We start from the raw sequence: 72,089 nt of genomic DNA on the forward strand, positions 1-72,089 counted from the left end.
TTGTCTTTGAGCTTAGAACTTTGGAAAAAGGATGATGAGAATACGGGGATGATTATACCGTTAAGTTGGAGTTTATATGTGTTTGAAATGGCTATTTCAATATAGGGCATTGAAAATACTAATTTTCATAATAAAAGTTTTAAAGCCTACAGTAATAGCAGCAATTCTCAGGTTTTACCTCTCATAGAATAGCCTATTCAAGACAGAACATTGACACTTTGTGATGCTGTATGAACAAACCAGATTTCTTTTTGTGGTTGTCAAATTCTTTTCAGGACCTCAAAAAAATTGGGTAACAGGATTGAAATATAGTGATGTTGCACTCAGAACCACTGAGTTTTAAAAGCTTCAAAGAAAATATTAATAACATTGTTAAGAAATTCCATATACCATATGCGAATGAATTGTTTTTATGAGTTGTCTAGGGTGGTGAGTCAGCTAAAATTTGTTAATGGGGATGAAGACTATAATTTTTGCCAGGTACACACCGACATCTTTTATATTAAGGGAAAGACAACAATAAAATGATATGAAAATAATGCAGAAATGCTTTAAAATTTATCACATAATGGGTACAAAGAGTTATAATTCAAAATATATTTTCAGATTTGGGAGCTGCTCTGAGTTAACATATCTATTCTATTTTGGTCAATGTTATATATTACCCTAAAAGATCACAGAAAGGATTTAGATAAAAATCTATGGACAGATAAATAAAAGGTGAATATCCTTTATTCTTTTACTTTCTATGATATCTTAAGGAAACATATAACACTGATTGAGTCTGACATATGTTTGAGATAATGTTATTACTTAAAAAGAACTATGGATAAATTTTCACTTGGATTTATTCATTTATGAATTAATAAATTTATTTCTTTATCTTTTTGTTTGTGTTTTGGCAGGCTAGAAAACTGGAAACTCAAGTGGCAGTGTTGAGACTGAAATCTGTAAGTTTTAAGTTTTAAGTCATTACTTTTCAGTCAATTAATTGTAAGTGTTAATCACATTTACAAAAGTACCTTTACAGCAACATCGAGGCTTGTGTTTGACCAAACAACTGGGCCCTGTAGCCTGTCCAAGTTGACACATAAAATGAACCATCACAAGCACATTTTTTTAACCACGAGGTCTTTGAGTGACAAAGACATTTGGGATCAAAGATTATTTGTGTTAATTGTGTAATAAATCTGTTTCCAGTTTTTAGCCTTTGGAGCTATATTGATGTTATGTGACAGAAACGGCATAACACACGCCAAAGACTGTGTTTAGTGCTGGACACGTTCACTGATCAACCTAGACTTTGGTCTGAGATTGTGTAAGGGTATGACTTAACCTGGTTGCAGAAGCTGGGGGGAGGGAGGGTATATGAGAGGTTTTTGACAGTGTGACATTTAAGTCACATTGATTAACGTGACACTAAGTCTCGGAGCAGGGACGTGACTTTGCCAGGTGAAGATGAGGATGGATGAAAACATTCTGGGCAGAGGGAAGAGGGTGAGCAGAGCCTGGGAATTCAAGGATAACCCTACACTAAGGATTTAAATTTTTTACCTTAAGGGTGATAACAAATACATATCGCGATTTCTCATTATTTTCAATGAAGTCAGAGAATAAAAGAAAATGATTTAAAAGAGAAGGAAGGATGGGAATTCCCTGGTGGCTAAGACTCTGTGCTTCCCCTGCAAGGGGTGCAGGTTCGCTCCCTGGTCAGGGAACTAAGATCACAGTGTGGTCAAAAAAAAAAATTTTTTTTTTTAATTAAAAAAGGGAGAGAGATGGAATAAATATAGTGTATATGTTTGCTGTTCTGTTTCCTCAGGAAATAGAACTTTTGATGAAACAAGTAACAAAGTGTCAGTTCATCTTTAACAAACTGCAATTCCATTAAAATATGACTTCAGTCTAAAGAAACAAATGAATATCTAAGGTACTTCTGGTTATGACATTTTGTTGTTACGGGATTCTGGATCACTTCAAAATCACTGCAGTTTGTAGACCTCATTTTATGACCCCAAATTGTGTGGATGGCTATTTGAATTTTAAAAATCAGAAGTTGCTAGATCAAGAACAGGTCTTTCTCTGGACTTCAGCTCTGTCTTCCTAGTAGATAGGACAACTACGAGGATGTTCTCATAGGAGGAATTCAAGGTGGCCATTCTCTTTTACTGTTAATGAATTGAGATAAATATTTCTATCTGAAAAAAGATGAAGCTAGTGGGAAACAAGGAAGATGAGAATTGACTTTATTGAAGTAAAAAAGTCCCTGTGAAAATGACTGCTTCCCTATTTTGCATGTCTTGTAGTGCTGGCCACTGGTCATGTTTGTGACCAGGTTTTTAAAAAAATTTTTATTGGAGTATAGTAGCTTTACTATACTATGCAGCAAAGCAAATCAGCTATCTGTACACATACGTCCCCTCTTTTTTGGATTTCCTTCCCATTTAGGTCACTACAGAGCAGTGAGTGGGGTTCCCTGAGTTCTACACAGGATCTCACTAGTGTCCAGCTCTTCTGAAGGACGCCCTTGCCCATCCCGGCTCCTCTCTTCCACTCTCCCCATCAAAGTACTCTCTCCTCTCAGCCAATGCATTAGTCGGCATTCTCCAGAGAACCAGAACCAGTATACGCCTGGCACACAATGGGTGATCAACAAATGAATGAATGACACACATTTTTTATGCATTTATTCCTCATGCAGGTGTTTTGTAGCTTTTACTTCATTCTAGTTTTACTTTTTCCAATTTTTATTTCCCTGAGTCAAACTTCTCATGCTCTGCCTAGATATTAATGATCTATACAAAAAAATTGTCCTGATGACTATTATGTAACGACTCAACACTGCACACCTGTAAACATTGCTAAAAACCACAATATCCTTAAGAGCTATTTCCTGTAACTGATTTGATCTGTTCACTTCAGACTATGCTTTCACTTACTTAAATTGAGCAGTTATCCCAGACAGGTGGTCCTTACCAATAACAGGGACCAAGTTGTTATAAACAACATCTAGTTGCAAAAACAACTTTTGCTCTTTTACTGCTTTTTCTTTTATATCTTTTTGCTATACAGTTCATCATAATTTTAGTGGAAGAACATCCGCTTCAAGTACTTTATTTTTAAAATGAGCCTACGAGATTTAAGATGAGAAAGAAAAAATTTCATGATTTCCATTTTGAGCATATACTAGTTATTGGGAAAAATAGTTGCAGAATATGTACAAGGTGTAATGTAGGAAAGTGCAAGATGAAAGTAGGACATCTAGTACCAGAAGTGCTCAAAAATGACAGGATATATAAAAGAGCAGAGAGCCAATTTTAATTGGCTTCTCTTTGCTAAACTGGGGGCAATTTGGGCATTAAAATAAATAAATAACAGTAGTTACAAACTATATCCATTGAATAAATTAGAAAAACATGGAGCAATGCGAAATTCTGCAACTAGATCTGATTGTTGATATGTCTGGTCGAATTGGAATACTATTTTCCTATTTTGCCCAGATCTGACAAAAGATAGTTGACAGTACTAGAGGGGAGCCTTTTCAACTTTTTAACTTTTAAAGCCATTTGGGACTTCCTTGGTGGTTCAGTGGTTCAAAATCTGTGCTTCCACTGCAAGGGGCATGGGTTCAGTCCCTGGTTAGGGAAGTAAGAACCCTCAGGTCGCACAGTACAGCAAAACAAACCAAAAACCAACCAAACAAAAATAAAAGCAAAGTACCTGCCATCTGAATCTCTAAGAAGCTGCTTTGTCTGAAACAATCACACTAGGAATGTCTGCAGCCTTAGAGTGGGATACTTTTTTTTCCAAAACCTGAGTGCACAGATTGAGGCATTAAAGCAAGTGCTAAAAGAAGCCTTCATTCTCCTCCCTTCTCTCCTGTGCGTCTCACTTTCCTTTTCAATGGGACTCTGTGCACTAGAAGATTCTTAACTAGCAGAAATGATTCTACTTGAACAGAGAGAAGAGTATCCTAAAAGTCTTGCGCTATGGACAACTAGCACGATTGAGGGAAAGCTAGCCATCCCACTAACTTCACTAGGAGGTAAACTTAGCAGAAACTGCAAGAAATTGGGCATAGGACAGCAATGGATGCCAACATTTCCTGTGTAAAATACCATAATTTGTTCAAGAAAGTGGATCCAGGGGTGGGGGGGCATGGGCTTCTCAATAGTATTGTCATGATTCTCTACCTTTGGGGTAAAATGGAATGAAAAAAAAAAATGTCATGCAATAGTATTAGAGATATTTACCTTCCAAGGAGATGTGAATCGAAAAAAGAGATTTAGGGCTTAAGGAGTGGGGTGCCATTGCCTTCTCCCTTCTAAATCACACATTAGATAAATTATTCCTCCTCACCTGGGGAGAATAAGAGAGCTGCCAGTGGGAGAGCAGGGTGCTTGGGGAGAAATCCAACTGCATGAAAATCCGAAAAGTCAGGCTGAGGGCACCATTTTCAGGAGGTGTACTTTTCTTGCCATTTCCTGAGATCTGGCCAGTTTGGTACCAATAATTATTCATGTTTTTATTCTTCAGGTTTGCCTGCATATTCTGCCAGATCTCAACTGTGTTTGACATGTGATACAGGTATTTTTGACCATAGCGATTACATCCATCTCCCAGTTTTGCTCAAAATGGAGGGTTTTCCTTTATGATTTCCAGCAGGAGATGGAGAAAAATGACGATTTATACAGACCAAAACATCCACTTAGCTCAGACCAAAAACATCTACTTAGATATGTTTTAATTTGTATTTATTGGAAATAATATTTTCTGTGGCAATAGGTTTTTGGTGAGTATACTATGTTGCTATATAGAACAATTTTTTGAGACCTCATCCTTACGACTAATTGCAATGTTCCTAGTACGGTGTAAAAACTAGGGTAACATTCTGTTTAATTAAATGTTCAATCATAAGGTGGAAATGACAGTATCTTTGCCTCAAAAGCAAAGATTCTGTTTGCAGAAGTAGCAAAAACACATAGAAAATTTTAATTTCATTTGATCCCCAGTGGCTAGACTCTATTATTCATTAAATCACATTTGGTGTGGGTGGGGGTTACCCTCCCCACCTTTACAAATTTCAGCAACATTTTCTGGTGATGCAGGGCCTGGCGCCCTCTTCTGAGACCAGCCCCCCACCGTGGCCTCTACCTTAAACAGTTTACATTCACAGAAAAGGATCATCACTAAGCCCAGCATGACCACATTCTCAACACACATATATGCACCAAAGAGAATACTCAGAGAGCGATCAGCGAAGTACGTGGCACATAAAAAATGCATACCTTAATTTCACCTTCAGTTTTGCGCTTCTGTATAAGAAAATAAACATTTGTTTCAGTGTCAAGTTAAGATGGCACCTAATAAGCAAGAAAGAACACGAAGGCTTTGTAAAGGCAATGATGGTTTCTCTTCCAGAAAGCTCTCTGCGTGAAGCGCCATTTGCCTAAATATAGTGTCCTTAAAGTCAGAGATGATGTTTGAACCATTTGAGATGTTCCCACCTCCCAGCCTGCCATTTAGATTTTACTTAGGATGGATTCTGTTGATTCCATTAAAATCTCTGCAAATGGGTGACAGGACAGTGTGCTTTTTACACTTGTTATATGCTTTCTCTTCAGACTGAACATTTTTCAGAACTATAAACACATGAGGTGGTTGAGACTGGATACAACACTGGTTGGAGAGAAATAGAAATACTAAAGAAGATCCGTAACTCTAAAGAGTTTGTTTAGTACGATTCCACATGAGAAATATTTTAAGAAGTAAATGTTGCTGCAGAAGATGCAGTAAGATGTAGTATTTTGTTTTAAAAGTCAAATTTATTCTGCAAAAACATGGTGTATAGGTAGTGAAAAGCTGGTTTCATAAATTTTTGGTTTTAAGATATAGTGGCTCATGTAACTAACCTCCAAGATAGCAAGGGTCATCATCAAGTTATACGCGATTGGGCTTTCCTGGTGGTCCAGTGGTTAAGAACCCACCTTGCAATGCAGGGGACACCAGTTTGATCCCTGCTCTGGGATGATCCCACATGCTGCAGGGCAGCTTAGCCCATGCACCCTAAAGCCTGTGCTCCCCAACAAGAGACGTCACTGCAATGAAAAGTCCATGCATCACACCTGATCATCACAACTAGACAAAGCTTGTGCACAACAATAAAGATCCAGGGCAACCAAAAATAAATAAACAAAATAAAGTTTAAAAAGGTACATGAGGATTAGTATCAAAAGGGCAGCAGGACTTAGGCAGCTGCCCTCACCATCTCCCCATCTCTCAGGAGCCCAGTAATCCCTTGCAGAGTGGATCTATAAATGCTCTTTCTCTCAAAGTTGTCCTCTAATGGCCGCCTGTGCCCCACTTCATCATTGATCCCTGTCCCATCTTATCACTTTCCTGATTCCAGATTACTAAGAGAAGGATGTGATTTACCTAATTTATTGTTTCAGTATGGCTTTGGATGAATGCCTAGCAATCCATGGATTTTCTGCCTAAGGCAGAATATAGATGGTTGCAAATTCCTTTCTACTCTCATTGAAAGATGAAGTCTAATTTTTTCCTCCTTAAAACTGTCCTTGCCTTGGTGATTTGCTTGAGGAGTAGAATATAGAAGGAGCAACTTGGAAGAAGAGCTTCCGTAGTGAGATCAGAAGAAGCCTTGTAGCTTCTATCAGGGTCCCTAGTAGAACAAGGGTCTCTCTTGGAGCCTTGAGCTGTTGTGTTAACCACCTGGCTTGAAAGACACAGGAAAAGACTCTGAGACTACATGGAAAGGAATAGGTGCCCAGCTGAGCTCAGCCTTCCATTGTGCCCACCAAGGTGCCAGCCCTGGGAGTGAAGCCACTTTAGATCCTCCAGATCAGACCAGCAGTCCACCAAATGCCACCAGCTGTCCCTAGTCAATGCTGTGTACAACGGAATCACCCACAGGAGCACAGCCCAAATCCCTGACCCCCAGTTGAGGTGGATAGACAGCATTACTGACTCAACGGACATGAGTTTGAGCAAACTCAGGGAGATAGTGAAGGACCGGGAAGCCTGGCGTGCTGCAGCCCATGGGGTCAGGAAGAGTTGGACACACGTTAGCAACTGAACAATGACAACAGTTATGATGGTTGATAAAATGGTTGTTTTCAACCCCTGAATATTAGGGCAGTTCGTTATGCAGCGGTGGGTAACTGAGACACCTCTGCTCCAATCAGCCTTATAGAGGAGACTGTGTGTCATCAGCAGTTGTAATTGAGATCTCTGGGTGAATTACTGTCCTTAAATTCTCCTGAGGATCGAGGAGAAAGGAGCCTGATTAAGTTACCGCTAGACGCTGGTGGGATTTAGGTTAAAACAGCAAAGGCACATCTACATGACAGATGAAACTACTGACGTCACTAGCCAGATTGCCACTTAATCAGAGAGATGAAAGCATAATCATATTAGACACAGAAAGGGACGTGTGGTGGCTTTACTCAGGCTAACTCTAAAATTCAAAGCCTCTTCTTGTCAGCCTCATGTTTTCATCATCATCTGAAGAAGAGAAACAAATTTTAATAATGCTTTCAGTTTTTTGAACTGTGGCCTAAATGTATTTTGTAGACATGCATTTGAAAGTAAAAGATTATACATGTGAAAAAAGTTACATGTAGAAAGTTTTGGAGAAAAAACCCTAAAACGTAGAACTCAGTTACACAGTCACTCAAAAAATATATTAAATATTGGATTTCTCATAATCCATGGCAGTTACTTAAAGACAACTATTTTTTCTCAGACATTGTAAGTTTCAGCCTTCAATCTACATATTTGTCCAGAATCCACCATAGGCATCTATGCAGTGGTTTACTGTCTGTAATATTCTGACTTGCGTTGAAAATAGTTTTCTCTCTCAGTTTGCCTTGTTGAAACAGAGTGAAGACCTTGATGTCACCAAGAAATTTCTGTGAGTTATTAAAAATTAATAAAACATAAAAAGGAGATCCTTTAATCTTTGTTAAATATGTTCTCCATTATTCCTTTGAACTGATAGGAATAACTGTGTTAATTATAAAAGATTCCAGACGTCCTAATCTTCATTTAATATATTTAAAAAAATATTAACATGTTTTGAGAATGTCTAAGATGACCTATTATACTCCTTATAAGCCCAGAGGCCAGGTCTTTCTTGTAAGTGGCCAAGGAGATCAAAACCTACAAACTCTATTCATGTTTCTGACAATATGATAATTCACACTTTAGGTAGCCTGAAGGTACTAGTGTTTGACATGCTATTTTTACTATTTATAGTATCTTTTAATTACTTCTGAGCCATCGGGGAAGGTAGCTCAGACGGTTAAGAATCTGCTTGCAGTGCAGGAGACCCAGGTTTGATCCCTGGCTCAGGAAGATCCTGTGGAGACGGGAACGACAACCCACTCCAGTATTCTTGCCTGGAGAATTTCATGGACAGAGGAGCCTGGCGGGTTACAGTCCATGGGGTCACAAAGAATTGGACATGACTAAGTAATTAATGCTTTCACTTTATATTTTAATTGTTTTTCTTAAAATTTTCTTTTGGAGGACAGTCTCCTCCAATTAGGGTGGAGGGAAAAACCAACCTCCAACTCCAAAGGTGAAATGTTAAGGGCTTTAGTCAATCAACACATCTTACCCCTTGAAAAGTGAAAGGGAAAGTTGCTCAGTTGTGTCCGACTCTTTGCAACCCCATGGACTGTATAGTACATGGATTTCTCCAGGTCAGAATACTGGAGTGGGTAGCCTTTCCCTTCTCCAGCAGATCTTCCTGACCCAGGAATTGAACTGGGGTCTCCTGCATTGCAGGTGGATTCTTTTCCAACTGAGCTATCAGGGAAGCCAAATCTCTTATCCCTTTGCCAAAGAGATTTTCTTAGAGAGGGGAAAATAACCTAATAAAAACCCAGGTGGTATATTCTGGGGATTCTGCAAAACTAAAGTCTTTTCTTCTGGTTTGAGGAGCTTCTGAAAGGCATCCTCTCTTGGATGTGAGGCTGGAGAACTGAAACTACAGTAACCATTTTGCTGCCAGTTGAGACATCCTTAGCCTGCAAGGGGTCTTGTGTGTAACAGGAAAAGCAGATTAGTAAGACAGATGCCAACTGGGTCCCTGTGACTTTTTGATATACAGAGCAAAACTTCACATCAAGTATACTTTCAGATTTTGCATTTATATGAACCCAAAAGTTCTCTTACAAAAAAAAGTGAGTTTTTAGTTTATGTTTTGCTGCTAAAAGATTTGTCTGATACAATGTCTTCTGTTTTACCTCAGCATCTTTGCAGTGTTTGGAGATAAACCTCAAATTCCCTTGGGACTGGGTGGTGGTGGTGTTTTTTTTTTTTTTTTTGACAGGGTTTGTTTAGTTCTCTGCTGAATCCTATGGCCTTGAACACTGCCCAGGAATATTAGTAGATGCTCAGTAAATACTTGTCCATGGAACATGCAAAGTCAGTTCAACCTTTAAGATCGATATTATCAATAATATATATTGAAAGAAGATGCCATCTGCCTTCTAGGACTGTCATAGCTAGAGAGAAGTCAATGTCTCGCTTCAAAGCTTCAAAGGACAGGCTAAGTCTCTTGTTAGGGGCTAATGCATCTGGTGATTTTTAAGTTGAAGCCAATGCTCTTTTACCATTCCTCAAATTCTAGGACATTTAATAATTTTGCTAAATCTACTCTGCCTTTGCTTTAGAAATGGAACAACCCAGCCTGGATGAAAGCACATCTGTTTACAGCATGGTTCACTGAATTTTTTAAGTCCACTGTTGAGACCTGCTTAGAAAAAGATTCCTTTCAAAATATTACTACTGATTGATAATGTACCTGGTTGCTCAAGAGGTCTGGTATACGAGATCAGTGTGGTTTTCATAACTGCTAACACAGCGTTCATTCTGAAGTCCATGGATCAAGGAGTAATTTTGACTTTCAAGCCTTTTTCTTGAAGAAATGTATTTTGTAAGACTATAGCTGCCACGGATAATGATTTCTATAATTGGTCTGGGCAAAGTCAATGGAAAACCTTCTGGAAAGGATTCACCATTCCGGATGCCATTAAGAACAATGGTGATTCACGGGAAAAAGTCAAAATAGGAACATTAACAGGAGTTTGGCAGAAGTTAATTACAACCCTTAGAGATGACTTTGAGGGGTTGATGACTTCAGTGGAGGAGGTAATTGCAGAGGTGATACAAACATCAAGAGAACTAGAATTAGAAGTGGAGCCTGAAGATGTGACTAGATTGCTGCAATCTCATACAACTTTAGCAGATGAGGAGTTGCTTCCTATGCATGAGTAAAGAAAGTGGTTTCCTGGGACTGTCCGGGTGGTCCAGGGGTTAAGAATCCGCCTTGCAGTACCAGGGGTTTGATCCCTGGTCCCTGAACTAAGACCTTACGTGCTGTGCGACTTCCCTTTCACTTTTCACTTTCATGCATTGGAGAAGGAAATGGCAACCCACTCCAGTACTCTTGCCTGGAGAATCCCAGGGACAGAGGAGCCTGGTGGGCTGCCGTCTATGGGGTCGCACAGAGTCGGACACAACTGAAGTCACTTAGCAGCAGCAGCTGTGGAGCAACTAAGTGACTAAGTCCACACGCCACAACTGCTGAGCCTTCATGCTCTGAAGCCCGTGTGCTGCAAATGGAGTCCATGCATTGCAAGAAAAGACCCCAAGTACTGCAACTAAGATCCAGTGCAGCCAAATAATAAATGAATGAACATTCACACACAAAAAAGGAAAGTGTTTTCCTGAGACGGAATCTACTCCTGGTGAAGAGGATGTGACGATTGTTGAAATGACAACAAAGGATTGAGAAAATTACATAAGTGTCATCCACAAAGCAGCAGCGGGGTTTGGGAAGACTGACTCCAGTCTTGAGTGAAAGTCTACTGCGTGCAAAGTGCTATCAAACACTGTTACAGGCTACAGAGAAATCATTCATGAAACGAACAGTCATTTGGTGGGGCAAACTTCACTGCTGTCTTATTTTAATGAACTGTCACAGCCACCCCAGCCTTTAGCAAACACCACCCTCATCAGTCAGCAGCCATCAATATCCAGGTAACACCCTCCACCAGCAAAAAACAAACAAACAAACTCCTCACTGAAGACTCAGATGATGGTCAGCATTTTTAGCAATAAACCATTTTTAAATTAAGGTATTTACATAGGTTTTTTTAGACATAATTCTATTGCACTCTTACTAGACTATGATAAAGTGTAAACGTACCTTTTATATGCACTGGGAAAACAAAAGATTCATGTGAGTTGCTTATTGCAATAATCGACTTATTATGGTAGTCTAGAATCAAACCCTCAACATCTCTGAAGTCTTGCCTGTACTCTAAAAAATTTGAAGTGAAGTGATGTCGCTCAGTCATGCCCGACTCTTTGCGACCCCATGGACTGTAGTTTACAAGGTTCCTCTGTCCATGGAATTTTCCAGGCAAGAGTACTGGAGTGGGTTGCCATTTCCTTCTCCAGGGGATCTTCCCAACCCAGGGATTGAACCCAGGTCTCCCGCATTGCGGGCAGATGCTTTACCGTCTGAGCCACCAATCTAAAAAGTTTAGATAAAGGGAAAAAGCAATAGTAAAGTAGATAGCAGATCCTCAGACTCGTCCCAAGCTCCTGGGCTAGAGACGAATTTTCCATGGCTTTATGATAGTTAACTATGGAAAGACATTTATAGTGTAACACTTACTTTTACCTTTAATGTGTGTTAACACTCATGTGTGTGCTGTGTGATAAGTCGCTTCAGTCGTGTCCGACCCTGTGCGACCCCATGGATTGTAGCCCATCAGGCTCCTCTGTCCATGGGATTCTCCAGACAAGAATTCTGGAATGGGTTGCCGTGCCCTCCTCCAGAGGATCTTTACTACCCAGGTATTGAACCTGGGTCTCTTATATATCTTGCATCGGCAGGTGGGTTCTTTACCACTAGCATCATCTGGGAAGCCCATTAACACTCATAATGGTATGCAAATGAGGAAATGCTTCTGTTATAATTTAGTAGAATTATTAGATGAAAGTACATATATAAGAATCTAAAATTTTCTTAACATTTTCTCACGAAATTAGCTCTGACATATCTTAATACAGCCAAATATCAACTATGCCCAGCAGTGTTTTATGAAAGGGTAGGAAAGCATAATAATGGGTCATCAGCATTGTAGCTGATGCCTCAGTAAATGCAGTTCAACAATCACCTGCACGAGAATGAGGTGGTATAAAAAAATGTGACATCCTGACTCCTACCCATGCCTACTGAATCAAAATCTCTGAAAATACAACCCTGTCATCTGCATTACACAAGCCCCCTGGTTGATTTTCATGCACAGCTGGTTTATATATTATTGTGAAAAACGTAAAATCAGGTAACAGAACTTAAATACCATATCCCTTTATTCTCCTTTTTTCCCCATTTCAAAGGAAGATTTTTTTCTTGAGTCTTTTTAACTACCTGACTAAAAAAAGAAGTCAATCAGATGACCATTCCTATTTCAATTCTGGATAATTTTATAGATGAAAATGGCCTTGAATCTAACAGGATGACTGTCATATAATTTTCTCTAGCTCTTTTCTTATGTGTTTATCTAGTTCCAATTATAATTTGTTACTTCTAAAGCCATCATGTTGTGATATGGATTTCAAGCACAAATCTGTCCTCAAAAAGCATTTAACCTTGTTGCTAGGTTCCCATATCTCTTATCCACTGTGCACCTGGGAGAAAAAAAAAAAAAAAAGCATTTAACCTCTCTCCATGGCAGAAGCAGTGGTGAAAAACTACCCAGGCATGATCTGGAAAGGCAAAACCTACTGTAACTAGAACCCCATCTTGTTATGTAAGCTGTATATCATTCTGTTGGGCAAGTCTTTCTATAGAAATGCAGCATTTGTAATATTGCATTTCCACCCCCATCTTTAGATCTTATTTTTGGTCTACCTACTCGTGTTATGACTTCACTTTCACTTTTCACTTTCATGCATTGGAGAAGGAAATGGCAATCCACTCCAGTGTTCTTGCCTGGAGAATCCCAGGGACGAGGGAGCCTGGTGGGTTGCCGAGGTCGCACAGAGTCTGACACGACTGAAGCGACGCAGCAGCAGCAGCAAAGCCATCATAATCAAACACATGTGATTCTCTGTGCTGTCATGAACGCTTTAAATTCATATTCTAGATAGTCATGTGAGTGTTGTAATCAACCCAACAATACTTGTGATACGCTGAAACAATTAGGTTAATATGCAAAAAACAAGTAAACTTGGTAAAGAATAAAACTGGATAAACTTACTTGACATTTGCAGATAAAATCACAGAGGTACTTAATAGATCTTTTCACATAGTTTAGAAATATAAATCCAAATTGCTCCCAAACTACCAGTTATATTTAAGCCAGTAGGGTGCCATTTATGGTTTAATAATTTGGAATAGCACTATTTTTTACTTAATGATCATGTAGGTCTAAGGCAAAGCTGGTATTCTCTTTGAGTTCTTTGATGAAGAAATGTCAAATAATATTTAAAGAAATTTTGAAATTGAACAGAGTTAAAATTTGAATTACTTTCTCTTTTAAGTTAAAATGTGTTATTGTTGAGTTGCCAAGTCATGTCTGACTCTTTTGCCACCCCATGTAACCCACCAGGCTCCAGGCAAGAATACTGGCGTGGGTTGCCATTTCCTTCTCAGGGGATCTTCCTGACACAGGGTTCAAACCCATGTCTCCTGCATTGGCAAGCAGATTCTTTTCCATGAAGCCACCAGGGAAGCTCCTAACCTAAAATACTATTTGTTAAAAGCCTAAATTATGGTCAAAAAAAAAGAGCTGAGACATTTTAGTAAATCTTGACTACATATCCTAAAGAGAATATAAAAGACGGTATTGATGTAAACATGCCACAGTCAATAAAAGCCACTTCAAACAAGAAATGCATCTACATGAGGACCAGAATTCTCCAAGAAATTGTTTTGTTTTGCTGTTTTACTTACATCTACCAGCAAAGGGAGTAAAAACTCACCTATAACCGAGCCCAGATTCCAAAAAGAAATTCAGAGATACAGGATTAAACAGGATTTTAACTCTTGAATTTCATAAATGAAGAATCTGAGATTGCAGAGGGGAAAGGAGTGTATAGTATTTTCACTACTGACTAATGGTGGGGCCAGATAAACAATTTCTATCTCCTGGCTTCCAAGATGGGGCAGGCTACATTCTTACACTCAGTTGTCAACTTGGGTATTTATCACAATAGCCCTGAGAATTAAGTTTTCTTCTTTAAAAAAAAAAAAAAAACTGTTAATTTTGTATCAGGGTATAGCCAATTAACAAAGTTGTGATAGTTTCAGGTGGATAACAAAGGGACTCAACCATACTTATACATGAATCGATTCTCCCCCCAAACCTTCCCCAATCCAGGCTGCTGCATAACATTGAACAGAGTTCCATGTGCTATACAGTAGGATCTTGTTGGTTATCCACTTTAAATATAGCAGTATGTACATGTCATCCCAAACTCACAAACTTATGGTTGCCAGGGGGCGGGGAAGGGACAGTTACGGAGTTTGGGAAGTTTTCCTAATTCTCATTGTGCATTAAGGAAGTGAAGCTCAGAGCAGCTGGAGAAGACTCTTGGCAAAAGGAAGCAAACATCTGTTCCTCCAGGCTGGTGAATGAGCCTGTCCAGAAGCAGCACTAGGCTGCTGCTAAGACCAGAGCTGGAGTTTCCCAGAGAAAGGTGACAGCCTTGTCCCCTACTACATCTTACCTCACCTCATCCCGCAACCTGGAGCCATCCAGACCAAGAGACCTTGCTTTAGTAACCACTAATGAACTCCTCAGCAAACTGAAATAGACCAAAATTGGGGAATTTAATTCAGATGACCATTATATCTACTACCGTGGGCAAGAATCCCATAGAAGAAATGGAGTAGCCATCATAGTCAACAAAAGAGTCCAAAATACAATACTTGGGTGCATCTTCAAAAATGATAGAATGATCTTGGTTCGTTTCCACGGCAAGCTCTTCAATATCACAGTAATCTAAGTCTATGCCCCAACCAATGACACTGAAGAAGCTGAAGTTGATCAGTTCTATGAAGACATAGAAGACCTCCTAGAACTAACACTTTAAACAGATGTTCTATTCATCATTGGGGATTGGAATGCAAAAGCAGGAAGTCAAGATATACCTGGAATAACAGGCAAGTCTGGCCTCGGAGAACAAAAGGAAGCAGGACAAAGACTAACTGAATTCTGTCAAGAGAATGCACTAGTCATAGCAAACACCCTTGTTCAACAACACAAGTGATGACTTTACACGTGAACATCACCAAATGGTCAATACTGAAATCAAACTGATTACATTCTCTGTAGCCAAAGATGGAGAAACTGTATACAGTTAGGAAAAAAAAAAAAAAGACCTGGCGCTGACTGTGGCTCAGATCATCAGCTTCTCATAGCAAAATTCAGGTTTAAACTAAAGAAAATGGGGAAAACACTAGGCCAGACAGGTATGATTTAAATCAAAACCTGTATGAATTTACAGTGGAGGTGATGAATAGATTCAAGGGACTAGATCTAGTCAACAGTGCCTGAAGAACTATGGACAGAGGTCGTAATACTGTATAGGAGGCGGCGAACAAAACCATCCCAAAGAAAAGGAAAGGCGAGAAGGCAAAGTGGTTATCTGAGGAGGCTCTGCAAATAGCGGAAGAACAAAGAGAAGTGAAAAGCAAGGGAGAGACGGAAAAATGCATCCAATTAAATGCAAAGTTCCAAAGAATAGCTAGAAGAGACAAGAAGGCCTTCTTCAATGAACAGTGCTTAACAATAGAAGAAAACAGCAAAAGGGGAAAGACTGAAGATCTCCAGGAAAATTGGAAGCAGCAAGGGAGCATCCCACCCACACAATAAAGGATAAAAATGGCAGAGACCCAATAGACACTGAAGAGATCGAGATGAGATGGAAGGAGTACACGGAAGAACTGTATGAAAAAGATCTTAATGAACCGGGTTACTATGATGGAGTGGTTAGTCACCCAGAGACAGATGTACTGGAGTGGGAAGGCAAGTGGGCTTCAAGAAGCACTACTATTAATAAAGCTAGTGGGTGCGCTGAAATTCCAGCAGAACTGTTCATATCCCTAAAGGAGGATGCCATCGAGGTATGGAACAACTGATTGGTTCAAGATTGAGAAAGGAGTATGGCAGGGCTGTCTGCTGTCACCCTGTTTGTTTGATCTATACACAGACCACATCATGAGAAATGCTGGGCTGGATGAGTTCCAAGCTGGAATCAAGATAGGCAGGAGAAACACCAACAACCTCAGATATGCAGATGATACCACTCTAAGGGTAGAAAGTGAAGAGGAACTAAAGAGCCTCTTGATGAGGGTGAAGGAGGAGAGTGAAAGAGCTGGCTTAAGGCTAAATATTAAAAAAACTAATATCACGGCATCCGCCCTCATTACTTCATAGCAAATAGAAGGGGAAAAGGTGGAAGTAGTGACAGATTTCCTCTTCTTGGGCTCCAAAATCACTGCAGACAGTGACTGCACCCATGAAATCAAAAGATGATTGCTTCTTGGCAGGAAAGCTATGACAAACCTAGACAGTGTGTTGAAAAGCAGAGACATTACTCTGCCGACAAAGGTTCATATAGTCAAGGCTATCGTCTTCCCAGTAGTCATGTTCGGTTGTGAGAGCTGGACCATAAAGAAGGCAGAATGCCAAAGAACTGATGCCTTCAAACTGTGGCGCTGGAGAAGACTGAAAGTCCGTTGGACAGCAAGGAGATCAGACAGTCAATCTTAAGGGAGATGAACACTGAATATTCACTGCAAGGCCTGATGCTGAAGCTGAAGCTCCAGTATTTTGGTCACCTGATGCAAACAGACGACTCATTGGAAAAGTCCCTGATTTGGGGAAAGATTGAGGGCAGAAAGAGAAGAGTTCGTCACAGGATGAGATGGCTGGATGGCATCACCGATGCAGTGAATATGAACTTGGGCAAACTCCGAGAGATGGTGAAGGACAGGAGGGCCTGGCGTGCTACAGCCCATGGGGCCGCAGAGTTGGACATGACTAGGTGACTGAACAGCAACATGAACAGTGGACTCTTCAACCCCTTAGGACATAAGCCAGGGTGAGAGACTACTCTGCAGGAAGCATGAGATAGAAGACACTCATTTCCTCCTAGCCCAAAGCACGTGCCATCCCAGGGGAAGGGAAGACATTGGAAAGACACTGCCCAAGATTAATCCTCAGAGGAGTGAAAAGCTGCATGATTAGACCTCATTTCTACTTTAGCCCAAGCTAGACTCCAGCAAGGTATGTTCTAGCAGGCTAAAGAAATGTCAGTTGACTCAGACAAAATGAGCCTTAACTGATTTTTTTAAAAATTGAAGTACAGTTGATTTACTTGGATTAGTTTTGGGTCTACAGCAAAGTGATGCAGTTATACATTTTTTTCAGATTATTTTCCATTGTAAGTTCCAATATGATTTTGAATGTAGTTCCTTGTGCTATATAGTAACTTATTGTTTATTTTACGTAAGGTGGTTTGCATCTGTTAAGTGATTTGAAAATGCTTCTGGGAGACTTCCCTGGTGGTCCAACTGTTAAGAATCTACTTTGAAATGCAGGGAATGGGGGCTCAATCCCTGGTTGGGGAACTAAGATCCCATATGCTACGGGGCAACTAAACACACACCCCTCAACTAGAGAGAAACCTGAGTGCTGTAGCTAAGACCCAGTGCAGCCAAAACTAAATAAATAAATATTTTTAAAAAAAATCAAATGCTTCTGGGATATGGTCCTATATTGATGCCAGGAACCCCTCCCCTCCAAGGATACCAAACTCCATAGATACTCAATACCCTTATATAAAATGATGTATGGAGGACTGTAAGAGGCAAGCTTCTCAGCCCTCCTTTGGTTTCCAACCCTAAGGAGAGCTTGGCAACTGGCCATGCCTGGTCAGTGAGGTCTGGAATGGTCCCTGGCACTGGAATTATCAAAACTATTCCAAGGCGATCTTGCTGTGCTGCTGGGTGTTAGGCACTATAGGGTAGTAAATATGCAAAAGCATCGTAGGGAGGAGTATCATATACAAGATACAAGGATAGGCCCACGTTCAGCAGGAAACATACAAAGGGGCGAAGAATTATATATTTAATACACCTTTTGTACTCTGGAAAACAGTTAAACAGAGCAGGAATCAAGCAAACAAAAAGTTAAAATGGGTCAACAGGAGACTGGAGATTTAGGAAAGGAAATAAAAGACTGAATGGCATTTGAAACGTAATAAATTAGAAACAGCAAGAAACAATGATCAGAGCTGCAAAGTAAATTGGTGGCAGCAAGGAAGGACCAGAAATACCAACACAGAGGGAAAGACAGAGATTAAAGCAACTGAAGGCAAAAGATATGGTCAGCCCACCCGACAGCCCGCTCATGCAAGCAAAGCACAACACAGGCTTTACTCGAGTTCGAAACAAATGACATTTACAGAAAAAAAAAATCATTTAGAGAAGTACTAAGTACTCCTCCACATCAAAAGGAAACAAAATTTAATAGAAAATTAAAAGGTATAAAGATGGCCAATTAGTGTATGGTCATGTAAATTCACACAAGATGAAAACCAAGATAATGTAATTTACTGCCTTTTACAGTTCCTGTTGGTAAAAACTGAACAGATAAATAAAACCTAGTATTGACAAGGCATGAAATAGGCATTTGTATATAATGTTGGGAAAAGCTATCATTTTAAGATACAAATACCACCTTCATTATTAGGCAATTACCTACATGCACAGACACAGCTAGGGCAGGAATATGTATGAGTAAGATCATTCTAGCATTCTCACTACTTGTGAAAAATAGAAAAAAATTGACGGTTTTTGTTTGTGGAGGACTGGTTTAAACTCTGAACTATCTGTATAAAGGGAATGGCAGGTGTTTCAAGTATAAGTTTGGATATAGGGACTCTGTATTTGTTGCTATAGAAAGATCTTCAAGATGAATCAAGTGACAGGCTTGGTACTTAGTCACAGTTATAATATGAATTCCTATGTTACTAAAAAGACTATAGCTTATATTCATATAAAAATGCATTAAAAATCCACAATAATTGTTCATAGTGATTACAGCTGAATGAAACTGAGCATTTGGGAGTAGAAGTAATATTTTATACCTTCCCATTCCTTTTGGAATTTTAATCACATGCTTGTATTCTCTTCATTTTTAATGATATAAGACTTTAGAAGTTTTTCATTAAAAGGGGTTAGATATTTTTAAGTTTCAGGGTTTTTAATGGAGAAAAAAATCATTAACCAGCAAAATAGACTACTCATCAATGTTTCCCTCACGGTTTAGCATAGCTAAGATTTTACTCTGAAACATACACCATTATTTTTACTGGCAACTAAGAAATCACACAATTATATTGGAACTGGTGTTGAATAATTTTATTCTGTTCACAGAAAGAAACGTGAATAAAATAGCTATAATTTAAATCTGACACAAGTATTAAAATTACACGCCCAGCATTCATTTTGCTAAACTGCAGCAAACAGAATTTTTCCTCTCCTAGCACTTAACAATCAAGGCCTGCAAAAGAGGCCTTCTTTCTTTTCTTAGAGAGACATCTTGGAGTTTTAAGTATACCATAAACTGACAAGTTTCAAACCTGAATTTTCATAATTAACCAGTCATTTCTTAGAAAATGATATATATCACAGGCTTTGTGCGTAGTACTATTGTTTTTCCTTAGATTATGTTTTGTTATCTCACACCCCAATTAATGATTATTCTTAATATATAGTGACTCTTGTTAGCATGATTACTGAAATAATGAGACCCTAAAATATTGATTTCAGCTGCTCCCAGAACCTGACTATTCCTACAGGACACTGAGAAATTGTTATCAATGATGAAAACACATATTAATTAATTTTAATTTATTTATCTACCCTCTCTTGCAACATAGAGACTTAAACGCAAAGGAAATGGAAGCCAGTTGCCAACTATTTTTAGAAGCATTATACTTAAGGTGAATTAAGAAAGACTAAGAGTTGAGAATACCAGACCACCTGACCTGCCTCTTGAGAAACCTGTATGCAGGTCAGGAAGCAACAGAACTGGACATGGAACAACAGGCTGGTTCCAAATAGGAAAGGAGGACGTCAAGGCTGTATACTGTCGCCCTGCTTATTGAACTTCTATGCAGAGTACATCATGAGAAATGCTGGGCTGGAAGAAGCACAAGCTGGCATCAAGATTGCCGGGAGAAATATCAATAACCTCAGATATGCAGATGACACCACCTTTATGGCAGGAAGTGAAGAGGAACTAAAAAACCTCTTGATGAAAGTGAAAGAGGAGAGTGAAAAAGTTGGCGTCAAGCTCAACATTCAGAAAACGAAGATCATGGCATCTGGTCCCATCACTTCATGGGAAATAGATGGGGAAACAGTGGAAACAGTGTCAGACTTTATTTTTGGGGCTCCAAAATCACTGCAGATGGTGACTGCAGCCATGAAATTAAAAGACACTTATCCCTTGGAAGGAAAGTTATGACCAACCTAGATAGCATATTCAAAAGCAGAGACATTACTTTGCCAACAAAGGTCTGTCTAGTCAAGGATATAGTTTTTCCAGTGGTCATGCATGGATGTGAGAATTGGACCATAAAGAAAGCTGAGTGCCGACAAATTGATGCTTTTGAACTGTGGTGTTGGAGAAGACTCTTGAGAGTCCCTTGGACTGCAAGGAGATCCAACCAGTCCATTCTAAACGAGGTCAGCCCTGGGATTTCTTTGGAGAGAATGATGCTGAAGCTGAAACTCCAGTACTTTGGCCACCTCATGCAAAGAGTTGACTCATTGGAAAAGACTTTGATGCTGGGAGGGATTGGGGGCAGGAGGAGAAGGGGACGACTGAGGATGAGATGGCTGGATGGCATCACTGACTCAATGGACATGGGTCTGAGTGAACTCCGGGAGTTGGTGAGGGACAGGGAGGCCTGGTGTGCTGTGATTCATGGGGTCGCAAAGAGTTGAACACGACTGAGCGACTGAACTGAACTGAAGGTATGGTCTGATTATATTTATCCTTAGGTTATAAAAGTTATAATACAGTACGTTTTAGATTCAGTCTTTCTAACGCTCCTATGAGTTCAGCTCCCACAAAGAATCAGGAGACAAAAATCCATGTTTTAAGAAAATTCATTATGATACAGGGGAAATTCACCTACTTGTAGATAACCACTGTGCTTTTGCAATTCAGATGTGAAGTTACTATGATGAGTATTCTAAACACACACACATACATGGAGACACACTATACTCTTTGCTTTATAAGATGAGAAAAAGACAAATACTGTATATTAACGCATATATATGGAATTTAGAAGGATGGTACTGACGATCCTACATGCAGGGCAACAAAGGAGACCAAGGCTAAAGAACAGACTATTGGACTCTGTGAGAGAAGGTGAGGGTGGGATGATCTGAGGGAATAGCGTTGAAACATGTACATTACCATATGCAAAACAGACAACCATATGCAAGTTCAAGCATGACGCAGGGCACCCAAAGCCGCATCTCTGGGACAACCCAGAAGGAGAGGGTAGGGAAGGAGGTGGGGGGGTGGCTCAGGATGGGGAGCGGACACATGTATACCTGTGGCCTATTCATGTGGATACACGGCAAAAACCATCACAATATCGTACAGTAATTATCCTCCAATTAAAATAAATTAAAAATAATAAAAAATATAAATTGAAAACCTGAAAAAGCCATAGAAAATGATTCCTCTCAAAAAAAGAGTGTGTTTATTCTATATAGTTCCGATTAATTATCCTAATTGTCTGAGGAACCTCGAAGTGTCTTCTCTGTTGAACTGGACCTGGCCATTTGCGTGGCTGACAAAGTGCGGCTCTCCCTCTATGGAATTCAATGAAAACTTCAAATCAACATATCAGCTCTTATTCAAAAGAGCTTGTTCACCCACTGCTTTGTTTTACCTACCACAGTTCAGTCCTCTCAGAGAAACACTGAAAGGTTGAATTGGCATGCTAAAGTTGAATTAAAAGAGTTACACTTTCTATGGTTTCCCAGGTGGTGCTAGTGGTAAGGAACCCATCTGCCAGGGCAAGAGACATGAGAGGCATGAGTTCAGTCCCCGAGTCGGGAAGATCCCGTGGAGGAGGGCATGGCAACACACTCCAGTATGCTTGCCTGGAGAATCCCATGGACAGAGGAACCTGGCGGGCTACAGTCCATGGGGTCGCAAAGAGTCAGACACGACTGAAGCGACTTAGCACAACATGCTTTTTACTTTTCAGATGGTCACAGGTATCAGTGTCAAAACAGATCTGTCATTCAGCCACGGGAGATGAAGTCAATCAAGGCTAAACTCTGTCCACAACATCTTGCTCAGATATTCTCCTTGATAATGAGACTGGGTAACACCCTCAGAACGGATAGCGTCTCCAACTTACAGAACATAAAACTCATGAAAAGAGTGTTTTCCTTAACAAACTTACAATATTATCGCATTGCAGACACTGTTTTAAGTACACTGCTTAGGTACTGTTTTAAGTATGATTATTGACTCATTTGGGACTTTCTAGGTGGCCAAAGTGGTAAAGAATCTGCCTGCCAATGGAGGAGGCACTAGAGATATGGGTTCCATCCCTGGGTCAGGAAGATTCCTCTGGAGTAGGAAACGGCAACCCACTCCAGTATCCTTGCCTGGAGAATCCCATGGATCGAGGAGCCTGGGGGCTACGGTCCATGGGGCTGCAGACAGTCAGACACAAGTGAGCATGTACACACCCAATCTTCTTTAAGCAGGCTTTTCTTTTTTAAAAAAATAATTTTCACAATTTCTTTTTCACTCTTTTGCTTTTCTTCACTCTCATGCTTGAGAATAAATCTCCATTAAAAAATTATTTTGTACAGAACAAAAAGAGCCATATTCTTTATTTAAACATGAAGAAATCTAAGGGCTGAGTAATTTGCCCAAGGTCACGCAGCTGGTCGGTCAGTGGCAGAGCTGGGGTTTGAACTCAGGTACCATGGTATCAGCATCCAAGTTCTGAATGATTTTGCTACACTGTTCCTGTGACTGTGATGAAGAAATTTTCTCAATCTCAGCACTATTAACATTTGGGGTTGGATAATTCTCTGCAGGGGATTGTCCCATCCACTGTAATATCCGTGACCTCTGCTCACTAAGTGCCTGCAGCATCCACCCACATCCCATGGTCTGCCAGGCTCCTCTGTCCATGAGATTCTCCAGGCAAGAATACTGGAGTGGGTTGCCAGTTGCTTCTCCAGGCGATCTTCCCGACTCAGGGATTGAACCCAGGTCTCCCACATTGCAGGCAGATTCTTTACCATCTGAGCCACCAGGGAAGCCCCAAACCAAAAATGCCTTCAGATATTGCCACACATCCCCATTGTTAAAAAATCATCCCCTATTTCTATCATTGAAATAGAGACTGATTAGAGGAAACAGTAATAGAAAAAATATGAGATGACTAAAAACAATCCCACCTTTTGAGACAGGCTTACTAGGAAGCATCTCAGCACACGCCTTCATTTGTTTTCACTTTGTCTCTCTTTCCTAGCTTTCTTCTAAACTCTCCTTTGGCTTAGGCAGCTAGAAAAAAAGAGCTCTTTCCCTTTTAAATTCCAAGCATTTGAGAAATTTACGATGTACTCAATGTTGTCCGAGATGATGCGTGTTCAGAATTATAACACAGATTTTAGCTTAGTTGAAGGAAAGCAGCAGCAGAGAAGCTAGTGTCAGCAGAGCAGAAGGCTATTCTTCCAACCTTTCCAGGCTTTATAATGACTCTGCCCACCTTGCTGCTAATGGTTAAATGCTCTGTTTTTAACACTGTATTTTTTAAAAGTTTTTTTTTTGAATGTGGACCATTTTAAAAGTCTTTATTGAATTTGTCACAATATTGCTTCTTTTATTTGTGTTCTGGTTTTTCGGCATTCAGGCATGTGGACTCTTAGCTCCCTGACCAGGGGTGGAACCTGCACCCCCTGTGTTGGAAGGCACAGGCTTAACCACTGGACCAGCCAGGGGAGTCTCCAGGCACTACTTGGCATCCTGCTACTCCCAATGCTATCACAGAGTCCAGTTCTGTACTGACATTTCCTAACATTGGCTGAGCTTACACAACTGGACATCTATACTGAGCACCACAGTGATGACCTTCTCACTGGTGAATTTCTGATAGCTTTGGCCTATGGGCGTCCCCAGGGGCTCAGACAGTAAAGAATCTGTCTGCAATGGAGGAGACCCACGCTCAATCCCTGGGTCGGGAAGATCCCCTGGAGAAGGGAATGGCAATCCCCTCCAGTATTCTTGCCTGGAGAATTCTATGGACAGAGAAGCCTTGCAGGCTGCAATCCATGAGTTGCAGAGTTGGACCTGACTGAGCAGCTAACACACTTGTCTATGACGTTTCCTACTGGTGGTCTTGGGAAGCACAGTCATCTGATTGGTTTTCTGCCCATTAATACATTCATTCTGTATCCAGTGTCTCTAGCTACACACTCTCTGAATCTTTCTACACTTTCTTGTAGCATTTGCAAAAGAAATTTGACCATTCTGCTTCACTCTTCATATGGGCTATCATTTTCTTCAATCTTTCTAACCACATTACCAACCCATTAGCTCCATCAGGGTGTTCAGTGTTCACCCAGAAGAACAGAGAATGTTCTCATATTGATAAACTCTATCAATACTCCTTCCTCTTGAACCAGAATCCTTAGGATCCAGCCCGACATGTACTAACTAGCTCTGATTCACATGTGAGCGACATTCTAGAATTTCTCTGGGTTGTACCCTCTTTCCTCTCTTACTATTCCCAGCACTTCCCTAGCCTGGTGGTGTGTTTTAACTCTAATTATGACTCAAGTGGAGGGGAGGGAAGATGGGGATAGAGCCTGAGCAGGGCATTTGCTGTCTTTCAAGGTAGAGGCTTCTGCCTCACCTTCAGGCAAGGGGGTGGGGGAACAACAGACTTTCATATGAGAAATGGACCATTTCTTCCTGTCCAGAGGGTCTAGGTGTATCTGGGTGTGATAGGAGCTTCTAAAGTGGCTTCCAATGATCTCCACCCCCGCCATTCCTGCCCTGAAGTAATCACCTATCTTGGGAGTTGTTTTAATAAAAACAATACAGCACAAGTGATCGGATGTTAGTTCAGACACTAGTTACAAAAGCAGTTGACTTTCTTTGGTTTCACTGCCCCCTCTCTGGTACTATTTGTCTGCTTCTGTCTCTTGGGACCTGCTTTAAGAAAGAGGCACATGGGACAAGGAAGAGAAGATGGTTTCCAAATAGAGATAATGAGGAACTGAGGTCCTGGGACCAAATAGCCCCAAGAAAATGAATGTTGCCAACAACCAGGTGGATAAGCTGGGGAGCCAAGTTTTCCCCAGTCGATCCTTGAGATGACTGCGTCCTCAGCTTACATCTAATCGCACCATTTTGGGAGACTCTAATCTAAAGAGCTTTCCTCAGACCAGCCAGAGACCAGAAATCACTGACCCACAGAAACCGTGAATTAATAAATGTTGCTTCTTTAAGCCTGTAAATCTGCGGGTAGTTTGTTACAGAGTAACAACTGATACATTCAAGTCAAGGACTGACTTGAACATGGCCTTGAATTTCCTTTTGGGGTTTCTATGAAACGGTCCTGCTAAGGTCTAGAATATAAGCTGCCTTTTCCCTACCCCCAGAGGTTGCAGGAAGAAATAAAGAAATAAATCCAATGCATATACAGAGAACAAGAACAATTGTTTGGGGATTTAAAACAATTTTTTTTATAGAAATACATTTGTTAAATAGAGCAACAAATTTATATTTGGAATAGAATACAGCTTGTTGGTTGCACATATCAAGCTGGAGAAAATCATGTTCAATTAATCTAAGTTCCCTTCCATGATGGACAAGAATATATAAATATATGATATACGAACACGGGCTTCCCAGGTGACGCAGTGATAAAGAATCCACTTGCCAATGCAGGAGACACAAAAGATGAGGGTTCGATCCTTGGGTTGGGAAGATCCCCTGGAATAGGAAATGGCAACCCACTGCAGTATTCTTGCCTGGAAAAATCCCATGGACAGAGGAGCCTGGGGGGCCTACAGTTCATAGGGCTGCAAAGAGTCAGACACAGCTGAGTACACACACACGTATGAATAGCCATGTAATTTATATTCTGCTAAGTAAAATGCTGAAAACAGAAAGACAGGCTGATTGCTGACAAACAGGCATATGTCTTATCAGATGACCCTCCATCATTAATCAGCTTATAATTTCTAATAAATAACAGGAAAAACCTACTAACCACTTTAAAAATAATGACAAGAAATCAGTCATCTTTACATGTATACAGATATATATATATACACACATATATATGTTTTATTAGAACAAATAAATACAAGCAAACATCCCACTGAATCAAATAAATACAAGCAAACATCCCACTGAATTTCATCTTTGGCAGTTACTAGGTACAGACAGGTAGACAAAAGTAAAGAAAAACATGAAGTATGTTACATGATGGGTTACTTTTTCAAAATCATAAAAATAAACTGTTTTTTGAAAAAGCAGGTTTTGTAGGTTTTTATTTAAATTTATATTCAAACAACAAGAAAATGGTGACAAGTATAAAGCAATATCATAATTCAGGTTGATACTTTCTATTTTGAGTTTGTCTAAACTTTAGCTCAGTGGTCAGAGTGCTAAACACTCATCGTGGCAAAAGAAGGTACAAGTTTTTCTATTTTAAATGAACAAGACTATTTTCTCCCATCTATGTTAATAAGACAGATATGCTCACATCACTCACTCCAAAGTAACAGTTTTATCAGGAATTAGAGCACCGGATGACCCATGAAAAGACAGAATCAGTACCTAATATATCAAAGCAACAATAACCAACTGGTTTTGAAACAATCATGTTAATCACAGCCCTCTTGTAATCAGAACAGTAACATGTCCTCATAGTAAAGGTACTGTTTCCTACGGACAAATCATCATTTCATTATTACTAACAACAGAGCACAGTACCCAAGTAATCTTTTCACTTTTCAAAGCTGCGGAGAACATTCACATTCTCTGAAATCATCAAGATGAAACAAAAAGCAGTCAACTAGTTAAAACACACAATATGTATGTATATATACGCACAGATACTCACACACAAACACTTTCTTGCATGTTAAACTCAACAATAAAAATATTCCTAAATAAAACTCAACATTCAAAAAACTAAGATCATGGCATCTGGTCACATCACTTCATGGCAAATAGATGGGGAAACAATGGAAACAGTGGCAGACTTTATTTTTCTGGGCTCCAAAATCACTGCAGATGGTGACTGCAGCCATGAAATTAGATGCTTATTCCTTGGAAGGACAGTTATGACCAACCTAGACAGCATATTCAAAAGCAGAGACATTACTTTGCCAACAAAGGTCCGTCTAGTCAAGGATATGGTTTTTCTAGTAGTCATGTATGGATGTGAGAGTTGGACTATAAAGAAAGCTGAGCGCTGAAGAATTGATGCTTTTGAACTGTGGTGTTGGAGAAGACTCTTCAGAGTCTCTTGGACTGCAAGGAGATCCAACCAGTCCATCCTAAAGGAGATCGATCAGTCCTGTATATTCATTGGAAGGACTGATGCTGAAGCTGAAACTCCAATACTTTGGCCACCTGATGTGAAGAGCTGACTCATTTGAAAAGACCCTGATACTGGGAAAGATTGAAGGCAGGAGGAGAAGGGGATGACAGAGGATGAGATGGTTGGACATGAGTTTGAGTAAACTCCGGGAGTTGGTGATGGACAGGGAAGCCTGGCGTGCTGCAGTCCATGGGGTCACAAAGAGTCGGACACGACTGAGTGACTGAACTGACTGACTGACTGACTGAGACAGCATATTAAAAAGCAGAGACATTATTTTGCTGACAAAGGTCCATCTAGTCAAGGCTATGGTTTTTCCAGTAGTCGTGTATGGATGTGAGTTGGACCTTAAAGAAAGTTTGATGGACAGGAGTTTGGGCAAGCCCTGGGAGTTAGTGATGGAGGGGGAAGCCTGGCCTGCTGCAGTATATGGTGTCGTAAAGAGTCAGACACGACTGAGCGACTGAACTGATTGACAAAAATAATCTTTATTAATTTAAAATGTTTCTGTTCTGAAGATGGTAAATACTACAAAAATATTAAGGCTTGTGATTGTAATTATATATTCCTTTATGATTGATGTCTCATAGTGGAATTTAAATTTCCCTTTGCCACTTTAAAGTAAGGTGATTGAGGGGCTTCCCTAGTGGTCCAGTGGTTAAAACTCCATACTCCCACTGCAGGGTTTGAACCCTGGTTGGGGAACTAAGATCCCACATGCCACAGAGAATAAAAGCAAAACAAAATAAAATGATCGCACGTCTTGTGCAATGACTACAGAAGTAGGTAGTGTAAGCGGAACCCAGTTAGGATCTATCCCACATTTCAGTAACTTGGCACAAGAGTTTAGATCCCATCTATCTAAAAATCTGACAATTACCAGACCATCTCCTGGTACCCACTTAATTTATTCCTAAAATTTTACCCTATTTGTTATTGCTACATTTTATGTAGGTTAAGACTTTGGCCAAATATTTTGGTCTTTTCCTACTTTTTACAATTCTCCTTTACATTCAGTCTTTGGTGTTCCAAAAGACCCTTGCTAAAACAAGCACTCACTCATCGGCAACATAAATATTAGACCCAACTAAAATCTCCCTTTTCCCCCAAATTTTTACCAACATGCTCTTTTGAGAGATTTACAAAAGTTGCAAGCAAAAATAACAAAACTGTTTTTCATCCTCGTAGAGAATCTAGCTTTTTGTTCTGTACAAAGTAATTTTTAAATGAGGATTTATTTTCAAGCATAAGAGTAAAGTAAAACAGTGAAAACAATTCTGAAAATTATTTTTTAAAGAAGAAAAGGCTGCTTAAAGAAGATTGTGTGTGCATGATCAGTTGTGTCTGACTCTTTGTAACACTAAGCCCGCCAGACTGTAGCCTGCCAGACTCCTCTGTCTATGGAACTTTCCAGCCAAGAATACTGGAGTGGGTTGCAATTTCTTCCTCCAGGGGATTTTCCTGACCCAGGGATCAAAATCCCATCTCCTGTGTCTCCTGCACTGGCAGACAGATTCTTTATTACTGAGATACTTGGGAAGCGCTTATGCTCAGATAACTCTCAAATGTAACATTCAGTCATTTAAATTTGATATGCACCTATTGTGGTCCAGATGTGTTTGCTTGTTCACAGTGAAATATTTGATAATGCATCAGAGGCAGTCCAAAAAATGGTCAAAATTATTATTCATTACAAAACGTTCAAGTTGAACGTGTTTACTCAATGAGCAATTATATATTTAATATCCAAGACTGGTTATAGTGTCACACTGCTTCCCAGAATATTTAAAATCAAGCAGTTCTGCTCCTTTGTCAAAAAATAATATTGTTTATGCACATAAATGATTTACATACCCAAATACACAGTAATGAAACATGAAATAAAGTAGAAAACTGAAATTACTCCTTCCTCAAAGCACAATACTCTATTAACTCCTTAGTTTTAAACAAGAATAATGCTATTTTGTGTGATTATGAAGGTTACATAATGAAATACAGGCAATAAAAGTCCCAGACTAATATGTTCCAACAGGTATAAGAAATACAACATATGTTTAAAAGTGAGATTCAGTAGGGGCAAACAGGGGCAAAACAGAATTCTGTGTGATTAAATTTTTCAGAAAGAAATACAATTGAGGCAAGCCCTCCAGAGTTAATATGCAAATGACTGATGTAAATTGAAATGGTCAGACTCTGGAGTCTGTCCACTACAACTGGATATTAGTGTAGGAATGTAAATAATATCATGTTAGAAATTGCACATGATTCTAGCAATTGACTTTTTAAAAAGACAACAATAGTTTTTGTTCTTTTTTTCTTTTCTTTTCTTTCTTTTTTTTTTTTTTTTTTTTACTATTCTTATCCTCAGTCTTGTGTAGACTTTGTGTATCCAGATTCTGGTTTAAAAAAAAAAAAAGTATTTCCTCACCTTATAACATAGGTGTTGCTATCAGCTTCACAAAGCAGCCAGCCTAGGCAGTGAAATGTAAGCTACAGACAGTCCAAATACTCATAAAATCTGCAAATTGTACCACTTCAAAATGTCATTTTGTTTTACTGCTAACCCTCATATCACCACCAGGACTCTAACAGATAAAGGGAACGTTGACAAAAACTATTACACTGGAAAGTAATTCTGATAGATTAAAGAAGTTTACCTTAACAGAGGCTTATAGTTAATTAACATAGCAGACCTGATGAAAATGCTCTCCCTTCAATAACACAGCACATTACCAGCTATTCATTTTGTACTATGCAACAGTATTTATCATTGGATCAACAGTAATCTAGTACTCTTTAAAGAGCTAATCTTTCAAACAGCTCACAAAGTAATTTGCACACTGGAGAAATCAGGCACAGCAGATTACCTACCTATCTGAGGTTTTGTCAGGAGAGAAACACTTTCTATTTATTAATGTTACAGTGAGGACACCGCTGATCCATGTCTCGAAGGCTTACACGTCTTTTACAATGTGATTTCAATAGAGGAAGTCTCAATCTTTGATCTTTATGAGTTACTTCTTCATTGTCATTCTTTTAACGAGCTAATATTTTGATGATAGAAAGGAAAAAAATTTCTAGACTTTAAAGTCACATACTTGATCTTCAGGTGAGATACTCTACTTGGCAGATAATTTTTAAAAGGCATAGCTTCTGTGCAGTATTTTTGCTATTGTATAAATTAAGAAGTAAAATGCTATAAAGAGCAAGAAATCATACTACACATAGTTAGCAACACAGTAATTCATCCTGAGCATCAAGAACAAAGTATAATATCTTTCAAAAGGAGTTACCATGGTTAATCTTTTTGAATGTTCAGTTATCTGAAATTTGGAACATTAGCTTTAAAATGATCTTTATTATTTAGTTTAGCTCTGACTAGACCTTTAACACATAAATGACTTGATGGGAAAATTTTTAGAGATAACTTACAAACATACACACACACCCCCATCAGTACCACCATCAACTTCTTCACTACAAACTATAATTTGTTGTTGTTGTTCAGTTGCTAAATCCTGTCTCAATCTCTGCGACCCCATAGACTGCAGCACACCAGGCTACCCTGTCCTTTACTATCTCCTGGAATTTGCTTAAACTCATATCCGTTGAGTCGGTGATGCCATCCAACCATCTCATCCTCTGAACCCTCTTCTCCTCCTGCCTTCAATCTCTCCCACCAGCAGGGTCTTTTCCAATGAGTCAGTTTTTTGCATCTGGTGGCCAAAGTATTGAAGCTATGGCTTCAGCATCAGTCCTTCCAATGAATATTCAGGACTGAATATTTAGGATATTCAGTTTCCTTTAGGATGGACTAGTTTGATCTCCTTGCAGTCCACGGGACTCTCAAGAGTCTTCTCCAACACCACAGTTCAAAAGCATCAGTTCTTTGGTACTCAGCCTTCTTTATGGTCCAGCTCTCACATCCACACGTGACAACTGGAAATACCACAGTTTTGATTATATGAACCTTTGTTGGCAAAGTGATGTCTTTGCCTTTTAATATGCTGTCTAGCTTTCCTTCCAAAGAACAAGCATCTTTTAATTTCATGGCTTTAGTCACTGTCTGCAGTGATTTTGGACCCCAAGAAAATAAAATCTGTAATAATTTAATATTTCCCAAATATGCTTAATCAAACAAATTATCAGAGATATCTTTTACAATAATTGACCCTAGAATTTTCCAAGGAGATTCTGATTATATAGGTGTAGAGATATTAGACTTCCCTGGTGGCTCAGACGGTAAAGCGTCTGTCTACAATGCGGGAGACCCGGGTTCGAGCCCTGGGTTGGGAAGATCCCCTGGAGAAGGAAATGGCAATCCACTCTAGTACTATTGCCTGGAAAATCCCATGGACAGAGGAGCCTGGTAGGCTACAGTCTATGGGGTCACAAAGAGTCGGACACGACTGAGTGACTTCACTTCACTTCAGAGATATTAGCAAACATATCCAAATCAGTTTTGTCTTCTGTATATAGTTGCAAGACACCAGTTCATTCTAGAATGTGATAGTTTGTTTTTGTTGTTTTATTTTTGCATAACTTTAAAATACAAGAAAATTTGGTTCTAATTTCCTACAAAGCAGTCCATGCCACAAACCTCATAGTACTTCCAAACAGCTATTTGGATTAAACTTAGAATCATAGTTTATGAAACCACAGTTTACTCATGCTTTGTTTCCTCCTTCTTCTAGACTTTCAGTATTATTAGGGCAATGAAATACTGAGCTATTACAGAAGATTGTTTTGAGTTACCTATAAAAGAAAAACTTTCTGGTTTAGCAATTTACTTGCCCAAATCAATTATCAATCAAGGACACATTCACTGCATTTAGCGCATGTATCTAAGAATCTACAACCCTTTGATTCTTTGGCATTTTTAACTGATTTAGTTCAGTTCAGTCACTCAGTTGTGTCCAACTCTTTGTGATCCCATGGACTGCACCATGCCAGGCCTCCCTGTCCATCACCAACTCCCGGAGCTTGCTCAAACTCATGTCCTTTGAGTCGGTGATGCCATTCAACAATCTCATCCTCTGTTGTCCCCTTCTCTTCCTGCCTTCATCTTTCCCAGCATCAGGGTCTTTTCCAGTGAGTCAGCCCTTCGCATCAGGTGGCCAAAGTACTGGGACTTCAGCTTCAGCATCAGTCCTTCCAGTGAATATTCAGGACTGATTTCCTTTAGGATGGACTGGTTGGATCTCCTTGCAGTCCAAGGAACTCTCAAGAGTCTTCTCCAACATCATAGTTCAAAAGCATCAGTTCTTCAGTGTTCAGCTTTCTTTACAGTCCAACTCTCATATCCATACATAACTACCAGAAAAACCATAGCTTTGACTAGACAGACCTTTGTTGGAACTTTTAACTGATTAGATGACTCAATAAATTAAAAAATTCAAAACAGCTGGTCAGTGACATGAATGATAATGATATTCAGTGACAAGATCATAATAAACCAAATGTCTAACAAAGATGAACACAGTTTTCTATGTAGTTAGTGCTTTAAAATACTATGGTTATTGACATTTGAAAAGAATTCTGTCACATAATTTGTTCTTTATCTAGTTGAATGCACAGCTTTTAATAGAGAGGATTGCTGTGATTATCATGACTGCAGCTCCCCGATGCTAATCCAGCCAACTGAAGACTTAGTGATGGCAGTGGTTGTGGAGTTATTCACTGATTTATTTTCAGCCTTTCTCTGTGTAATGAGTTACTCATCTCACTTTCCCTTTTTTGTTCCATGTACTCATTTTTAAGTAAAACACATTGCTTGTTTTTCTACTAGAAATATTCAAAAAGTGGAGGGAAAAAAAGCAATTACTACCTTGGGAATACCAGACCACCTGACCTGCCTCTTGAGAAACCTATATGCAGGTCAGGAAGCAACAGTTAGAACTGGACATGGAACAACAGACTGGTTCCAAATAGGAAAAGGAGTATGTCAAGGCTGTATATTGTCACCCTGCTTATTTAACTTATATGCAGAGTACATCATGAGAAACACTGGGCTGGAAGAAGCACAAGCTGGAATCAAGATTGTCGGGAGAAATATCAATAACTTCAGATATGCAGATGACACCACCCTTATGGCAGAAAGTGAAGAGGAACTAAAAAGCCTCTTGATCAAAGTGAAAGAGGAGAGTGAAAAAGTTGGCTTCAAGCTCAACATTCAGAAAACAAAGCATGGCATCTGGTCTTATCACTTCATGGCAAATAGAAGGGGAAACAGTGTCAGACTTTATTTTTCTGGGCTCCAAAATCACTGCAGATGGTGACTGCAGCCATGAAATTAAAAGATGCTTACTCCTTGGAAGGAAAGTTATGACCAACCTAGATAGCATATTCAAAAGCAAAGACATTACTTTCCCAGCAAAGGCCATCTAGTCAAGGCTATGGTTTTTTCCAGTGGTCGTGTATGGATGTGTGAGTTGGACTGTGAAGAAAGCTGAGTGCCGAGGAATTGATGCTTTTGAACAGTGGTGTTGGAGAAGACTCTTGAGAGTCCCTTGGACTGCAAGGAGATCCAACCAGTCCATCCTAAAGGAGATCAGTCCTAGGTGTTCATTGGAAGGACTGATGCTGAAGCTCCAATACTTTGGCCACCTCATGAGAAGAGTTGACTCATTGGAAATGGCCCTGATGCTGGGAGGGATTGGGGGCAGGAGGAGAAGGGACAACAGAGGATGAGATGGCTGAATGGCATCACTGACTCGATGGACATGAATTTGAGTGAACTCCGGGAGTTGGTGATGGAAAGGGAGGCCTGGCATTTTGCAATTCATAGAGTCGCAAAGAATTGGACATGACTGAGCGACTAAATTGAACTGAACCTTGGTGGCACTTGGCAATAAAAGAAAAGTTTGCACACTTTCTCCACTTGAATGCATTCAGCATTTTTCTTAAAATTATCTCCCGCTCTGCTCCCTGAACTATACTCTTCAATGAACGTATAACTCACGGTATGTTCTGTTTCTCTTGGTAAGTAGAACCAGAGACTTGTTCAAAATGCTGACAGCACATTAGCTCAGACATATAGAAACAAACTTTGAAGACCTAAGCTTTCTCCTCCACATTGTTTTTCTAGGCATCTACCAAGAGGGAATGAAAATGAGTAAGGCCTGGAGCAGTGTTCAGATCTTACCATTCACGCTCTGCATTTTTAAACAGAGTCCACCTTTATTAGGTTACGGTTGGCTATTAACGGAGAGGGTTTGCGTTTAATTCTATCTGCTACATGATTAGAGCTATCCACAAAGAACATCTTGGTGGTACACAATGAGACTATAATTTTTCTGTATTCCTGCCTGAAATTTTGGTTCAGTAGTCCATATATGATCGCATTGAGGCAGCTGTTGAAATATGCCATATAGTAACTAGCCACAAACAGCCACTCGGGGATCCTGGGTGCCATGCTGGCGGGGTCCGAGGCCACAACGAGACCAATGAAGTTCAGAGGAGCCCAGCAAATGGCAAAGAGGACAAAAACCACAAACATGGTGACAAAATTCCTGAAGTCCTGGGGCTTCAGTTTCGGTTTATTGTCAGGATTCACCCTCCATCTGACCTGAAGAACCAGGGCCCAGATTCTCAGGTAACAGAAGATGACTACGAGCATCGGAACTATGAAATGGAACACCACCACCGCGATCGTGTAGGCTGAGCTGACGGACTGCGTGAAGGTACAGGAATAGATCCTCGGGTCGTACTGCAGGGTCCCCACACACAGGTTGGGCATGATCGCCACGAGCGTCAGCATCCATATCAAGAACACGTAGCAGAGGGAATTCGTGCTGCTATACAGCTTGTCGTATCTGAGGCTGTGGCAGATGCAGCAATAGCGGTTGATGGCAATTCCCATGATATTGAAAACGGACCCGATGACGCTCAAGCCCATCAGGAAGCCACTAAGTTGGCAATGCAGGGAGCTCAGGCTCCACCCATTGTTAACTATAGACGCCAGCGCCAAGGGGTACGGATACACGGCCACCAGCAGGTCTGCAACTGCCAGGCTCACCACAAACACATTCCCTAAAAGAGAAAGGTTTAGAAAACATGGGTTAGGGCCAGTCTCACACGGGTTGCATGGGTTTTCTTTCACAGGTGTTCAAGAAAGAGCTGTGTCGGCTGCTCGGATGACCCGGCAGTTCCTGAAAGACAGTGAAAAGTGTTGGTCACTCAGTCGTGCCCTACTCTCTGCGACCCCATGGACGGGAGCCCCCTTGGCTCCTCTGCCCGTGGGATTTTCCAGTCAAGGGGACTGGAGTGAGCTGCCATTTCCTTTGTGGGTAGGGCCAGTTTCACGCGGGTCTCATGGGTTTTCTTTCACAGGTTTTAAAAAAGAGCTGGGACTGCCACTCGGGTGACATGACATCACAGCTTCTGCTGCATTCTAAAAGAAGCGGAAGCCATTTCCCCGAGAACTGAACTCTTCACTGTCCTTATCAGATCAACTCCACTGTTCCCAAGCTCCCGGATTCCCCCAAACAAGGCATGTTTCGTGGTCAGAACTGTTCTCTTTTAACTCCTTGGTTTCTCTTGTGCTTAAAAAAAAAAAAAAAATCTTGAGTTCAGGATACGCCCATCATGTGTTTTATTCTGGAATCGTCTACATTATCTGAGAAACCTCATATTGCTTTTTTTTTAAACCTCAAGCCAGGCAGGACTTCCCTAAGTTCCAGGCCTTTTATCTCTCTCTAGCTCTTCAAAGGTTCTCAAATTCCTATTCCTGGAAAACAGAGGGCCCTCATCCATATCGTAGTTGTGAGAAAAAGCATCCCATTATCAGTGGCTGGGTTAGAATATTGGCTTCGCCCCTTACTAGCTGTCTAACTGGGGCAAGTTACATTATTACATCAAACTTCAATTTCCTCTTCTGTAAGTGGAGATAATGATGACATTGTCTTTACAGGGTATGATGAGGACTAAATGAGGCCATCTCTGTCAAGTACTGAGCAGTGTCTGTCACATGATAGGTGATCAATAAATTCTCTACAACTGTCTCACCTCAATCCAAAGGAAAAGGGAGAAATGCTTTTAAATTTTATAAACAAGGTAGAAAAATTAAACTCTAGATAATCAGGGTAAGTAACAATTTTATATGAACACAATAATTTAACATATTTTACAGTTTAAGTATACTCCAGTCAAATTTTACAAGCTCTTTTACAAGTATGTTAAAGTTAAGTCCCCTATATATGAATAAGTTCTGTCCTGAGAGCATATTAAGTCCAATTTGTTTGCATGTCCAACATAGTTAGCCTAGGAACCCAACTAGTAGAATTGGCTATATAGTACTGTACTGTAATAGGTTTATAATACTTTTCACACACATAATACATAAAAGTGCTAATCGCTCAGTCATGCACGACTCTTTGTGACACCATGGACTGTAGCTCTGTCCATGGGGTTCTCTAGGGGTGAACAGTGGAGTGGGTTACCATTCCCTTCTCCAAGAGATCTTTCCAACCCAAGGATCGAACCCAGGTCTCCTGCTTTACAGGCAGATTCTTTACCATCTGAGCCATCAGGGAAGCCAAAATACATAAAAAACAAACACAGAAAAAAATTAAACATTTTTAATCTTATAGATATTAAGAAGAGATGGCAAGAATACACAGAACTGTACAAAAAAGATGTTCACGACCCAGATAATCACTATGGTGTGATCACTCATCTAGCATGTGAAGTCATCCTGGAATATGAAGTTAAGTGGGCCTTAGAAGCATCATTAGGAAGAAAGCTAGTGGTGGGCTGCCATCTATGGGGTCACACAGAGTCAGACATGACTGAAGCAACTTAGCAGCAGCAGCAGCAGTGGAGGTGATGGAATTCCAGTTGAGCTATTTCAAATCCTGAAAGATGATGCTGTGAAAGTGCTGCACTCAATATGCCAGCAAATTTGGAAAACTCAGCAGTGGCCACAGGACTGGGAAAGGTCAGTTTTCATTCCAATCCCAAAGAAAGGCAATGCCAAAGCATCTTCTTCACTCTGCACTCTTCACTTGCTTCTGCACTCATCTCACACGCTAGTAAAGTAATGCTCAAAATTCTCCAAGCCAGGCTTCAGCAATACGTGAACCATGAACTTCCAGATGTTCAAGCTGGATTTAGAAAAGGCAGAGGAACCAGAGAACAAATTGCCAACATCCGCTGGATCATCAAAAAAGCAAGAGCGTTCCAGAAAAACATCTTTCTGCTTTATTGACTATGCCAAAGCCTTTGACTGTGTGGATCACAATAAACTGTGGAAAATTCTGAACGAGATGGGAATACCAGACCACTTGACCTGCCTCTTGAAAAACCTGTATACAGGTCAGGAAGCAACAGTTAGAACTGGACATGGAACAACAGACTGGTTCCAAATAGGAAAAGGAGTATGTCAAGGCTGTATATTGTCACCCTGCTTATTTAACTTCTATGCAGAGCACATCATGAGAAACACTGGGCTGGAAGAAGCACAAGCTGGAATCAAGATTGCCGGGAGAAATATCAATAACTTCAGATATGTAGATGACACCACCCTTATGGCAGAAAGTGAAGAAGAACTAAAGAGCCTCTTGATGAAAGTGAAAGAGGAGAATGAAAAAGTTGGCTTAAAGCTCAACATTCAGAAAACAAAGATCATGGCATCCAGTCCTATCACTTCATGGCAAATAAATGGGAAAACAGTGGAAACAGTGGCTGACTTTATTTTGGAGGGCTCCAAAATCACTGCAGATGGTGACTGCAGCCATGAAATTAAAAGATGCTACTGCTTGGAAGGAACCAACCTGGACAGGATATTAAAAAGCAGAGATATTACTTTGTCAACAAAGGTCCATCTAGTCAAGGATATGATTTTTCCAGTGGTCATGTATGGATGTGAGAGTTGGACTATAAAGAAAGCTGAGTGCCAAAGAATTGATGCTTTTGAACTGTGGTGTTGGAGAAGACTCTTGAGAGTTCCTTGGACTGCAAGGAGATCCAACCAGTTCACCCTAAAGGAAATCAGTCCTGGATGTTCATTGGAAGGACTGATGCTAAAGCTGAAACTCCAATACTTTGGCCACCTGATGCGAAGAGCTGACTCATTTGAACAGACCCTGATGCTGGGAGAGATTGAGGGCAGGAGGAGAAGGGGACGACAGAGGATGAGATGGTTGGATGGTATCATCGACTCAATGGACATGAGTTTGGGTGAACTCTGGGAGTTGGTGATGGACAGGGAGGCCTGGCGTGCTTTAGTCCATGGGGTCTCAAAGAGTCGGACACGACTGAGCGACTGAACTGAACTGAATCTTACAGTACTTTGAAAAATACAGTAGAACAACAGCTGGCACACAGGGGCTGTCATCAAGTGAACAGGCAAAAAGAATTACTGACAGGACGGGGGAGAGGAGGTGGGAGATGGTAGCGCCGATTGTCAGCAGTAGGTGATGGAGGGCAAGCTGCAACTTCACTCACACCTGACGTGGGTGGTACAGGTTCTGGTTCCTTGCTGGATTCAATTCTATCTCCCCTCTTGAAAAAACTGATCCTGTGTGGTCTGGATAGTAGCTCTTTTTGTTCTCATCATAAATAACGAGTAGCACTGAATCACATTGTGGAAGAAAGGCTGTTACAACCCTTGTGTACCATTCTATGTTCAGCTCCCATGTCTCAAAAGCTATTAGTGCCTCCCCAGACAGAACTTAGGTGGCTGGACATGTGAATGTACGTTGATATCTTTGAAAGTTTGCCGCTTGAAGGCTCATATGTAGGGGCCTTACTTTATTTACTTTTGTGGTTTGTTTTCCTTTGTTTCATACTCTTCTTCTGTCCTGAGCAGCTCCTCATCTAACTTTTCATTGCTCCCCATCACTCCCAGTCTGTGTTAAAAGAAATGCTTAGAACCTTCACTTCTTTGCCCCACCACACGGAAGAGCTTTCTCTTTTGAAGGTTCCTAAATCACTTAATTTTTACATCTTTCAATTTAGGAAACATTGTAATAAATTCCATTCAGTAAAAATGCATTAAGTGAATAGGTTCTGGGGAAATGAGAATGAACGGTCAGGATTCCTCCGACCCTCAATCTTAGAAAAACAAACACAATTTAAAAGAGAAGGAAGAAGTACAACATGAGTATGTACAGAAGACAAGACAGAGAGGAAGGGAGGGGGCTGGACAGAGTGGGAAGAACGTTTCAGGCAGACTGGTGTGTATTTTGCTTCGATTACATTTACTTGTAAACTTGGCTCTCTTCTGTGTCCACACTGTAGTCCCCTGAGATTCTCTGCCTGATATTTGTATCCTGAATAGTACCCAGCTGAGACTTCTGCTCTAATGTTCAAGGAAGTAAATTAAATTGTCTTCTCCCAACATCTGAAATAAAATAACCTTTGTGAGTTTTCTGTCTGAAAAATTCTATTCCATCCTGAAAAATGCTGCAAAGAAGTGAAGTAAAAAAGCTGCAGTGACTAAAAAAGGGAAGGTTTTGCATGTAAGTAGGCATTTCAGATAGATTGTCATGAAAACAATTTTCTTTGAAAATTGGTTATACTAAGCCAAATTGAAGCAATAAATACAAATTTATTTTTCCCACAGTTCAATTTCAATTACCAATAAAATGTTTAAATTCTAACATGGGCATATTTCAATAAATTTTTTGACTCAGCATGTTTAATACCTTAAAAATGAGTAGAATATATGAAACTCAGTTACAAATTAAATTGTCATCAAAACAGTACATTTTTACCCAGAACGTTATGATGACAAATGGGCTTGATATAGATTTTTAAGTTTTAAAAGATAATAAGTGATGTCACAAATTTCTTTCATGGCTTTAATCCTCTGCTCCATTTATTTTATAGTGATTATGCTTCTTTTCTCTTCAAATAATTACCATAATCAAATGATTCATTTACTTTTCTTTGAAAAGATCCTATTTTACAAGAGAATAAGAAAAAAAATGAAGCCTTAGATTCTATGCAGATGTTGTTGGGGAGCTCAGCTAGAGGCTTTGTCACAGCTGGGGGGTGCGTGCGTGTGTGTGTGCGTGCGTGCGTGCGTGCGTGTGTGTGTGTGTGTGTGTGTGTAGGAGGAAAGAGAGTTCCTATTTTTCATTTAAGAATTCTACCAGATAAGAGTATTCACAGTTAGACACCTTGTAAGGTCATCTCTTCCATCTCAGCTCTGGGTAACTCCGGATAGATACAACCTATCTGCTTTTACAGACACCTAGTGAAGAAGGCTGAGCGCCGAAGAATTGATGTTTTGAACTGTGGTGTTGGAGAAGACTCTTGAGAGTCCCTTGGACTGCAAGGAGATCCAACCAGTCCATTCTGAAGGAGATCAGCCCTGGGATTTCTTTGGAAGGAATGATGCTAAAGCTGAAACTCCAGTACTTTGGCCACCTCATGCGAAGAGTTGACTCATTGGAAAAGACTCTGATGCTGGGAGGGATTGGGGGCAGGAGGAGAAGGGGACGACAGAGGATGAGATGGCTGGATGGCATCACTGACTCGATGGACCTGAGTCTGAGTGAACTCCGGGAGTTGGTGATGGACAGGGAGGCTTGGTGTGCTGCGATTCATGGGGTCGCAAAGAGTCAGACACGACTGAGCAACTGAACTGAACTGAGGAGTCCACACAACCAGCATAGCGATGCACTCTGAAATTTAAAATAATCTCTGTTAATGGCTTACTGGGTTCCAGTCCTTCCTCCAAGGTTCAAGTCTGACCTCACTCTCCCTCTTGACATCCATCGTTTCTTCTCAACCGCTTTGTCTGTGAACTTCAGGCTTGGGATGGTTAATTTTATGTGTCAACTTGACACTACCTTGGTATATGTGGTTAAACATTTCTGGGTGTGTCTCTAAGGGTGTTTCAAAAAAAGTACTTTGAAATCAGTAGACTGAGTAAAGCAGAGGCCCTCCCCAGTGTGGATGAGCATCATCCAATTCACCGATGGCCTAAAGAAAACAAAAATTTGGAGGAAAGGAGAACTCAGCCTTGCTGGCTATCTACCGAGCGGGAACCTCGGTCTTCCCCTGCCCCTGGACTGGGACTTCTGCCTTAGACACTCCTGACTCAAAGGTCTTCAGACTCAGATTAGAACTCTGCCCTGGCTCTTCTGAGCCTCCAGCTTCAGATGGTAGACTGCGGGATGTCTCAGCCTCCCCAGTCATGTGAGCCAACTCTTCACGATAAACATAGCATCTTCAGTGTATATAAATGAAACGCATTTATCGCGGAAACTCTGATGAGTGCTGGGTGCTTCTGTTTACTGCAGCTGCGCCCTTCTCCAGAGAAATGCCCTTAGTGGAACAATGAATGACCAGCTGACCCTGGTGCACAAAGGCCAGCCCTCCTGCCTCGAGTGGTGACAACTGCATGGTTGGATTTACTCCTAGAGGCCCTCGCCTCATGATCAGGCCAAGTCTAGGCTTCACCAGCAATCCCACCCTTGCTTGACTCGTTCCCTGCCTGATCTCCTTCTCTCACTTCTGCTCCCTCCTGAGTGCACACTTTCTACAAAGCGTGGGCACCACACCTCTGATCTTGTTCTCAACTTCAGCTTTTAGGCAAAATAAGACAGACCTTCAGCTCCATGATGAGTCTGAGTGGTTTTCGAAAGAAGTCATCAGCTTCTCAGTGGAAAAATAGGAGCTAGTTCTATGCCATCTTACAAACCAAGCAACCAACCTCTTTGGGTACAAGTTATAGACTCTGCATGCTTCTTGGCATCACTTTTCAATTCTTTCATCCTCACTAGGGGTGGACATGCTTCCTACATCTCACCTCCACCTATGCGTGGAGGTCTGTCTTCCTCTAAGGCTGTATTTGAGATTCAGGACTGTGAGAAGGAATCTTTCAATCCTCCCTGACAGCAAGGTGCCTGGCACATAACAGGTACTAAGAACTGTTTCCTGGATGAACAAATACATCCCTACTCTCTAAACAACAGAAATTGTGTGCTCTTATCTGCCCGAATTTGGGTTTCTCAACAGACCAATATTCATTCCTCTCTCGTTTTCAGCCTGGACTTCACCCATATGCAGAGCACAGTTAGAGACTCACTGAATTCATTGCTCATAAAGATTTTTTTCAACTCCCCCCCACAAAAAACCCTGCTGTGCCTGGACTTTAACATCAAACTGGTAAAGATCAATTAAAATGGTGGGGGGGATGAGCTTCAGCTACTCTTGGAAACATTTTTCATTTGTTTTAAGTAGCAAATCCATAGACTCAGCTCTGAGAAATCTGGTTTAATGAAGACTCTGTTTATAAACCTGGATGATATAAAAAATTCCATGTGTTTATTAAACTTTAAGGGTAGGACAGGAGAAAGTTGAGATGTTGAAGGTGATAGGGTGCAGTACAGGGAATGCAGAAGGCTTATTTTGCACATCAAAGCTCACTGGCCCTGTCTTACATTCTTGAACTTCAAAGGACTGTATCTCAGAAACGTGTCTTTTTAGATTATCAGAGGGAGTGTGGACCAGATGCTCCGAAACAAGCCACACCTGAGTTCAAATCCTGACTATGTCGCTTGCTAGATGACCTCGAGTAAATCAGAGCCTCAGTCTCTTCATATGTAATAAGTCACGATACTAACAGCCATGGTGAAGATGCAAGAGAACGCACGGAATGTGCTTGGCTTTGGATAAACACACATTCCTTACTTCTCCTTGGCTGTGGTGGAAACAGCATTCAGCTTCATAAAAGGTGGCTCGCCGGAGCAGATGCACACCAGGGCTGGAGGAAGCTTCTCGTCCACCCTGGCTCTTCCCTGGATCCCTGTCACCTTGCAAGGGGCCTACTCCAGGCAAATAAGCCCGCTTTTCTTTTTTTGTTATTATTATTTTTACTTTACAATATTGTATTGGTTTTGCCATACATCAACATGAATCCACCACAGGGGTACACGTGTTTCCAATCCTGAACCCTCTTCCCACCTCCCTCCCCATACCATCTCTCTGGGTCATCCCAGTGCACCAGCCCCAAGCATCCTGTATCCTGCATTGAACCTAGACTGGCGATTCGTTTCTTATATGATATTATACATGTTTCAATGCCATTCTCCCAAATCATCCCACCCTTGCCCTCTCCCACAGAGTCCAAAAGACTGTTCTATACATCTGTGTCTCTTTTGCTGTCTCACATACAGGGTTATCGTTACCATCTTTCTAAATTCCATATATATGCGTTAGTATACTGTATTGGTGTTTTTCTTTCTGGCTTACTTCACTCTGTATAATCGGCTCCAGTTTCATCCACCTCATTAGAACTGATTAAAATGTATTCTTTTTAATGGCTGAGTAATACTCCATTTTGTGTATGTACCACAGCTTTCTTTATCCATTCATCTGCTGATGGACATCTAGGTTGCTTCCATGTCCTGGCTATTATAAACAGTGCTGCGATGAACATTGGGATACATGTGTCTCTTTCTATTCTGGTTTCCTCGGTGAGTATGCCCAGCAGTGGGATTGCTGGGTCATAAGGCAGTTCTATTTCCAGTTTTTTAAGGGCACTGTTCTCCATAGTGGCTGTACTAGTTTGCATTCCCACCAACAGTGTAAGAGGGTTCCCTTTTCTCCACACCCTCTCCAGCATTTATTGCTTGTAGACTTATGGATCGCAGCCATTCTGACTGGCGTGAAATGGTACCTCATTGTGGTTTTGATTTGCATTTCTCTAATAATGAGTGACGTTGAGCATCTTTTCATGTGTTTGTTAGCCATCTGTATGTCTTCTTTGGGGAAATGTCTGTTTAGTTCTTTGGCCCATTTTTTGATTGGGTCATTTATTTTTCTGGAATTGAGCTGCAGGAGTTGCTTGTATATTTTTGAGATTAGTTGTCAGTTGCTTCATTTGCTTTTCTTTTTAAAACTTTCTCTTTGGCTGCGCTGGGTCTTTGCTGTGGTGTGCTGGCTTTTCTCTGGTTGTGGAGCATGGGCTTAGTTGTTCTGCAGCATGTGGAATCTTCCCGAATCAGGGATAGAATCCGTGTCTCTCTCCTGCATTGGGAGGTGGATTCTTAACCACTGGACTACCAGGGAAGTCCCCAAACAAACCTACTCTTACCCTCCTGTTCCCTCCGGCTATCAGCCTCTTCCTCTCCCCTCCAATTTGTCAAGCAAGGCTGTCTATTTCCTTTCCACCAATTTTGAATTCACTTTCTAGAATATCTGGGTGCTACTCACACCACGTTGCTTAAACTTCTCTCCAGTCATCGGTGACGTTCTTCCTGACCCCTTCTCTCCGCCTTCATCCTCCTTAAAGTCTCTGAAACATAACACCCTGTTCCCAGGAGACCTGTCCTTAGACTACCTTGCCTGAATAGTAGAAGTGCTGTTCCTACACCGCACGGCTGCGTGTGAGGATAGCTTGGCCCTCTGGCCACCTCCACCCTACTTCCTTCCTGGGTCTTCAGTCTCTTTCTCTGTCGTGCTGCACTTCCCCATTCTGCTCCTTAATTCGGCCATGACTCCCTAACACTGTGAACACAGATGACGACTAGCTGCTCTTAACTGTTAGATAAATGCAGCCTCTCTACAATAAAAGAGATTAAGAACACCATAAGGAGCTCAACATAAAGGAATACAGTACAGAAACGTACCACTGCACATCACCTATGTTTCAATTTAAAAAATACAAAAAAGGACTTGAGAAAAAAAAAGGTAATACACCTGACCCTCTTGCCCAAGCTCAATTTTGAGTTTTTAAAGATGTGAAATCTTACTTAAGGATTCTGCTCATTTTCTAGATCTGGTCATTCTGTTCTTAGAAGGATGGGTCAGAGAGACACCTGTAATATGTAAATACCCATATTATAGCCATATTGATCCAGTCTTTCAACTTTACACTGACTACAAATTACTCACGTCTGCACTATTTTTTATATCACAGAATGAGGGAGGAAACTTTAAAGACAGAAATGGAACACTTGAACCACATTTTTTAAAAGGCAACCAAAAAACTCTATTGACTCTACTTGGGATGTGTGTGTGTTAGCTCAGTCATGTGGGACTCTGCGACCCCATGGGCTGTGGCCCATCAGGCTCCTCTGACCATGGGATTTTCCAGGCCAGAATACTGGAGGGGGTTGCCATGTCCTTCTCCAGGGGATCTTCCTGACCCAGGGATCGAGCCCAGGTCTCCTGTGTCTTCTGCACAGCAGGAAGATTCTTTCCCCACTGAGCCCCTGGGGGTAGTCTTTATTTCCTTAGACACCTTTCCTGGTTTTGAAGGTCTCAGGGAAATGCCAGCTTTAGTAGACAAATTAATGCCACTTAATAATATTGCTATTTAATTAGAGAAGAACTCTAAATTGCTAAATTAAAAAAAAAAAATTTCTGTCAATATTAAAACTGGTGGGACTTGCCTGGTGGTCCAGTGGTTAAGAGTCTGTAAAGAGTCTGTGCTTCCAACACAAGGGGCACAGGTTTGATCCCTGGTCAGGGAACTAAGATTTCGTATGCCACACAAGGTGGCCAGTAAATATTAGAAATGGTACAGTCATATCATTGCCCTTTTTATATGCTAAAATTAAATGAGAAATAAAAAATGCTAACAGTACAGAACTATAAGATTCTCATAAAACTAAGTTTTAAAACTTCAAAATTTGGTTCTTTTTCTGATGTACTTAGAGAATATTTAAAAAGCATACATCTAAAGTATATGCATACATCTATATAGTATATGCATGATATATATAAACATATATATTTGTTACATGTAGCAACCTTTGTAAAAAACTTATTTGGTAAAAGAATGAGAATAACTGAAAGTACTTCAAACTCTAAATAGAGGAAATAATTAATGTCAGCTAGTAGAATAAGTCAAGTAAAAAGGGCACAAATGAAATTAAAACTTACAAAAAAACTAGCAAATAAAACTTTTAAAAGTATACATTAAAATGTAAACCAAATCTTAAAATTAATTAACTGGAATACTGTTTGTTTTGCCAAAGAACTATGTCCCAAGCTCCAATATTATCCTAGACTTTGTACCTAGGAGACACCCAACAAGTATTTAAGTAAAGAAAAAAAAAAAGAAGTTGAATGTATGGAAGATAAAAGTACATTATCCCTTTCTAGATCACAAGAGAGTTTTGTATTCCTAAGTGTTTCAGAAAATTACATAAGAAAAAATACAAATCATTGATTATAAACATTTATTATCTGCCATTTAATAGATACATGAGAAAATTCTTATGAATTTAAGTTAGCAGGTTGGTCCTCGAACCTTCCCCAATAAGTATTTCTTCAGGCTATATTAATTTCTTCACAAGATATAGGGCCAATATATTCTCCTTAAAGCTCTGCTTTTGTCTCTATTCTTGACTCTTACTATTGCCTCTAATGATGTTCTCTCATTCATTTGCCCTTAAAGGAAAGGTCACATTTCTCTGTTTATTACCCTCTATTCTTTCATCCTGAGGTTACACTTTTAAAAATGCTCATGACTACTTTAAGCTCCAGCTATCACCTACCTATCAACTTGAAAAGTTTTCCTGTTATATAACATGTTCTGAGTCTTACACCTTTACATTCCATGTTTTATTTTTATTTGAAAATAAAAGAAGAAAATTTTAAAAGTACCTTGACTGCAGCCATGAAATTAAAAGACACTTTCTCCTTGAAAGAAAAGCTATGACCAACCTAGTCAGCATATTAAAAAGCAGAGACATTACTTTGTCAATCAAGGTCCATCTAGCCAAAGCTATGGTTTTTCCAGTAGTCATGTATGGATGTGAGAATTGGACCATAAAGAAAGCTGAGCACCAAAGAATTGATGCTTTTGAACTGTGGTGATGGAGAAGACTCTTGAGAGTCCCTTGGACTGCAAGGAGATCCAACCAGTCCATTCTAAAGAAAATCAGTCCTGAATATTCATTGGAAGGACTGATGCTGAAGCTGAAGCCCCAATACTTTGGCCATCTCATGTGAAGAGTTGATTCATTGGAAAAGACCCTGATGCTGGGAAAGACTGGAGGTAGGAGGAGAAGGGGATGACAGAGGATGAGATGGTTGGATGGCATCACCAACTTGATGGACATGAATTTGCGCAAACTCCGGGAATTGGTGATGGACAGGGAAGCCTGGTGTGCTGCAGTCCACGGGGTCGCAAAGAGTCGGACACGACTGAGCTACTGTACTGAACTGAACCGAGAGAAGGTTATCTGTTGAAATGGGAGCCATGTTTTACATATGCTTAGCATTGTGGCTTGCATTTTGACAACCAACAAGGATTTGTATTGTCTCATATTGAAGGTATTCAATAAATACTTATTTAAATAAATACTCAGTTCTGCTGCTGCTGCTGCTAAGTCACTTCAGTCGTGTCTGACTCTGTGCGACCCCACAGATGGCAGCCCACCAGCCTCCCCCATCCCTGGGATTCTCTAGGCAAGAATACTGGAGTGGGTTGCCATTTCCTTCTCCAATGCATGAAAGTGAAAAGTGAAAGTGAAGTCGCTCAGTCATGTCCAACTCTTAGCGACCCCATGGACTGCAGCCCACCAGGCTCCTCCATCCATGGGATTTTCCAGGCAGTTCAATCAGCACCAAAAGTGCTCAACATCAAAGCAAGTAAGCATCCTTTTAAGCCATAAGCTCAACAACTCAAATTCACCCTGAAATAGTCTAAATAGTATTCAGACTCAAGTAGATTCTTTTTTTTTTTCTTTTTGTCCATTTCTCTAAGACTAATTTCTTCAGTGTGGTTGCCAAAAATGTACAGCTCTGTGGGAGAAAAAAAAATTTAGAGAACATCAATCAGAAAACCCAAAAGTTTATCCTTCATTTGCAGCATTATTAAATTTCACTAAATTTCCTTGAGCTATCACCCAGAGTCCTCTGGTTTCAGGTCAGCTAACCTATTTGAAAGTTGAGAAGATTAGGTTGCTGATTAAGGAATCAGCTTTGTGAATGAGAACAGATAATATTGATGACATCATGCAATGTCCTAAACAGGCAAAAAATGCTTCTTTCATGTCAATGTATGGCAAAACCAATAGAGAATTGTAAAGTAAAATAAAAACAAAAACAAAAACAATCCATTAATGGCCTCTTTGGTAGCCTAGAAAATCCTTAGTGTGTGTATTTATTTTTTAGAAGATAGGGCATTTCTGTTAGACAACTGAAAAAATATGTAGGAAAAACAGGGAAATTCAAGGTACCTTGTAATGATCTTACTGCTACTGCTAAGTCACTTCGGTCGTGTCCGACTCTATGCGACCCCCTAGATGGCAGCCCATCAGGCTCCCCCATCCCTGGGATTCTCCAGGCAAGAACACTGAAGTGGGTTGCCATTTCCTTCTCTAATACACGAAAGTGAAAAGTGAAAGTTGCTCAGTCTCCCAGCGACCGCCATGGACTGCAGCCCACCAGGCTCCTCTGTCCATGGGACCCTCCAGGCAAGAGTACTGGAGTGGATTGCCATTACTATTCACCTCAAATGTTCTAGCTTTTATTTTTCAAAGGTGTTAATAAAGAACAAGCAAAACAAGCTTGGAGGCTCAATGGAGATTTAAAATGACTTCCAAGGCAGACATTTTTCAAAGCAGGTTTTTTTTTTGTTTTTTTTTTTTTAAAGCAGAACCCTCAAATGTTAGTGAGAAATAAAAGCAGGTGGTTTATATTTTATCCTTGGTTGACTTTTTAAATTGCCAAGAGAAAACTGATTCTGAAAGCTGGCAAAAGTAAGTTCTATCTCATCCATGATTAATTTAATGCTGAAAATTACTGCTTTCTTATGAGACTGAATGACAGGAAGAATGCAAGATCCAAATTTAGCCATGTGGATCCAAATTCAATCATGTATTTAGGAATCTAAAACCACTGCCCTAATGTTTCCAGGGAATTTGACAAGTCTGGAAAAATTTAGAGTTCCATATTAAAATACTTAAAAAAAAAAACAAAAACAGTGCCTAAGCATGCAAAGGAAAACATCAATACAATGTCTTTAAAGGTAACATATTGCCTTGAGTCAATAATTTCAAACATCGTGGAGAATAACAGGAAGAAAATAACAGTCTGAGAAGAAATAAAATCAGATTAGGGATTTTATTAAACATTAACTTTGTTAAGCCTGAAATCATTCTCCATTCTACAAGTTTGTACATAAAAGTTAGATCATAACTTTCTCAATAATAACATACCTGTCTGAGAAAATTTTCGTAGCTTCCAGGACTAATACATTTTAACTTAAAGAACAGTTTGGCTATTGAGATAATCAGTCTCTCAGAGGGTGGATATTGAAATAATCAGAATCTCAGCCCTACTTAGCTGTGAAAGGTAATGTTCATTACAAATGGGGAAACTGAGGCATCAGAGAATTTCCATAAATTTGCATAATGCTGCAGGAGAATTAGATCCTAAATCTTCAATTTCTGACATTACATCTCTTGCCATGCATAGCCTCCAAGTTCTTTTTAAAAATAGGTTAAAAAAACCCTGAGCAATAATAAATAAAAACAACATAAGAATTACTCACAGAATACACACTAGTACTAACACAAAAAGAACTGTCAGTTGTTCAGTTGTGTCCCACTCTTTGAGGTCCCATGGACTGTAGCCCACCAGGCTCCTCTGTCCAAGCGATTTTCCAGGCAAGAATACTGCAGTGGGTTGCCATGTCCTTCTCCAGGGGATCTTCCCGACCCAGGGATCAAACCAGGGTCTCCTGCATTGCAGGCAGATTCTTTACCATCTGAGCCACCAGGGATAAAATAATAATACTTTTATTTATAAAGTATTTTATGACTTCAAAGTGATAGGTATATAGGTGGATGGGTGGGCAGAATCTAAGTTTATCCTCCCAGCATCCCTGTGAGATAAGTACCCCACTGGACAGATGGACAAGCTGAGGTTTAGAGAGATTAAAAAACTGGGCTCTAAACATACCACAAATAAAAGTATTGCAAATACAAGACTCAGCCTGAGTCTTCTGACATTAATTGCTGTGCGCCTTCCACTGTACTACATTGGGCTGTGTGCTGAGATAAGAAATACTGATCATTTATCTGTGAATTTGGGGGTTTAGTTTCCTTTATCTACCTGAGGAGGCTGTTATAAGGACAAAGAAAACAAAATGTGGGAAAGTACTTTGAAAACTGTAAATTGCTGTATAAATTGTAAGTGCAAAGCAGTAGACATTCCAAACAAGTTATTTTTCCACTTTATGCACAGACATTGGACCAAATTTGCTGTCTGTGAAAGTGTGACACGAAGTACAATTCCAGCAGTTTCCTGCTTTAATTTTTCTCAAGCTTGAAAAACACTTCAAACACAAATTCATAAATAACTTAAAAATAGAACGGTAGAGTTGAAAAGCTGAATTCCTTTAATAATCGGGGTTGGTAATTTGATATGGATGCTGTAAAATATTTATGCGTTAAATGGAAATGTTGACCAAAGATGGCCAGTGATTTTTGCAAAATTGCGTATGAACCAGAGTAATAAAAAGGAGGCTTCAGTTTTATTACAAAAGGTTTAGATTTACCATTAAAAACACCAGACAGATCAGTGAGGAATACTGTATATCTTAGAATCTAGGCCTTTGTTACTATTTTAGTTACCTTATACCTGATATCATGGATATTCAGCATATCACAGGAAAGCATCATTGACAGTGGGAAGAGAATGTAAGGTGCAGAATGAATGCGTATTGAAAAAGAAACCAATACAATATTGAAAAGTAATTAACCTCCAATTAAATAAATTTATTTAAAAAAAGAAAAAGAAAGTTCCTGGGGACTTCTTGGTGGTCCATTGGCCAAGACTACATGCTCCCAATGCAGGGGGCCTGGGTTCCATGCCTGGTTAGGAAAACTAGATCCTGCATGCCCCAGTGAAGACCTGGCACAGCAAAATAAATAATTTTTTTTAAAAGAAAGTTCCCGAAAGGATAAAATGACTCAGAAGTGTTGAAAATAAGTTGTTTTTATTTTCCTTTTTGGATTCGGGCACTTGGTTCATATATAAATAGTTTAGATTCTGCTGTGTTTTTCTTTGGCTTTAAAGAGTTCACAGAACTCTGGGTTTTAAATCACCAGGAAACCATGTGACTAAGCCACTTTCATGACCTCTACATGGACATTCCAAATTGATACTGCGGGAGAGACTGTCTGATTCTTTATTTTAGAACCACTTCTAACATCCGCCTTTGAACACCTCCGTGAGAGGGAAGCATTTGCTTATGGGAACCCGTTGTTCTCCAGGTGTGCATTGTTGCAAATTGAATGGCCAGGCTGGCCATCTATTGAGGCCATTCCTCCTGAGTAGTTACAGCTTGAAATGGTCATGAAAGGCCTGGAGGAGCCCCTCTCTCCTTGATGGCCCACCCAGAGGCATTCAGGATTGCTTGCTCACATACTCTGCTGGTCAGCTCATCATATGTGTCCCTGGCTCATTCTGCCCAAACTCATGAGAACCTCATTATGCCCCAGAGAAGTAACCCATTGTTCCGTAACCAGAAAGAGGCCCATCAGAACAGGATTGAATTATTCTGGGTAGTCGGTCACTTCATGCTCTTCCAAGGAAGGAAAACCATATGGAAAATTTCTAAGATTTGTAAACATTTCTTGGGAGATAAAGTGGGGGAAGAAGATGTTATTAAGATATTTTCCTCCAGCCAGTATATGACAAATGAACCAGGCAGTTTAGGACAAGTGAGGCATACTTTCGTAAGAACTACGACACCAATTATCACCATCTACACACACAGTCTAGTCAGTTTCATAGCACTATGATTCCCAGCTTTGTAGTCAGTTTCATAATCACATAAATGAAAGGACTCAGAATCAGAAAGGACTCAGAGATCTTGTCCATCAATTTACTGAAGTGCAAACAGTCCAAAGAGATGATGGATAAACACAGATCCATTCAGGAAAGAAGGCCCAGAGCCTCGGTTCTGGACCCATTCTCTTCCCAAGCTCCTTCCACACCTCCCTATAGGATCTGATTCACTGGTCTCCCACACAAGACCTCTCAACTTACGAGCAGCTGCACATACTTATACTTATTTCCACCCTATCCCTGACTCTAAATCCACTCTCTATTATCATGTCATGAACCCGAACCCTCTTCTGACATTTCTGAATTAATAAGAGAAGCTCTGACCCACACCACTCTTTCCCATCCTCACAGGATCCCAAGAGGCTCAGAATTCAGACAAGACAGGTTGTTTTTCAGAAGCTCATGAGTTCAGGTGATCTAGCAATTCTGAAGATTATTTCAGCCATATTGTTGGTCTGAATGCTCTTGTGGACTAGCTAGCATAAGAACCAAAATATCATATACAATATTCTTCTAGGAAATCCATAGTGTGTTAATCACTCAGTCATGTCTGACTCTTTGTGACCCCATGGACCATAGCCCGCCAGGCTCCTTGGTCCATTGAATTATCTGGGCAAGAATACTGGAGTGGGTTGCCATGCCCTTCTCCAGGGGACCTTCCCGACTCCAGGTCTCCTGCATTGAGGGTAGACTCCTTGCCATCTGAGCCACCACGGAGTGAACTTGTACCACACAACACACTTATAAGTTCAGGGCTATTTTTTGCTGATGCTCAACAGACACAATTAGGAAAAAGAGATTCAGGTATGACTTTTACTAAGTGACTGAATCTAATTATGTGGTTGAAGAAAATCAGAGACCAAAGAGCAAAAAGCAGACAATGGAGAAGAACAAAAGAGAAGGCAAACAGAGAAAGGAGGGGAAGGAGGCAAAAAAAAAAAGCTAGCGCAGGTGATGAGAATGGTCAAGGGCCCAATCAAGCAGCTATGAACACATTCACTGGGACCCAGGCTGCAGAACTGATGACCAGGTGGTGAGTGTGGTCAAGGTTAACAGAGATGGCAGCAAACACTGTCCTTCATGGCCTGAGCAAAGGATACAAGCAAGGAGTCAAGTTCAACACAGGCAATAATCTGCTCACAGATGATAGAAAAACTTCAGGGTGGTGGTTTTCAGTACTTGGATTCTGCATAAATTCTAGTTCAAGCTGTGCCATCTATCAACACCCTTGTTTCAAATCATTTCCCAAAAGTGATGGTCACTTGTGTAAATAAATATGTTAAAATACACTGAGCTGTACACTTACGTTTTATGCATGTTACTAAGCTATACCTGAATTTGAAAATAATATTAGGTAGGCATTGCTAAGACCTAAAAGCATCTGAAGACCAGCCCTGGAGCATCCAAGTTTAAAATTCACAAGTCAAGGCAGAGGCTCCATGTTTTCTCCATAGTTTGTGCAGCCCTTCCACGTGGTGACACAGGATAGACAGGAATAATGTTCAATATTGATCTGAAAGAAACAAGTGTGGGAGTGGAATACCAGTGTTGATCACCCAGTCTTGGTCACTCTGGGAATGTTTTTGGTTTTTTTTACTCTACTGAAAGTTTACCCCACTATGCACCAAACTGAAAAATAATAATAAACCTCTTTAGAAAGGTATATTTCTAAACAATTGCATCCTTGTCTTCTTAAGCAGAACATCCTGAATGTGATCAGGTCTTTCCTTGATGGCTCAGGGTCATAGGTAACAAATCCATCATTGCGCTCTGTTCTTCTTGAGATCGGTTAATGCTGGGCAGTTATTTGTTTCTGTACAAAGTTCCCATAAAAGGCTGTGCTTGTTCAGCTTTCCAGACCTGCTTTTAATGAGTCTGTTTCTACCCATGCTGTTTGCCAAGTGTACCATTCCCTTATATGTGTCAATCTTCCTTCTAATTCACTGCTTATAATTTATGAGGGTGCAGATACTAGCCTCAGAGGTTTGTGGCACTCCAATGCAGAACAAATCAGCCATGGGTGAGAGCCCATTACTTTTGCTTACTTCCATTTATTGCCTATTTTCTGTAGACGTTATACTTCCAGATAATTAAATTTTAAATAAATAAATCTTGCTTTATCTTTTAACCTAAAGTTTTAAAGTACAACATGTATGTAGAAAAATGTGTAAGTCATAAGTCTACAGCTTATTTTAACAAACTGAATATGCCTGTGTTAGGTGTACCTAGGGAAAAAAACACACAATTACACTTGCTTTATGCTTTTCAACGTATGCATCATTTTCCACACGCAAAGTTTGCAAAGTATCCTTTTCCAAATGCATCATCTCACTAGGTAACCACAACAATCTGTGAGGCTGAAAGATTAGATATTTTCTGTATTTGACAAACGTGAAATGTGTGGCTTGGATGTCTTAACTGATTTCTTAGATCACAAGGTAGTTAGCAAGTATGAATGCCAATGTTTCAGTGCAGAAATCTTCCCATTACACTATGAAATTTGCTCAGAAGATGCAAATACGATACTGTTGGTTCTTAATATCAAATTTTGGACAGGAGCCCAGCAGACAGTCTGTCAGCACCTAAGATCCTGGTGGCTGGCTGGGGTTCGTGTCTGCGTCTGTTATGGTTCTGATGAACAGGACGAGGGGAGCTTACACAATCATGTCATTATACCACTTTCCCAAAAGAAAGTCCTAGTTCAAAGTTTAAGATCCCTTGGCACTCCTATTTTCTTATCTCACCTCTTCCTTTCTCTCCTATCCATCTTTTCATCCTTAATACCAATAAAATAAAATTGAAGGACTGTACAATCATAATTTTTCATAAGGATCCCAAAACTCATATTCGAATCAGTGATCTCTATCACTGTTTCATATTACCATCAATTCTGTTATTGTTTAGTCACTAAATCACGTCTGACTCTTTTGTGACCCCGTGGACTGTAGCCCACCACCCTTCTCTGTCCATGAAATTTCCCAGGCAAGAATACTGGTGTGGTTGCCACTTTGTTCTCCAGGGGACCTTCCTGAACCAGGGATCAAACCCGCATCTCCTGTGTATACTGCATCGGCAGGCAGATTCTTTAGCACTGAGCCACCTGGAAAGCCCACCATTCATTCTAGAAAACCTCAAATAGTTTGAATTGTAATAGTGGTTCTTTTGAATAAAAAGCCCCAATTACATAAGTATAGAAGTATCAAATATTTAAGGTCACCACAGGGCTGTCTCCTAGTTAGCTCCAGGAATGCAATGTTTTATAAACTCTATCAAAAAAATTGCTCAGCAAACAATCAAAATACAAAGCAGTGTGACAGGACAGCACCTTGTCTAAGTTCTTTTTCGTAAAGCATAAAGAAGTACACTTGTGCCAGGCATGTGGATATATATTTTTTTTTAATGAAAGGTTCTGTAGGATTCAAACTTTCCAAGTGCTGCAACTGTTGATATCAACGAAGTGAGGTAAGCTCTTGGAGAAAGATCTGAGAATTACACCCTACTTGACAATTTAGGGTTGAAAGCAAAGTCCTGTTATTAAACCCTAACCCAAGGAGTCAAAACAATCACTAACGCAATGAGACTATTGCACTGCAGATTAAGCCATCATAATCAGAGCAAGCATGCCCAGAACCTGGAGATCCAGGGTGCAGTGGGGACTGGCAGGAAATCAGTCCTGGTGAGAAAGCAGGTTTCTCAACTCTGCTCCTGGGATATGACAGAGAATTCTCATACCAGGCTCACAGCGCTGGTCTCCTCATATCCTTTTTTTTTTTTTAAGAAAATTCCATTTAACTTAAAAAAAGGAAACAAAAACATTTCACCCATTTGTCTCAACCTCTCTACCCATTTCCGGCAATCTATCCACAACGACCAATCTGTTTTCTGTATCACGAGCTTGTTTTTTTTTTGGGGGGGGTTGGATTTACATGTATGAGATATAATATGCTATTTGTCTTTCTCTGGCTGATTTATTTCCCTTAGCATAATGTCCTTAAGATCTATCTATGTTGTCACAGACAGCAAGATTTCATTCTATTGTATCCATTCAGTTCAGCTACTCAGTCGTGTCCAACTCTTTGCGATCCGATGGACTGCAGCACGCCAGGATTCTACTGTACGGCTGAGTAATATCCCATTGTGCATTTACACAACATTTTGTTTATCCTTTTAAGCTGTCAATGGACACTAATATTGCTTCCATATCTTGGCTACTGTAACCAATGCTGCAGTAGATGAACATAGAGGTGCATATATCTTTTCAAGTTAGTGTTTTGCTTTCTTTGGGTAAATACCCAGAATTGGAATTGCTGAATCCTGTGGTAGCTCTATTTTAAATTTTTTGAGGAACCTCCATACTGTTTTCCATAGTGGCTGCATCATCATTCCCACCAACAGTGTAGAAAGGTTCCTTCCCTCCACATCCTTACCATCACTTGTTCTCTCTTGTCTTTTTGATGATAGCCATTCTGACAGATGTGAGGTTCTATCTCATTGTGATTTTAATTTGCATTTCCCTGGCAATTAACTATAGTGAGCATCTTCTTTTATACCTGTTGACCACCAGTATGTCTTCAGAAACATGTCTATTCAGATCTTCTGCTCATTTTTTAATCAGATGTTTGGGTTTTTTGCTATTGAGCTGTATGAGTTCTTTATAGACTTTGGATATTAGCCCCTTGTCAGATATATAATTTGAAAATATTTTCTCCTATTCCATAGGACGCCTTTTCAGTTTGCATGACTTCCCTTGCTGTATAGAAGACATTTAGTTTGATATAGTCCCACTTGTTTATTTTTGCTTTTGCTGTACTTTTGATGTTGGATTCAAAAAATCAATGCCAAGACCAATGTCAAGGAGCTACAATCTACATTTTCTTCTAGGAGCCTCTTCCTGAAGGCGGAATTCCTTTTGGCAACCTTGTTTCAGCCAGTCAGTGAAGTGAGGTTATTCAATGGACCAACTCCAATTCAATTCATATTACCAAGTGTTGATTAATTCTTAAACTACGGACAGTGCCAAGCATTACAGAAAAAAGGGAGCCCTCTCAGAAAGGAACTCAACAAAATCAAATTGTTGACTGACTACCATTTAGAACAAAAATACTGCTTTTAACAAATTTGTAAGCACATGGTTCCTTCCTATCCCCACCCCCAGTTCCTAAAAGTTTGCCTCCAAATACAGAAGTAGCCATCTAGTTATCATTTAGAGGTCCAAATAGCCAGTGTCCTACGGACAAACTGTTCTGGGGCTCCCACCAAGGATAAACTAATTTCAATTCATTGCTTGAAGAAAAAAAAAATGAAGTTTAACTCAAGCACAAAGTTAGCTCTAGTAGTATAGTATATGAAAACACCCTCTTTATTACAACAGTATCTATGTTTAAAATGCAAATTTGTTTAACGAGGGGAGAATAATAGTCACTTTTCCAAGCAGGTATAGGTGTCTGTGGTGGTTCTTTGTATGCTAAAAACCGAAAACTCTTCCTGACAACAAAACTGAAAATACTTTCCCTATCATCTTGCCAGCTTACCTATTTTCTCATATTTGAACAAAGCTGGGAAAAATCGGTTACATGTCAAACCAAGCAATTGATTTATTCATTGATCTGATTTGAAAGGAACTTTCTGCAACCTATATGTGGTCTCTCTCAATCTAATAAAGCTCAGAAACTGAAAATTGTACAGTGGGTCCCCCCCTCTAAAAAATAAAGAAAATACGACTCTGACTTAGAAATTGAAGGCTTCTTAGTTGGTTCAAGAAAAAGTATTTCGGTCTCTATTTTTAAATATGACTCAAGGCCCCAGGTTTTAAGAAAAAAGTTTAAATTTTCTAGGAGCCAGTTGACAGCTCAAGGCAGCTGCGTGCTTGCAAAGGTGGCCGAACAGGGGAGAGGTTGCCGTCGGGGAAAGCTGGGGGCTTGCCTGTCCAGCCTGCTGGGTCCTGAGAGTCCCTACCTGCGTTCCTCAGCTTCTTGTTCCGATACACGGACAGGACCACCAGGAGGTTGCCCACGATGTCCACCACGATGGTGAAGATGAGGATGGAGGCGAGGGTGGCGGCCAGCCACGAGGGCCGCGGCCGCACGCCGTCCCCGGAGCCGGGCACCGGCTGCGAGACGTTGAGCAGCGCGCTGCTGCCGTTGCCTTTGGGGGTCCCGCCCGGTGAGCCCCACAGCCGCCCCGCCATCGCGCTGGCAGGGCCGGCGCGGGTGGATGCCCAGAGCGTCGAGATCCCGCCCCGCCGCCTTTTATGACCCCGGCTCCCGGCCCGCTGCGGCCGGACTCCGCACCTGCCGCCCCGCCCGGGACACCTGGCGCCGCCCGGGGCGCCGCTGACTGTGCGGACAGCGCCCCCGTGCGGGGAGCCCGGGCCGCCGCCTGCGTCCCAAGGGCACCCTGCGCCTTCTTTAAAAAAAAAAAAAAATTAATATTAATTTTAACTGGAGGCTAATTACTTTACAATATTGTATTGGTTTTTGCCATACATTGACATGAATCAGCCATGGTCCCCCATCCTGAGCCCTCCTCCCACCTCCCTCCCCATCCCATCCCTCAGGGTCATCCCAGTGCACCTGTGCTGAGCGCCCTGTCTCATGCATCAAACCTGGACTGGCGATCTGTTTCACATATGATAATATACATGTTTCAACGCTATTCTCTCAAATCATCCCACCCTCGCCTTCTCCCACAGGGTCCTTGCGCCTTCTTAAGGAACAAACGTTGTTGCTCTTTGGTCCAGGAAACCCTTCCATGCGCCATTAAACAGTGTCCCCTCTGGGACATTTCCCCAAATCAGGGCCAGACTGCTTGGGGTCCACCCCTACCTCAAATCAGGGTACCTTAGATAACCATCATATGCTCCAGGTTCCTCATCTGTAAAATGTGATGTTATAAAAAGTAACTCATCTAACCTCCTAGATGGTAAGAGATGAAAAAAGACAAGGAACTTTTGCAGTCAGGTGTCGCACCATCACCCCTCACCTCTGCTCTCCTATGGTGCAAATGCCATCCGTAATGGTGATCAGCTTCCCCAAAAGCTGTTTTGGGGACTTCTTGAACACTGTCCTTAAAACGACAAATTCTTGGCCTCAACCTTGTGCACGCCTCTACCTGCTTCCACTATGTAGGAAGAATGGAGAATGCTGTTGGCTTGAAATGATAGAAGGTTCCACTGAGAACACTGGCTCACAGCAATCATAAACTCATTGTGCTTTCAAATGTCAGGGATTAAATAGATTCTAAGGAGCCACAAGCTTTTGTCTATAGCTGTTCAATTCAGGCAATCATTTTCTACCAGACTTCTCCCAGGAACAGTATAGACCTAAACACCTTTACCCGCCAAATCCCCACGCTCTCCCTGCAGACATCTACAAGGCACATACTCACCCTACAGCTTTTAAAAACAAGCCTCCTTTGACCGCTGGAGGTATCCAAGAAACCTGCAACCTCAATATGTAACTACCAGCCACCAGGCTGTGGGAGTGACTCCAAAACAGTGTGAGATGAGCAGTCTGGAACTTTTCAATAAATCAGCCAAAGACTGATTAAATTATCCAGGAAATAAACCAATTCACCTGTATCCCAGGTTTTACTTTTGTGTCTTTTCTGTATCCAGGCCTTAAGGGTACAGTCTGAAACCAATTTCCTTTCATTCATGAATGTACTTGTTTAAGAAAAATTGACATACTTGGCTCTATGTTTAAAATACAGTCCTCGGCTTCTTTTTGTGCTAGTGAATAAGGTAAGGGAGCAGGTCCTAGGATATGTGCATGCTAAGTTGCTTCAGTCATGTCAGACTCTTTGCTACCGTATGGACTGTAACCCCCAGGGTCCTCTGTCCATGGGATTCTCCAGGCTAGAATACTGGAGTGGGTTGTCATGCCCTTCTCCAGGGGACCTTCCTGACCCAGGGATCAAACCTGAGCCTCTTATGTCTCCTGCATGGGCAGCTGAGTTCTTTCCCACTAGCACCACCTGGGACCTCTCCTTTTAAGTGCTATCTTGCTCCCAGCCCTGGAGAGCTGGAGGGGCATGCTGCCTTGTCCCAGGTGCTGTTTTTGCTTGTTCTGATGCAAAGAGGACAGGTTAGAAGACTTCCTTTTGGTCCAGGAGATCCTCCCAGAACAAGCAACAGAGAACCTGCCTGCCTGCTTTTCATTTTTTTCTTGCACTATCCTTTGTGGTAGAAGGGCCTGGATGCTGTTACCTGTGTGAAAGGAAAAGGGTCAGAGGGGCATCCTTTGGACTTGAGCTGGAATGTGTTCCCAAACACCACGCCTTTCAAGATGGTTCTCCGGCGCAGCCTTAGAATCCTGCTTTGGGGACTGGTACTTTTATATGGGACATGGGGTCCAAATGAAAAGGTAGGGCTGCCCTCTGTTGCCCTCCTGCCTGAGGCCCCTGATTTGGAAGCTGCTAGAAGAAGCCCCTGGCAAGCAACAGAGGCCAGGTCCTAGGGTAAGCCTTGTGGTATATGCTGGAGTCATACCAGCGTTCAGCTGACACCCATGAGCACCCTAGGGAGAAAAAATAAAGTATAGTCCTTACCCTCCAAATGGCAGTGAACACTGTGGGTGTATATATGAGATAACAGAGGTGAAATGAGTCCACAAGTGAGAGCATTGAGGAGGGAATTTGAAAACTAATAGATACTTCAAATGAGTTGAGTAATAGGATTTTAATTTTTTTAAGAGAAATTCTAGGTTGAAGGCAAGGACAGATATTTCCTACATACCCCCCTGCTGTCTACACAGCCTCATCCACGGTCAGCACCCCACTCCAAGGCGGTACTTGTATTACCATTTATAAACCTATGTTAACACTCCATTCTTACCCAAAGTTGTAGTTTACATTAGGGTTCGCTGTTGGGGCTGTACAGTCTGTTGGTTTAGACAACTGTATAATGACGTGTGTCCATCATTATAAAATCATGGAGTGTTTTCACTCTAAAAATCTTCTGTGCTCTACCTGTTCCTCCCTTCTTCCCTCCAACCTCTGGCAACCACTGATCTTTTTTATTGGCATAGTTTTGCCCTTTCCAGAACACCCTCTAGCTGAAATTATACAGTATGTAGTCCTGTCGGATTGGCTTCTTTCACTTGGGAATTTGTTTCTAAGCTTCCCCCAGGCCCTTTTCTTGCTTCATAGCAGCTTTATTTTTAGTGTTGAATAATATTCCATTATTTAGATGTACCACAGTTTTGTTATCCATTCACCTACGGAAGGGCATCTTTGTTGCCTCCAAGATTTTGGCAATTGTGAATAAAACCGCCCAGTTGTCACACAAGCATTGTACATGTGCTCTTACCAGTAAACTTAAAGCCAGCTGTGACACACATCATAAGTAATTATACTCTGTGATAACTCCACTAGACAATTTTTTTTTCCATCTTGAACATTGGGGTCAAAAATAGTTTGAAGCAAAACGATAGATTTCCATTAGCATTCTTTAAATTTCTTACCCAGTTCAGCAGTATGATCTGAAAGTTATCAAATGTTTTCCATATGATTTATTGCATATTCTTCCCCATCCAGGAACAACAGCTCAAGGACAATATTATTATCATTTCTCAACAAAAACCACCTTCATTCTTTATACCTTCTCTCACTGACAACACATATCCTATTTGCTTTGCACACTGAAATGCTTCCCTTATCATTTTAGTAGCTGTAATTACATAATATTGTATAGTATAGCCTTTTGTTAAGGTTAAAAGCCTTAACAAAACCAAGAAGTAAGCATTTGAGCTGTTACACCTGCATCTACTGATTGGCCAACTTAAGTACATATTCCCTAACTTCTAAAAGCTTATGTTTTTCTCATAACATAAATTCTCTTTAATGTGGTACAAAGTGAAAGTGAAGTCACTCAGTTGTGTCTGACTCTTTGCGATCCCATGGACTGTAGTCTACCAGGCTTCTTTGTCCATGGGATTTTCCAGGCAAGAGTACTGGAGTGGGGTGCCATTTCCTTCTCTAGGGGATCTTCCTGACCCAGGGATCAAACCCAGGTCTCCTGCATTGCAGGCAGACGCTTTACCCTCTGAGCCATTAACAAACCCAAACATCTTTTGAAATTCTACTAATTAACCCAAGAAAGACTGAAATCAGGCAAAGTGGACTGTGTTTGTATTTTAAGGACAGAGGAGTTCACTTCAAGCTTTCTTTTAAGCATAGTTATGTTCTCTTGGGGTCAGGATTTTGAAAACGGTATTTTATCAAACTAGCTTTCTTTAACTGCATATGCAAAGGGAAAAAAAACAGTTTTGGAATTTCAAAAGAGTTTCATCTTGACCATTTTTTCCCCAAAGTTTAAAGAATACCGTTTCATAAATCATTAAAAAAATTTTTTCTCTTTAGTCATAATCTTATACTCTAATTTTTCTAATGAATTGAACCTGGATTTACCATTTTACAAAAGACAACATAGATGCCAGTCACGCCAGTCACACAAAGGGAATATCTGCTCACACACCTTCCAACAGGGTCACAAAGCCACCAGGAGGATGATGGGAAGGGAATCAAACCAATACCTCCGCGACGCAAATGGCCTTCAAACCAACTGGCAAAACGCCCGAACAGCACTTTGTACTCCAAAGAGAAGTTAGCCGGGTGCACACCGGTGGACTTACTCAGCCTTGGAGCTTGTCAGCTCGTCCGGACGCATGTTTCTGCTCCAGCAAGGAAGAGAGTACGCTGGCAGCCTCTGCAGGGTAGGGGAGAAGCAGGGAGGCTCCCTGAAACAAGTGGTTTCAGCAGCTGCTAGAAACGTCCCCCTAAGACCTCCTCCCCGGGGCTGGTGGGTGAGCCAGGAGCGGGGGTTCCTCGCAGCCACCCCCGCGCGTTGTCCTGGCCTTGACTGAATTCAGGAAAATCCTGGAGTCAGCTCAGCAGCCCCACCTGAGGCACCAAAAACTGTAATTGAAAGTGTCTGGGTCCGGCTGCCCACCCATCAAAAGCTGATAAAGAGGCAAGGTTGGTGGAAAGGAAAGCTTGCTTTACTTCCGAGGCCAGCAACAGAGGGGAGGGGACCATGCCTGCAAAGGCCGACTCCCGCCGCTGACGCTCACTGGGCAAGAGCTCTTATAGATGGCAGGAGGGGGCTAATGCAGGAACAGCGCCGTCAGCCCTGCCAGTCATCTTGAAATTGGTCCTGCGGTGATCTGGTCACGTGTAGTTGGTGTAGTTGTCTTCAGTTCCAGTTCCAGGATCGACGTGCTTCCACTTCTTTGACGCTAGTTCTAAGTTGTGGCGGCTTATATCGTGGCTACAACCTGCAGGGGGCTTCAGTGCCCTCAGAACGGCTCAAAGGAACTGGCTCAGAATATCATCTACAGCCCTTGAGGACCAATGAAATTAAACATATTCTTTGGCTAAAGTTTTCCATGGACAAAAGGCAGCCAGAGCACGTGGTGGGGTGGGGGGTGGCTACAGCGTCTTGCTCTGTTTCAGTATCAGTTAGAATATTGCCTGCTGTACTCAAATACAGTGAGAAAGTGGAATGCAAACACACACACAGCTGATCGTCATTAAGAATTTTCCTACAGCTTGAAGCATCAGACATTTGTAAAGGATTAGGGCAGCTTGGTTCTTCCTCATTGTAAGAGAAGACAAACCCCGAGTTTCTTGCTGGCAGAGCTAGGACCTCATCATAAGCCCTAGTGAGAGATTTCAGCCCGATTTGTTCTAAATAAGAATCCGCTTTCTCCAGGCGGGGCTCCACCAGCTTGTATCAGGCCCTGGGCCTGCATTCCATGAGCAATCTCACACTAAATATTTACCAAGCACTTCTCAAAAATTTCAGTGAGTCTGAACTTTAATAACTCAGGAAGTACAGTTGTGTAAATAAGAGGTTTTACCACACGCAGGGAGATGAAATGGCACTGGGGGTGTTGTGTGTGTGTGTGTGTGTGTGTGTGTACTGGGGAAGGATACTCATGAATGGGTCTCGCTCACCACATGAAACACTTTAACAGATTACAATGATTTCACAGTGACGTGGGCAGAGTTCCTGAAGTAAGCCATTTCCTTCCCACTTCATCGGCTGCCTTAATGTTCCAAGCCTGGGGATGAATCAGCTTTGTTCCCAGAATACACCTTGACAGAGGATAAGAGGGTTCACTGTGTGTTCCTGTCTCCTTTTGTGAAAGCATCAGAGCACCCAAAATCCATGAAGGGAGAACGTGTGTTTGTTACTACATCTTTAACTGCAGATTGCTTACAGATAATAATCTCCATGCCCCCATGACAGTCACTGCCAAGGTCCTCCAGATACATAGGGCTCAGAATCGTGCTGCCTGAGTTTCAAATTAACATACAGAAAACTCATAAGTCATAAGGAGACCGTCCTGATTGACCGTCCTGATTTTGATTTACTCTGACACTCCAAGCATGTAACTATTATTTCAGCATTAACAAATACTAGAGCTTTTGGGGCACGCCTGGTGGCTCAGATGGTAAAGAATCTGCTTGCAGTGCAGGGGACTTGGGTTCGCTCCCTGGGTTGGGAAGATCCCCTAGAGAAGGGCATGGCAACCCACTCCAGTATTCTAGTCTAGAGAATTGTAGCTTTTTAGGAGTGGGGAGAATTCTAGCTTTTTAAGAGCTTTTTTAGGAGTGGGGAAAAAAAGAGTGCTAAAGTTTCATAGTTGAGTTTTTACTAAATGTGTTGCTTTGTAGCACATAATCCTGGACCACCCTGGAATACTTCTCGGTCAAAGGTCATGACTACTCGTAAGTAAGCTTTGTTCACTTTGTGTGCAAAGGTTAGAGATTAAATTAATATATGTTGATGCAATCCACAAGATGAAGGGAGCTGAGTGACTCAGAGGATGGATGAAGGGAGCAGAGGAGGGGCAGAGGGAGGAAGGGCACACGAGCCTTGGAAGCGCCAGTACTTGGGCCAGGATGAAACATAGAATGTTTTTATTTTGTTCAGAGAAGCAGGTGAGAGAATGAGGGGCCACAGGGTAGGAAGCTGTGATCTTGACGCTGAACATTTCCATCTTACTTCCCATTAAGAGGAGGGTGGGCTCCCAAGGATGAAGGGGCCTTTCCACGTGGCATCTTTGTCATCATGGACAAATGTCTCCATTTCTCTATATAAATGGGATTGTAAAAGATACTCCCCCACACCATAGTTGTAAAGCTTATCTTGCTAGACTCATAGAAGAAAGCCCACCGCACAGACTCAGGAAGGTTTGATGTTATTATTCTGTAAAGAACAAACCTAGCCTTGTCATTCAAGGTGGTGGGGGCGGGGGCGGGGGGGATCTCCAGAAGCATGGATCATTCAAAACCATGGCATAGACAGTATATGGAAGAACCATGACCTGAGGATATTTTTTAATTTTGTGAAGCTCCCCCTTAGAAGTAAACACTCGGCATTTTTATCATTAAAATAAAAACTCAGAATTTATTATTATTAATAACTATCTCAGTCCAATAAGTCCTTTTAGTTGGAGAATAGTTTTGCATTTTGAACATTCAGTTTAACTAAAAGAATTCATGTTTTTAATAAGGTTTACGGTTGAAGTTTTATTTTATCCATCCTAACTTAAAACATCTATCTGAAAGTAGGCTTATTTTTGAAAGAAGGGAAAAGTACTCATTGGAGGTAAAAAAATTAGACATAAGAGGATCACTTTAAAATGTCATTTGTAATCCTAATTGGCAGGTGGGGTTCACATTTCAAATCTGTGGCCAAGAAATGGAACTGTGCTCCTAGGTCTGTGGCAGGCATGAAGGGCTTGACATGTCCTCTGGGGAGATGGTTTGCTTCTTTTCCTATCTCTCCTCATCCTCAAACTGTTAGCTAATATCCATAAACATCAAAATAAATGGAAGCAAGAGTCATGAGACATTTTGAGAATTTCACTTTACCCCTTAAGACAATTGGATGGTGGCTGTTGGTTTAGAAATCACTGAGCTCACACTTCTCATCTCTTTCTTGCAGACCCTGCGAAAGGTCTCAGCTCTGCTCAAGATGTATTTGGTCCCATGACACTTTCATTCAAATGCTATGCCTTTCCTTTCTTCCTTATGTCCAGCTTCATCAAAAATGGAGCCTTTTCTGTGGTCACTCTTTGCAACAGCACAGTGACCCATTAATGACCCAAGTGTTCACAGAAGCAGAGGTTTTCTTGGGGGAAAAAATTACTTGTCATTCTCTTCAAGTGGCTCATTCTCTTTGCAGTCGAAGCTGTAAACTGCTGGTAAGAAAATTACTTTCTGACAAACAACGCTCTCTCGGCTGGTGCACTAATCGAAACTGAACCAGACGCCTTAGATGGAGAGCAATCAGAAAGTTCATGGGATGAACTGGTTGTTGTTTAGTCACTCAGTCGTGTCTGACTCTTAGAGACCCCATGGACTGCAGCCCTCTCTGTCTATGGGATTTCCAGGCCAGAGTACTGGAGGGGGTTGCCATTTCCTTCTCCAGGGGATCTTGCCAACCCAGGGATTGAAACTGGTCTCCTGCATTGGCAGGCTGATTGTTTACAGCTGAGCCACGGGGGAAACCCTCACGGAATGAACGCCAGTCTGCAAAAGACAAAGAACAGCCCACACTGGACGCTCAAAAAGTGACTGACCAGACTCAGCAGGCTGGTGAAAGTGGGGAATGGCCGCTAGAGGGGACCCGCATCAACTGAAAAAGAGGCTGGGGGCGCTGAGCAGGGGGTGGGGATACTTTTCCAAGTCCGATAGACTATAAACCTAGATGGGGTACTGATATGGAGTCCCTGAAAACTGAACGGATATGAAGGCTAATTTTGTGACGATGATCAGTTCTTGTCTAGACTTTATTTTTCACAGAAATAAATTCACAGGAACAGGAAAAAGAGCAAGGTTGTCCAGCGTCCCCTAGACCAGGGCTTTCTGGCACCAAGGTCCTGACCCCCCAGCCCGCTGGGTGATTGGGAGGAGCCCAGGGCGCCAAAACACAGGGACAAGACCTCTGGTTTAGAGAAGCCTAGCACCTCATGTCTGCAGAAGGCAATAGCACCCCACTCCAGTACTCTTGCCTGGAAAATCCCACGGACGGAGGAGCCTGGTGAGCTGCAGTCCATGGGGTTGCGAAGAGCTGGACATGACTGAGCGATTTCACTTTTCACTTTCCTGCATTGGAGAAGGAAATGGAAACCCATTCCAGTGTTCTTGCCTGGAGAATCCCAGGGACAGGGGAGCCTGGTGGGCTGCCGTCTATGGGGTCGCACAGAGTTGGACATGACTGAAGCGACTTAGCAGCAGCAGCGCCTCATGTCACTGCACCATAAAAACATCATCTCCTACCCATGCTGTGATGTGGAAAAGGCAGGGGAAAAAAGCGTGCATAGAAATATCACTGGAGAAGGAAATGGCAACCCACTCCAGTATGCTTGTCTGGAAAATCCCATGGACAGAGGAGCCTGGTGGATTACAGTTCATAGGGTCGCAAAGAGTTGGACATGACTGAAGTGACTTATCACAGCAAGAGCACTAGGTCGGTTGTAAGGAAATGTAAAAATGCCGTCAAAGTTCTGCCGTTTTTGTTGTCTTAGGTCTAAATTTTATTGTAGGCAATATTTTGAAAACAATCCACGTACCTAGAAATCTGTCCTGAAGAGGAAAGAAAATGAATCTACAAAGACATTAATACTGGATTAAAAAAGACATTAATGTTGGGACCACTGTGAGAAATCATAAACATCATTAAGCATAGTAAAATCCATATTATGAAACATTTTGCTCTATAAAAGCATAGAAACATTATGTTCTTCATATGCTCTATGAAACTCTTTAAAAAGGCATTTTCTAAAAAGGATCATTTACATGGTAAAGCAGTGAAAAGCAGGGAGCAAAACTGGATACAAAGTACCAAGTTTGTAAATCAAACTTAGGTAGCATACTGAGAAAAGAAAATCAGATTACACACACAAAACAATAATGGATTTGCTTCTGGGTACAAGTGTGTAAATCGCTTCAGTCGTGTCTCTTTGCAACCCTGTGGACTGAAGCTCACCAGGCTCCTCTGTCCATGGGATTCTCCAGGGAAGAATACTGGAGTGCGTTGCCATTTCCTTTGCCAGGGGATCTTCCGGACCCAGGGATCGAACCTGTGTCTCTTGCATTGCAGACGGATTCTTTATTGACCGAGGTACCAGGGAAGCCCTGATTATCTCCTGTGATGCTTATATTTAGATGTTTTCAAACACTAAAAATTTGAACTAAGCTGCTTCATAAGAAATCAGAGGAAGCCAAGAAGAGAGACCCCAGAGAGGATGTTGAAAGCCTGGCAGAGTCTGGCAGGCAGCAAAAGTTCAGTGGCTATTTATGAGACAGGAGAGGGGATGAACACACCCAGCGACCCTCTGTGAACACGCAAACACGTTACAGGAGAGGAACTCTCTTTCAGCAGCATTTTTTTTAAATTAAATATTTGGCATGCGGGATCTTTCACTTGGGCACACAGACTCTCTGGATTCTTTAGTAGCGGCACCTGGACTCCAGAGATCTTAGTTTCCTGAGCAGGGGTTGAACCCGTGTCCCCTGTATTGCATGGTGGGTTCCTAACCAATGGACCGCCAGAGAAGTCCCTCAGCAAAGGAAAAGAACTCAGAGTCAAAGCTTCTCCTAACCCTTGTAGATAACTTGGCTACTAATGTGCATTTTAATGATCAGTAAATAGCAGCAGGCAAAATTCTGTAACTGGTTGTTTTTGGCAACTCAAAGCACTGATTCCTCGCAGCTTAATTCATCTTTTCATTAAAAGTAGACAACAGCTTTTGAACTCATATTACTCATTTACAGCGAGTGTGTCTTGGGTCACCCTTCCTTCCTCCTCCTTCACCATGTTTTTAAAATTGACCCCCCAGTCCTAGGTGAAGCTTAGTTTCTTTGGGAAGGGATGCGAACTTAGGAGGCCTGTTTCTTTTATTTGTCACAAATAAAAACCCAAAAGCTTAAGGCAGCTTCTGGAAAGGCGCTGGGTGTCTCTCAGCACCTGGAAAACATCTCTCACACTCTCTGCAGGAGATTTGTATGATAGCGCCACACACTTTATGATAAAAATAAATGTGACAAGCACAATTACCTAATGTAAATAGACTCTTCCCATCACACACACATAAATCTAAATTTTAGAGATGGAAGTGAAAAAAGTCAATCCAAAATCGAAATTCAAAAGTTCAAATGTTTCGAACTAGCATTTTTTTTCTAATGGATACTTAGTCTGCCAATCTCTTTTCAACTAAATCATAATTTCCAAGGACAGCAGACAAAGAATGTGGCAAATAACAAGTGGCCTTCAAACACATCACCAAAAATATATATAAAACACCGAATCCAGATGGAAATGACATTTAGAAGTCCTCAGAAACACTCAGTAGAATTTTCTAAGGCAGCTGAATTTTGCAGGGAACTCTAAATGGGCAACAAACAAACAGTCAAATCGAAATCTAGTTGGGGAAAGTGACAGACCCTGACTTATACCTATCAAGGGTAATGGAAATAAGAGTCTTTTAAGGAAAAAATGGACAAGCATATGCTAGTTCTATGTGGTTGCTTAATTTTTCTGTAATAAAAGTGTTCAACACTAATTCATATAGTTGGTGTTATGTTAACCATTTTCATTTGAGACCTTTATATAATTTGTTTATTCATTTCTAACTAACTCCGGATGATGCCTCAAAAAAAAAAAAAAGTGCTAATAGTCTTCAGTTTGAAATATGGTCTGTATAACATTTTGGAAGGTCAAAGTGTTGTCAAAATAAAAACCGACAGAGTGCCAAAGGTGGTGGGTAGACTTCCAAGGTGATCCACAAGAACCCCACCTGGGGAGTAATAGTATAATTTTCCCCTTGAGCAAAGATGTGATTTGCAAATACAATGGGAATCCCCATGATTAGGTCACTAATCAGTTGATTTTTAATTAGTCAAACAGCAGAGTATCCTGGATGGGCCTGACCTAATCAGGTGAGTCCTTAAAGCAGGGACTGAGGTCAGAGATGGGAAGCATGAGGGAAGTTCTTCTGCTCGCTTTGAAGCGTAAGCAACTAAGTTATCAGAGGGTCACAGAGCTAGAATCTGAGTCAGAGGCTGCCAAAAGAGTGGGTTCAGTCAGTGAGAAAGCAGGAAACTCAGCTGTACAGCCAGTAAGACAATGGGGACCTATGTCTCAATGACCCCAGGGAACTCAATCTGCCCACAAGATGCAAGTCTGGATGAGGACCCAGACCTTAGGAGGTCACAGCCCAGAGGAAAACTTGGCTTCAGCCTTGCAAGATGTGAGCAGAGATCCTGGTCATGCCATGCTGGGCTTCTGACCTGCAGAGCTGGAGCTAACAAATGGGGGGTATTTTGTCACCATATGTACGGTAATTTGCAGTGGAGCACAGGAAACTAACACTGATGTCCTTCTAGGCACTGGGGATGAATGGTTAAGAGCATATTCCAGACTTCCAGTTCAAGATGGCAGAGGACTGTATTTCTTCTCTTGAAAAACCAAGACGGGAAAGGGAGAAAAAGTTAAAAAGCAACCCCGTTTTCAAAGCAAGTAAGAGGTGGCAACTGTAAAGTACACTATAGCGTGTGAAGATGGGTGGTGAGGGGAGTGATAAATCCTGCCTTCGCAGGGGAGGAATCAGACCTTGCAGCCTGGAGAGGTTGTGCAGCCTGCAATGATTTCTCATTGGAAAATGGGCAATGAATGGGGTGGGTCCCAGGGGTACGGGTTGCTTCAGCTGTATACAAGTTGTCAGACCCCAGCCTCTCAGCTCGGTTCTGAGCAGGACTGTTCCCTGGAATGAGAGCTGGGGGACTAAGTGCATGATAAAACTGCCAGTCTTCCCATCCAGTCAACTTTAAAATAAGAGCAACAGTATTTCTCAAGCAGAAATGGAAGGTCCCTTCCTTGGAGAAGTGAATTCTTACAGTAAAAAGCCTCTGGATATCAGCAGAGGTCCTCTCATAGTTTTGACCACACCCCAAGAGGCACTTTATAAATCTATGAGAGATCACACCTGTTTCCCTTCTTTTTTTAAACCTTCTAATCTTGGCCTTTACACTAGCTCTTCTGCCAGCAATGCTGCTGCCCCAGGTGGCCCCATTGGCATCATTCCCCCTTATCAACTTCAGCTGTTTATTCAAATACCGGCTTGCCATTGAGGTCTTCCACAAATATACCTCCCATCCCCAACCCTCCCCATCACTTTCCTTTCCACATACTAAGTTTCCCCTTAGCGTTCATCACTCCATACTGCTTTGTATTTTAGTGATTTACCATTTCCCCTTGTCATCCATCCTCTCTCCGTGTAAAATCTAAGATGACAGAGCAATTTTTGTCCATATAGAACAACACTCAGTAGGTGATCAAAAAGATTTTTTAAATACATAAAAACTAACAAAATTTTTAAAAATAAGAGAAAAGTTAAGGCAATTAAGAAAAATAGAAAGTTGCAAAGTAGATGGAAAGAAACATCACGTACTACTTACCTCTGTGGTACATATTTACATCATCAAAGCAATGAAGACATTATGAATGAATGAAGCCAAAAAAGTAAGCTGTAACAATACGGGAGGATAACAAGAGAATTAGAGGTTTGATAGGT

At 41.1% G+C, this 72,089-nt stretch overlaps 1 protein-coding gene across 1 annotated transcript; it reads right to left on the reverse strand.

Moving 5' to 3' along the window:
• Positions 1–34,897: 34,897 nt before the first annotated feature.
• Positions 34,898–58,690, reverse strand: MTNR1A (melatonin receptor 1A). Its single transcript, XM_040243100.1, has 2 exons — positions 58,459–58,690; positions 34,898–35,766 (listed from the first exon to the last, which is right to left on the reverse strand). The coding sequence occupies exons 1-2, from the start codon at positions 58,688–58,690 to the stop codon at positions 34,898–34,900; spliced, it is 1,101 nt and encodes a 366-aa protein (XP_040099034.1).
• Between the last annotated feature and the right edge of the window lie 13,399 nt (positions 58,691–72,089).

This window comes from Oryx dammah, unplaced genomic scaffold, assembly GCF_014754425.2.
Source record: "Oryx dammah isolate SB20612 unplaced genomic scaffold, SCBI_Odam_1.1 HiC_scaffold_7, whole genome shotgun sequence".
NCBI lineage: Eukaryota > Metazoa > Chordata > Mammalia > Artiodactyla > Bovidae > Oryx > Oryx dammah.

Excerpts from the sequence above, each read along its gene's own strand:
- MTNR1A (XM_040243100.1), bottom strand. The coding sequence starts at position 58,690 with ATGGCGGGGCGGCTGTGGGGCTCACCGGGCGGGACCCCCAAAGGCAAC. Across the intron at positions 35,767-58,458 it reads CAAGAAGCTGAGGAACGCAG|GGAATGTGTTTGTGGTGAGC; the intron begins GTAGGGACTCTC and ends TTTCTCTTTTAG.